The sequence below is a fragment of the Oncorhynchus mykiss genome, chromosome 9, assembly GCF_013265735.2.
Source record: "Oncorhynchus mykiss isolate Arlee chromosome 9, USDA_OmykA_1.1, whole genome shotgun sequence".
Lineage (NCBI taxonomy): Eukaryota > Metazoa > Chordata > Actinopteri > Salmoniformes > Salmonidae > Oncorhynchus > Oncorhynchus mykiss.
In genome coordinates this window covers 9016662-9083876 of record NC_048573.1, presented here as the reverse complement: position 1 = coordinate 9083876, position 67215 = coordinate 9016662, and the positions used below count along the sequence as shown (strand labels likewise).

Genomic DNA, 67215 nt, shown 5'->3' with positions numbered 1-67215 from the left:
ACCTCACCTTTGACCTCTCGGCCAGATGTTTTATGCATTTAGAGATGTACTAGAGAGCTCGTCTCCTGTCTTTGCAATGGCCTTTGGTCCAAGTGCTCTCTATCCAACTTCATGTTTATGCATGCTCACTTTTTTCTACTTTTTATATATAGAAACATATTTAAATCGTTTTCGTATATGTATTCACTGTATGTATGTAATTAAACAAGTATTTATATCGTAGTCAGTATTTTGTGAGATTACAACTAGTCTCAAGGTTGGGAATTACGTTTAAGCCTGTGGTCTGATGAACAGCATCAAAATGATATATTTTTTATTAAGATTTCTTATTTATACCATTCGTTATCATTCGTACTCGTTTGAACGAAATGTCATTAAAATATCCTGTTCGTTGTATTGTACTTCCTCAAACTACATGGTTGCCATAGATACCAACGTATATCAATCTCCTCTGGTCACAAAACAATGTGCAATGCTAAATAAAGAGTATTCTTAAATGACCCCTGAGGCAGATTTTCTTTGTCTTCATAAGCCCCTTTTCAGTGTGTCTACTACGGTCTACTAATATCAGCCTCTTCATATTCTTGTATTTTCATAACGCAAACTTTGGAAATAAAGAATAGACGTTGTTTACATATTTGTGATTTTTTGTTGTTGTACAGATGTAGGATCTTAATTTGACCGGTATTGTCACAGCAAAATAATTCTGCAGCAACGGGATTTGAGTCCATAAACTTGCTTGATTGGCAGTTAGGCTATTAGCTGGCCAAAGTAGACTACATGAAAAGTGCAATACTGATAATGTAACTGTGAGTTCATGTGGATTTTCAGTGAATTTACATGAGTCATGAAGCTCATCTGCATTTCCTGCAGTGCAGGACGAGAGGTCAAATTAAGATCCGACAACTGTACAAGATGAAACAAACTGTAAAACTCAACTGTCGACATACGTCTGGCTTTGAGCATGCATCACACATACTATTTTTTCCGAAAAATAATTTCCAAGTCAGTTAGAAAATACAAAGATTTTAAATGAGGTGCTACAAGATCAATAAAAGTACTGTGAACAGAAATACATTTGACTTTAGTTCTCTAACCAAACTGCAATGCAGGGTATATTAAACGCAGTTCATCATGATCTATTTTGGCATAGAGAAATAATGACTATGTGCAACCCATATGGTTTCATAAACATGTACAGCGTAGGTATTTGGGATCGCTACAGATGTAGGATCTTAATTAGACCTATTTTGTCACAGCAAAATAATCCTGCAGCAACAGGACTTGAACGTTTAGTCCATAATGTTGCTTGATTGGTGGTTAGGCTATTGGTTGGCAAAAAGCAGACTACATGATGCAATACTAAGTGCAATATTCTTAGTATAACCGTGCGCTAGTGTGGGTTTTCATTAAATGTATATAATCACAAAGCTCATCGGCAGGAAAATTCTCAGCAAGAAAATAGTGATCAAATTAAGATCCTACATCTGCAGGTCTAAAGTTTCTTGCACAATGTCAGGGTCAGCCAAGTATGTATCATAGAGAGAGATAGAATAGTAGAGACCAGTTAGCCGAGAGGGTCTCTTTCTTGCTTCTCTCTCTCTCTCTCTCTCTCTCTCTCTCTCTCTCTCTCTATCTCTCTCGGTCTCCCTCTCTTCCTCTCTCTCCCCCTCTCTCTCTCTCTCTCTCTCTTTCTCTCTCTCTCTCTCCCTCTCTTCCTCTCTCTCCCCTCTCTCTGTCTCTCAATTCAATTCAATTCAATTTGCTGTATTTGCATGACATAAGAATGTACATATTGCCAAAGCTTACTTTGGTAAACAATGTTGTCAACGGGACAACAGTAACAGCAATAATCAAGGGTTAAAATAACCAAACAATGGACGATAACAATAACAAAGGTGTAGAGGACATGTTGGTTGGTTGGTCTGTCAGACACTGTCCCTCATCTTATGGCAGGCAGCAATGTAGTGCGCTGCCAACCCACAGCTCTCTGCGTCCTCCCCCAACAGGACGGGTAGCCTATCCTCATCAGAGAGGTCTTTGAATAAGGGTTTCAAATTTGGGGAAATAACACTCTCTAATTGTTTTATATTTTTTAAACATTTTGTCAGGAAATGCAGCTCTGTCTCAGGTTCTGCTGTGGTGCAGTGGCATGCGCGCACGTGTGTGTGTGCGTGTGTGCGTACGCATGTACATGTGTCAAACAGACATCCCCATAAAAGCATTTGATGACTCGACACATTATCAAGTTCTCCTGTGCATTTAGTTTACGTGTGTGTGTGTGTATGTGTGTGTGTGTGTGTGTGTGTGTGTGTGTGTGTGTGTGTGTGTGTGTGTGTGTGTGTGTGCATGCTTGCGATGACCCATTGTCTTGTTCCCCTGAGCTCTCTATGAGACAGTATGCGTCCCAAATGGCACCCTATTCCCTTTATAGTGCACTACTTTAGACCAGAGTCCTATGGGCCCTAGTCATATGTAGTGCACTACTTTTCACCAGAGTCCTATGGGCCCTAGTCATATGTAGTGCATTACTTTTCACCAGAGTCCTATGGGCCCTAGTCATATGTAGTGCATTACTTTTCACCAGAGTCCTATGGGCCCTAGTCATATGTAGTGCACTACTTTTCACCAGAGTCCTATGGGCCCTAGTCATATGTAGTGCACTATGGGAGGGAATAGGGTGCCACTTGGGACACAGTCTGGGGCTATGAACCAATGAGTCACAAAGACAACCAGCATGCCTGTGGCTCAGGGGAGGTCTTCACTCCAACCCAGATGATCTACCCACAGACGAGCCTCCATCCTAGGATCCACTGGAGTGGTGGAGAGATGGGGGGGTGGAGACGTGGGGTGGAGGAGAGCAGTGGAAGGGTAGAGGAGAGGTGGAGGAGGGATGGAGGGGTAGAGTAGGGGTAGAGGGGTGGAGGAGGAGAGGAGGGGTGGAGGAGGGGTGGAGGAGGATTGGAGGGGTGGAGGAGAGGTGGAGGAGAGGAGGGGTGGAGAAGGAGAGGAGGGGTGGAGGAGAGGTGGAGGAGATGAGGGGTGGAGAAGGAGATGAGGGGTGGAGGGGTAGAGGAGGGGTGGAGGAGAGGTGGAGGAGATGAGGGGTGGAGAAGGAGAGGAGGGGTGGAGGAGAAGTGGAGGAAATGAGGGGTGGAGAAGGAGAGGAGGGGTGGAGGGGTAGAGGAGAGGTGGAGGGGTAGAGGAGAGAACCTCTATACTCATCTGTTCTGTTGAACACTCAGTGAGCACTTGACAACCACTCATAGAACACGTTAACAGCTACGCACAAGTACACACATACACACACACACACACACACACACACACACACACACACACACACACAGGGGACTGTGGTATTGAAACGTGTGTCTCTGCCGCCCCCTCCTGATTAACACAGTGTAGTGAATACACTGAAACAGTTCATTTTTTCTGCACAAAATATAGTTGAAGTCAAAAGTTTACATACACCTTAGCCAAATACATTTAAACTTAGTGTTTCACAATTCCTGACATTTAATCCTAGTTAAAATTCCCTGTCTTAAGTCAGCTAGGATCACCACTTTATTTTAAGAATGTGAAATGTCAGAATAATAGTAGAGAGAATTATTTATTTCAGCTTTTATTTCTTTCATCACATTCCCAGTGGGTCAGAAGTTTGCATACACTCAATTAGTATTTGGTAGCACTGCATTTACATTTTTTAACTTGGGTCAAACGTTTCAGGCAGCCTTCCACAAGCTTCCCACAATACTTTTGGCCCATTCCTCCTCACAGAACTGGTGTAACTGAGTCAGGTTTGTAGGCCTCCTTGCTCGCACACACTTTTTCAGTTCTGCCCACACATTTTCTATAGGATTGAGGCTAGGGCTTTGTGACGGCCACTCCAATACCTTGACTTTGTTGTCCTTAAGCCATTTTGCCACTTTGGAAGTACGCTTGTGGTCATTGTCCATTTGGAAGACCCATTTGCGTCCAAGCTTTAACTTCCTGACTGATGTCCTGAGATGTTGCTTGAATATATCCACATAATTTTCCTACCTCATGATGCCATCTATTTTGTGAAGTGCACCAGTCCCTCCTGCAGCAAAGCACCCCACAACATGATGCTGCCATCCCCGTGCTTCACGGTTGGGCTGGTGTTCTTCGGCTTGCAAGCCTCCCCCTTTTTCCTCCTCATTATGGCCAAACAGTTCTATTTTTGTTTCATCAGACCAGAGGACATTTCCCCAAAAAGTACGATCTTTGTCCCCATGTTCAGTTGCAAACCGTAGTCTGGCTTTTTTTTATGGCGGTTTTGGAGCAGGGGCTTCATCCTTGCTGAGCAGCCTTTCAGCTTATGTCGATATAGGACTCGTTTTACTGTGGATATAGATACTTTTGTTCCTGTGTCCACCAGCATCTTCACAAGGTCCTTTGCTGTTGTTCTGGGATTGATTTGCACTTTTTGAACCAAAGTACATTGATCTCTAGGAGACAGAATGCGTCTCCTTCCTGAGCGGTATGACGGCTGCATGGTCCCATGGTGTTTATACTTGCGTACTATTGTTTGTACAGATGAACGTGGTACCTTCAGGCGTTTGGAAATTGCTCCCAAGGATGAACCAGACGTGTGGAGGTTTTACATTTTTTTCCTCAGGTCTTGGCTGATTTCTTTTGATTGTCCCATGATGTCCAGCAAAGAGGCACTGGGTTTGAAGGTAGGCCTTGAAATACATCCACAGGTACACCTCCAATTGACTCAAATTATGTCATTAGCCTATCAGAAGCTTCTAAAGCCATGACCACATTTTCTAGAATTTTCCAAGCTGTTTAAAGTCACAGTCAACTCAGTGTATGCAAACTTATAAGTTATAAATTATAAGTGAAATAATCTGTCTGTAAACAATTGTTGGAAAAATGACTTGTGTCATGCACAAAATAGATGTCCTAACCGACTTGCCAAAACTATAGTTTGTTAACAAGAAATTTGTGGAGTGGTTGAAAAAATGAGTTTTAATGACTCCAACAGTGTATGTAAACTTCAGATTTCAACTGTATGTACTGTATTCTCGTCAAGGCTTATCCTATTCAACTATTGCTGTACATTGGCTATTCTTCAGATATGCTACATATTCTGTCCATCTACTGTCCATATTGTCTACACATCCCATCACACACATTATACAGTGGGGCAAAAAAAGTATTTAGTCAGCCACCAATTGTGCAAGTTCTCCCACTTAAAAATACGAGAGAGGCCTGTAATTTTCATCATAGGTAGACTTCAACTATGACAGACAAAATGAGAAAAACAAATCCAGAAAATCACATTGTAGGATTTTGAATGAATTTATTTGCAAATTATGGTGGAAAATAAGTATTTGGTCACCTACAAACAAGCAAGATTTCTGGCTCTCACAGACCTGTAACTTCTTCTTTAAGAGGCTCCTCTGTCCTCCACTCGTTACCTGTATTAATGGCACCTGTTTCTACTTGTTATCAGTATAAAAGACACCTATATATTTATAAAATGGGTTGGTCTAATCCCTGAATGCTGATTGGTTAAAAGCGCATTCCAGCCGGTGTCTATTCCACAAGTTACCACCGGAACAGCCCTACGACGTTAAAATGCCTATTTACTCTGTCCCGTCTGACTGAGCAATCCACTGTCTCATCAGCCCAGCCAGGCAATTTATAAACTTGATCTCCACTATAAAAAACACCTAGACATTATCTACCATTTTTTTTAGACTAACATTTAGTTTTCAACAGCGGAGATTTGTATAAACCTTGCTGTCTGTCTCTCCGACATTTGCAATATTGTTTCAACATTCAAATTCAGTCTCCAGCTGTCTCATAGTAATGCATTTGTACAGCAGGGACCCGGGAGTCGGGAAGAGACAGACAGTCAGGCAACGTTTCTCAACCTGTCGAAATCATTCATCTGGCATCATTTTAATGGATATATACAAAGAAATGTATGGAGGTTCAAAATAGTATAAATACATTCATTAAAATAACCTTTTTTAATGAAAGTATGTCAATCATTATTTGAACAAACCTTATTGCTACTATAAACTCTTTACCAGCTTAATTAGAGCAGTAAAAAATATGTTTTGTCATACTGGTGGTATACCATCTGATATACCACGGCTGTCAGCCAATAGGCATTCAAGGCTTGAACCACCCAGTTTAAAAATATATATTTACCACGGCTAAAAGGCTAAAAAATACTAATGGCTGTTTCCAGGCACTCCGCGTTGCGCATAAGAACAGCCCTTAGCCGTGGCTACTTTGAAGAATCTCAAATATAAAATCTATATGGATTTGTTTAACACTTTTTTTGGTTACTACGTGATTCCATATGTGTTATTTAATAGTTTTGATGTCTTCACTATTATTATACAATGTAGAAAACAGTAAAAATAAACGTTTGTCTGGTACTGTGTCGTAAAACAATCGACGCTCCATCCCACTGTCCTTGCAGACACCTAAAAACAAAACAGTTGCCTACATATCTCCAATAACACGCCTCAAATCTCCCAGTGACTATACCATAATTATATCTTTATAAATTACGGATACAATATTTTGGGTTATTGTTTCAGTTGTCAGTTTGATTGTGTAATAGTTTGAATAGTTTTGCACTCTTCCTGGTTTTAGTTCGCACCATGTTACATTAGTTAAGAGGTTATTTTTTCTCTCTGCAGAAACTCGCTGTCTGAAGAATTCGACAGCAACAAATGCGATACAGTCGAAACACAGAGCGGGTTGTGTATGGTTTCTCTGCTTGTACCAGGTTGATTCGTGGAACTTCTGGGTTGGAACAGCTGATGGTGTTTTTATTTTCAGGACGATATCGGATTTCAGCCTACAGTGTTAATTATGTTGCAGCCATAGCTCGCTCATCGATACCAGGACGTTTGGAGGCGGTGCAGCGATAGTAGACTACTACTGTAACATTTGTAACTTAACGTTTCCTATCACCTCTCAACTTCGTCTTGTCTTGTTCGTTGTGTCAAACAATAGAGATATTTGTGAAGTAGGCTAATGCCGAAGCGAGTCTCGGGGAGAACTCAAAGCTTCCTTTTCTCTGCTCAACCACGGATACGGACGAGTATCATCAACCCAACAACATGAGAAGTCGAAGCAACTCGGGAGTGAAACTGGACAACTATGCCCGGATAGTGCATCAAACCATACTCCGACATCAAGTGAGGGTTGTTTATGTGTTGTCCCTTCTGCTAACGCTATATATTTTTTAGGGCCATCCATTCTGACCTCTAAACTAACCTACTGTCTGTGGGGTTGGGACATGTTGACTGTTGCACACACCAGCTTGCAGAACATTCATGTTTACATAGCGTGATCATTGGTTTTAGAGAAATCTCACAAAAGCTCCCTTTGAAACGACGTATCACTTATTCTTATTTATTTCTCTCTCTCAATTCCATTTCAACGTAAGGGATTTATTGGCATGGGAAACATATGTTTACATTGCCAAAGCAAGTGAAATAGATTATAAACAAAAATTTAATAAACAATAAAATATTAAGAGTAAATATTACTATAACAGAAGTTCCAAAAGATTAAAGACATTTCAAATGTTATATTATGTCTATATACAGTGTTGTAACTATGTGCAAATAGTTAAAAAAGGAAAATAAATAAACATAAATATGGGTTGTATTTACAATGTCGTTTGTTCTTCACTGGTTGCCCTTTTCTTGTGGCAACAGGTCACAAATCTTGCTGCTGTGATGTCAGACTGTGGTATTTAAAAAATAAAAATAAAAACATTTGATTTTACATTTATTTAACTAGGAAAGTCAGCGAAGAACAAATTGTTATTTACAATGACGGCCTAATTCACCCAATAGATATGGGAGTTTATCAACATTTGATTTGTTTTTGATTTCTTTGTGGATCTGTGTAATCTGAGGGAAATATGTGTCTCTAATATGGTCATACATTTGGCAGGAGATTAGGAAGTGCAGCTTAGTTTCCACCTCATTTTGTGGGCAGTGTGCACACAGCCTGTCTTCTTTTGAGAGCCATGTCCGCCTACGGCGGCCTTTCTCAATAGCAAGGCTATGCTCACCGAGTCTGTACATAGTCAAAGCTTTCCTTATTTTCGGGTCAGTCACAGTGGTCAGGTATTCTGCCACTGTGTACTCTCTGTTTAGGGCCAAATAGCATTCTAGTTTGCTTACTTTTTTCGTAAATTCTTTCCAATGTATCAAGTAATCACCTGTTTTGTAAGATTCCAAGATGGTGGACTGAACACAGCGGTGCAGATCGTCTCAAGATAAAAACGTAATATTCAATATCTGTAAATTAGACTACAGTGGGGCAAAAAAAGTATTTAGTCAGCCACCAATTGCTCAAGTTCTCCCACTTACAAAGATGAGAGTCCTGTAATTTTCATCATAGGTACACTTCGACTATGACAGACAAAATGAATTTAAAAAATCCAGAAAATCACATTGTAGGGTTTTTAATGAATTTATTTGCAAATTATGGTGGAAAATAAGTATTTGGTCACCTACGAACAAGCAAGATTTCTGGCTCTCACAGATCTGTAACTTCTTATTTAAGAGGCTCCCCTGTACTCCACTCGTTACCTGTATTAATGGCACCTGTTTGAACTTGTTATCAGTATAAAAGACACCTGTCCACAACCTCAAACAGTCACACTCCAAACTCCACTATGGCCAAGACCAAAGAGCTGTCAAAGGACACCAGAAGCAAAATTGTAGACCTGCACCAGTCTGGGAAGACTGAATCTGCAATAGGTAAGCAGCTTGGTTTGAAGAAATCAACTGTGGGAGCAATTATTAGGAAATGGAAGACATACAAGACCACTGATAATCTCCCTCGATCTTGCGTGGAGCCCCAGTTCTCACCCCGTGGGGTTAAAATTATCACAAGAACGGTGGGCAAAAATCCCAGAACCACACGGGAGGACCTAGTGAATAACATGCAGAGAGCTGGGACCAAAGTAACAAAGCCTACCATCAGTAACACACTACGCCGCCAGGGACTCAAATCCTGCAGTGCCAGACGTGTCCCCCTGCTTAAGCCAGTACATGTCCAGGCCCGTCTGAAGTTTGCTAGAGAGCATTTGGATGATCCAGAAGAAGATTGAGAGAATGTCATATGGTCAGATGAAACCAAAATATAACTTTTTGGTAAAAACTCAACTTGTTGTGTTTGGAGGACAAAGAATGCTGAGTTGCATCCAAGGTACACCATACCTACTGTGAAGCATGGGGGTGGAAACATCATGCTTTGGGGCTGTTTTTCTGCAAAGGGACCAGGACGACTGATCCGTGTAAAGGAAAGAAGAATGGGGCCATGTATCGTGAGATATTGAGTGAAAACCTCCTTCCATCAGCAAGGGCATTGAAGATGAAACGTGGCTGGGTCTTTCAGCATGACAATGATCCCAAACACACCGCCCAGGCAACGAAGGAGTGGCTTCGTAAGAAGCATTTCAAGGTCCTGGAGTGGCCTAGCCAGTCTCCAGATCTCAACCCCATAGAAAATCTTTGGAGGGAGTTAAAAGTCTGTGTTGCCCAGAAACAGCCCAAAAACATCACTGCTCTAGAGGAGATCTGCATGGAGGAATGGGCCAAAATACAAACAACAGTGTGTGAGAACCTTGTGAAGACTTACAGAAAACGTTTGACCTCTGTCATTGCCAACAAAGGGTATATAACAAAGTATTGAGATACACTTTTGTTATTGACCAAATACTTATTTTCCACCATAATTTGCAAATACATTTATTAACAATCCTACAATGTGATTTTCTGGATTTTTTTTTCTCATTTTGTCTGTCATAGTTGAAGTCTACCTATGATGAAAATTACAGGCCTCTCATATTTTTAAGTGGGAGAACTTGCACAATTGGTGGCTGACTAAATACTTATTTGCCCCACTGTATATATTATAACTTCTTATACTCATGGGTAATAACGTTCAATCTGGAAAACAACATAAAAGAAATAAGGCTAGAGAAATGTATCTTCAAATATTACAAAAACAAGCAACACTCAAACATGACGGAGAGTAAACAAGGAGCATCAATCTCTAAAAGAAAACGCGACTCCTCGACGGATACAGACAATTTATGCTTTTCACCACCGGGACTGGTAAGGTTGGAAAGTGATTTGTTAAAGTCGATAAATGACAAACTGGGCATACTTGAGTTAGTCAGTAAAGATATATATAAAGGAGTTGAAGGCGAGCCTCAAGATGAGTTACGGAAAAGCTGCGACAATGGAGAAACGCAAACAAGCTAAAATGGACGGACGTTAATGAACATAAAACGGAGAACATCTTTCTGAGAGACGATTTAATTGACATACAGACTAGATTTATCAGAGTAAAATCTAGTACTTACTGGTATTCAAGAAAGAGAAGGAGAATTTCCTGAAAGTAGTTAAGGAATGATTTCTTACAGCGCTTCAAATCCCACTCGATGCTGTTGACAAAATCCAACTCGATGCTGTCGATAAAATCCCACTCGATGCTGTCGATAAAATCCCACTCGATGCTGTCGATAAAATCCCACTCGATGCTGTCGATAAAATCCCACTCGATGCTGTCGATAAAATCCCACTCGATGCTGTCGATGAAATCCCACTCGATGCTGTCGATAAAATCCCACTCGATGCTGTTGATAAAATCCCACTCGATGCTGTCGATAAAATCCCACTCGATCGTGTACACTGTTTCGGACAAAAAGGACATAGATACGAGTGCCTAATCGCTGCCAAATTTGCTTTCTTTAAGGATGCAGTAATGGATAAAAGACTCGCTGGCACGAAAATAGGCATGAATGATAATTTCCCGAGGGAGATTACAAAACGGTGCTAAATTTTGTACCCAGTCTTCAAGGAGAATAAATTAAAAAGGGAAGTGTGTAGGTCTCGTAGTCGATAAACTGTATACTGACAACCAAATGTTACGAGACACAAAGAGTACTCCATGGCTATTCTAAAAATTACAAATGAATTATTGTATCTCATTGGTAATTGGTGAAATAAGTATAGCAAGTTATAATTGTAACATCTTTGCAGATAATAAGAAAAGACTATCAGTATTTACCTGGCTAAAAGAGAATAGATATATGATATTGTTTACAGGAAACTCATTCAACAATTTTAGATGGGGGGGGGGGGGGTGAAATATACTTCTCCCGTGGGCAAAGAAACTCAAAAGGGGTGATGATATTAATTAACAGTAATTTTGATCAGTAATTTTGATCCGAATTTGCAAATTGTCCAAACAGATCCTCAAGGTAGATGGATGATTTTAAATATGTTACTGGACCATAAACACATATGTCTCATTAACCTTTACGGGACCAAATAATGATAATCCACGTTTCTTTTGACAATATATCTAATAAATGATCAACCTTACAAGCAACTACTACTGTTAATTTATTTTTTTATTTAAAGTTTTATTAAGTTTTCTTGTGGAAAACATAAATAATATCAAACAAAACAAACAAACTTGCAGCAGCCCTATCAGCGTTCCTATTAGCTATTTCCAGCCTTAGCTGAGACGACGAGCAAAGAGTTTTTACAGCACCTTACACAACATGTATCTGCTAATTTCCCTAATCACCCCATTCACTCTGTCCAATGTGACATATAGTTGAGTAGTGGAGACCAGAGTCTGTCAAACCTGGGCTGTCTCTTTGTGGAGGTCATAAGTGAGCTTTTCAAGAGGGAGAAAGTCAACAATCTGGTCAATCCACATTTTAAATGTAGGAGAAGAATTAGAAACCCACAATAGAACAATACATTTCTTAGCAAAGTATGTGATAGTCAAAAACACATTTTCTGTCAGGATCAAGAACAAAGTCCTGCTGAAGAAGATAGAGACATGGGTTCATATCTAACTGTACATCAAGTGTTTTCTGTGCAGCAGTATGTATAGATTGCCCAAATCTGGTAATCTCAACAACTCCAAAATACAGGCATATAGGTTCCACTTTCAGAGGTAAACTACCGGCAAAAGTTTTGGGTCACTTAGAAATGTCCTTGTTTTTCTAAGAAAAGCACATTTTGTATCCATTAAAATAACATCACATTGATCAGAAATACAGTGTAGACATTGTTAATGTTGTAAATGACTATTGTAGCTGGAAACGGCAGATTTTTTAATGGAATATCTACATAGGTGTACAGAGGACCATTATCAGCAACCATCACTCCTGTGTTCCAATGGCACGTTGTGTTAGTTAATCCAAGTTTATTCTTTTAAAAGGCTAATTGATCATTAGAAAACCCTTTTGCAATTATGTTAGCACAGATGAAAACTGTTGTTCTGATTTAAAGAAGCAATAAAACTGTCCTTCTTTAGACCAGTTGAGTATCTGGAGCATCAGCATTTGTGGGTTCGATTACAGGCTCAAAATGGCCAAAAACAAAGAACTTTCATCTGAAACTCGTTAGTCTGTTCTTGTTCTGATAAATGAAGGCTATTCCATGTGAGAAATTGCCAAGAAACTGAAGATCTCGTACAACACTGTGTACTACTCCCTTTATAGAACAGCGCAACCTTGCTCTAACCAGAATAGAAAGAGGAGTGGGAGGCCCCGGTGCACAACTAAGCAAGAGGACAAGTACATTAGAGTATCTAGTTTGAGAAACAGACGCCTCACATGTACTCAACTGGCAGCTTCATTAAATAGTACCAGCAAACCACCAGTCTCAACGTCAACAGTGAAGAGGTGACTCCAGGATGCTGGCCTTCTAGGCAGAGTTCCTCTGTCCAGTGCCTGTGTTCTTTTGCCCATCTTAATCTTTTATTTTTCTCGTCCAGTCTGAGATATGGCTTTTTCTTTGCACCTCTGCCTAGAAGGCCAGCATCCGGAGTCGCCTCTTCACTATTGACGTTGAGACTGGTGTTTTGCTACAATAGTCATTTACAACATTAACAATGTCTACACTGTATTTCTGATCTATTTTATTTCAATGGACACAATGTGCTTTTCTTTCAAAAACAAGGACATTTCTAAGTGACCACAAACTTTTGAACAGTAGTGTACATCTTTTACAATCAGGATAAATGTCTGTATTCATTATATGGAGTCTCACTGGGGTGTAAAAACATATTTTACAAAAATGTGTAATTCAATTATTTTCATTGTTACATTAGTAGAGGAGCAGTATACCCTGTCCCAACCATCCTCCCATAACTCATCACTGATAGTCAAAGGTCATTTTCCCTGATTCATTTCAAAGGCGTATAGCAGGATCTCCCTTTCTCAGAAACTATTCTAGTGGTCTTTTTCTGTTGATGAATTGTGCTGTAGCAAGAAGGGTCTCAACTTCATTCAGCTCTAAACCTCCCCTTGGAAGTACATTTATTTTACCTTTATTTAACCTGGCAAGTCAGTTAAGAACAAATTCTTATTTTCAATGACGGCCTAGGAACAGTGATTTGTACCTTGTCAGCTCAAGGATTGCAACCTTCCGGTTACGAGTCCAACGCTCTAACCACTAGGCTACCCTGCCGCCACAAATGAGGAAGTTACGTGTCTAATTTGAAGATTAAAAAAATAATAATTGGATCTTGGCACATTGAATTCACTGCAGAGCTCTTGAAAGGATTTCAGTGTAGTGGTGTTCTGATGAAACGGGTCTGAACGGGGACAAAGAGGAAAGTTGGCATCACTCAGGGTATTTTCCAAGTCTGGGTTGCGAGTGAGAACATTTTTGGGAGGATATGCCAAGGTATTTCTTACAGTCCCTCCATGCTAGTAGGGTGCTGTAAATCACAAAGGTTTTGGCTATGTTGCCCACTTCACTAAAGTTCTGAATGAATATGATTGAGCTGAGGGGTAATGAACCACAGGACTTCTATCTAAAATAAAAATTATTGTCTGTTCTGTAATCCATGTTAGCATGTTGTGGATTTGGGCAGACCAGTAGTACAATTGAAGGGAGGGAAGGGCAGGACCACCCTTAGACCTTAGATTCAGGTTTCGATAGAGTGGAGAACTTGATCCTAGGTTTTTTATTGCCCCATATAAATTTGGTAATGCTTTGGTTAGTTGTTTTGAAGAAGGAAACTGGGAGATAGCATGGGAGCATCTGAAATAAATAGTTCAATCTAGGGAGGATGTTCATACTGATGACATTAATTCTTCCGGCTAGGCTAATTGGGAGGGAGATCCAGGTTTGGAGATCCATTCTTGATTCGATCCAGGAGTGGGAGATAATTTTCCTTGAAAAGGCCATTCAGATCTGGTGTTATGAAGATCCCAAGGTATTGAAACCCCTGTGTCTTCCATTGGAACTTCTTCATAGAGCTGTTGAGTGTAAGACTGAGAGGACAAACAGTGGATTTGTTCAAATTTATTTTATATCCTGAAAACTTGCCGTACTGAGCAATTGTGTCTAAAATGGGAGGGATTTCTCAGGGTTGGATATGTAGAGCAAGACATCATCTGCGTAGAGAAAAATCTTGTGCTGAAGGCCAAAGACCCATTATACTTGGATTGATCCTTATCAACTCTGCCTAAGGTTCTGCCCCCAACAAGTAGAGCAGTGGGGACAGTGAGCATCCTTGTCTTGTGCCACGTCCCAAAGGGAATCTGTCAGAATTCAGACCATTAGTAGTCACCATGGTTTTTGGATGACAGTATAGGAACTTTATGCATTTGGGCCCATATTGAACTTTTCTAAGACTGAGAACAGAAAGCTCCACTCCATCCTGTCGAACATCTTCTCAACATCCAGTGAAGCCAGCAGGACAGGGGTCTTCTGTGTGTTTACTTGATCAATAATATCAAAAAGATGATGAATGTTATCAGAAGAGCACCTGTCTCTAATAAATCCTGTTTGGTCCGCTTTTATTATTTTGGGAAGAAGAATGTTTAGTCTTTTGGCGAGCAATTTGGTAATTATTCTGTAGTCAATCCAACAATCTTATGGGCCGGAAGGACGAGCAGGATAGAGGCTCCTTGTCTTTTATAGCAGCACTGTAATGAGGGCTGTGTACATAGAGTCTGGGAGAGCTCAATTTTTGCAAAAATCATCCAGCATTAGCATGAAAATAGTGCTAAGCTGGGGCCAAAAAGCTTTGTAGAACTCTCTGGGGGAATCCATCTGGGGACTTATCAGGTGGCATGGAGGTAATTGCCTCCAGGACCTCCTCAGGAGTGAAGGGGGAGTTGAGATCTTCTTGGTCGGTCTCTGATAGTTTAGGTAGCGAGATTCCCTCTAGGACTGGAGTTTATATATAAATGCCTGGAACATTTACATTTAGGAGAATCTCTTATACAAATGGGTAAAGTCATGTACACCCTAGGTGTAAAATAGTAAATAATGGCTACTTCTCTGAAAGTTTTAAACTGTCAAGAAGAGTAAAACAAGGTTGTCCACTATCGGCATATCTATTTATTATGGTCATCAAAATGTTAGCTATTAAAATCAGATCCGACAATAATATCAAGGGGCTAGAAATCCATGGCTTTAAAACCAAGGTGTCATTGTACGCTGATGATTGATGTTTTCTTTTAAATCCACAATGTGGATCACAGCCTCATAGAGGATCTAGATACGTTTTCTAACTTCTCTGGATTACAACCAAATTACGACACGTGTACTATATTACGTATTGGATCACCAAAATGTTACATTACCGTGATTTTAACAATAAAATGGTCTGATGGTGATGTGGACATACTCGGTATACATATCCCGAAAGAAATAAATAATCTCACTGCATTTTTATAGAAAGTTAGCAAAAATAGATCAGATCTTGCTACCATGGAAAGGAAAATACCTGTCTATTTGTGGAAAAATCACCCTGATTAACTCTTTAGTCATTTCCCAGGTTCCCTGATTTTAAATATTTAGTCATTTCCCAGGTTGCCCTGATTTAACTCTTTTGTCATATCCCAGTTTGCTTATGGTCTTGCCTACACCTAGCATCCAGTTTTTAAAATGATATGAGTAAAAAAATATTCAATTTTATTTGGAACGGCAAGCCAGACAAAATTAAACTGGCCTATTTATATATAAGGAATAGGAGTTCAGAGGGCAGAAATGATTAAATGTTAAAGCATTAGACCTCTCACTAAGGACTTCAGTCACACAAAAGTTCTACTAAAATCCGAATAAGAATGTCTCACCCCGTGTTCTAGAATGTCACCTTTATTCAGATTACAACCATGCACTTTAAGTTATTTGAAAAGGAACCAGAAAATAAACAGAACAAATCATACAACAAATATTGTTGTTAAACTCAAATATAGTAATAGATAAATAAAAAACAACATTATACCTCTTTTTTTATAGTCTTTAAATTATATCATAAATAGTACTGGTGGAGTTACGTCACACATGCAGCTAACACAAATATGCAAATGTCTGCTCTACTCAAAATTACAACCAACTAATTAACATTACTGAAAAAAATGGAAGAGGCAAGTGGAATGGGGAGAAAAGTAAGGAATTTGTCTGTCGGCCCTGAATTAAAGACCATAATTGGTTAAAGAAAAGTGTATATACCAGTTTAATTTAAGGACAGCTTTGCATTATAGATTGCAAAATAGTTGGGAAGAGATTTTAAATGTACCGATTCAATGGCAAATGTTTTATGAAATGATACGCAAAACAACGCCGGATTCAAGACTTTGAATTTTTACATTTAAATTCTACAAAATTCTTACAACCGCAAAAAGGAAACGTGAAGCTAATGTAGTAAACTATACATAGACAAGATCCCACACCAAACAGGTGGGACAAGGCTGCCTAAATAGGATCCCCAATCAGAGACCACGATAGACAACTGCCTCTGATTGGGAACCATACTAAGCCAACCTAGAAATAAATAAACTAGAATGCCCACCCTAGTCACACCCAGACCTAACCAAAATAGAGAATAAAGGATCTCAAGGGTCAGGGCGTGGCTTTTAATCCCGAATGAATGACACAGTCGGGAGGAGAAGTTTCATTTCCAAAAGTTACAAGCTGTCAAAACCATTTGTTTTTGAGACAGGGGTGTCACCAAAATGTTTTGTATTCATTAGGTATGTTGTAGCTAACTTTAAAAGATGCGTTATTAAAAGCTCAGAACCTTTTTCAACAAAAATGAGAATTATGGCAATAACTGTGACCATTTGCATGACAAATAGGTGTTACCAAAAATGTCAGTTATATCACAGCCCCATCGCACACTCACACACACATGTAATAGATATAGCCCAACTGATAAAGATGAGAGAGACTCATAGTAAATGCCTATGGGGTCAAAGTGGAGAAGTTCTGTAGCACTGCTCAAAGTGGAGGAGTTCTGTAGAACTGCAGTTGTCAAAGTGGAGAAGTTCTGTAGAACTGCAGTTGTTGAAACCTCACAGAGGAAGACAAAGTGCAGTGAGGAAACCTGCCTTCATGTTGAAACAGAGAACAACTGTGGTTACATGTACAGTCTCCTGTCTGTCAGGCTGCAGACAGGTTAACTGTGGGGAAAACAAACAAACGAGAGAGATGGATTAGTTCATTTTTTTCTAGACAGTTCACTTTAACAGCCAACAAATAGTCCCCAGTGATCTGTTTGTGATTTCATACTATCACAAATAGTCCAAATTCGCAGTGAGTGGAATGGCGGGAGCCTGTTTAATGATTGGCCAACAGGGGTTCTAAAGTTCCAAATCCTGTGTGACATCACAATGCCTTTGTTAGCATTTCTTAGCATTAAAACATTATTATTTTTAAGTTCAGAAAGGAAGGGGGATACCAAGTCAGTTGTACAACTGAATGCCTTCAACTGAAATGTGTCTTCCGCATTTAACCTTTCTGATCTCCCCATCCCGGATCCGGGATCGTGAATACAGACTCAAGCTCATTACCATAACGCAACGTTAACTATTCATGAAAATCGCAAATGAAATGAAATAAATATGCCATCTCTCAAGCTTAGCCTTTTGTAAACAACACTGTCATCTCAGATTTTCAAAAAATGCTTCTCAACCATAGGAAAACAATCATTTGTGTAAAAGTAGCTAGCTAGAGTTAGCATTTAGCGTTAGCATTAGCGTTAGCATCCAGCACGCAACATTTCAACAAAAACATAAAAGCCTTCAAATAAAATCATTTACCTTTGAAGAACTTCAGATGTTTTCAATGAGGAGACTCTCAGTTAGATAGCAGATGCTCCGTTTTTCCAAAAAGATTCTTTGTGTATTAGAAATAGCTCCGTTTTGTACATCACATTTGGCTACCAAAAAAAAACGAAAATTCAGTCCTCAAAACGCAAACTTTTTTCCAAATTAACTCCATAATATCGACTGAAAACATGGCAAACGTTGTTTAGAATCAAACCTCAAGGTGTTTTTCACATATCTCTTCGATGATATATCGTTCGTGGAAGCATGGTTTCCCCTCTCAATCAAATGGAAAAATACTTGCACATGGCTTTGCGCACCAGTTTCGACGCAGGACACCAGGCGGACACTTGGAAAATGTAGTCTCTTATGGTCAATCTTCCAATGAAATGCCTACAAATACGTCACAATGCTGCCGACATCTTGGGGAAACGGCAGAAGGTCTAAGCTTATTCCTGTCGCATTCACAGCCATATAAGGAGACATTAGAAAACAGAGCTTCAGAAATTCTGCTAATTTACTGTTTGACGTATCATCTTGGTTTCGCCTGTAGAATGAGTTCTGGGGCACTTACAGACAAAATCTATGCATAGTCGAGCATCTTTTCGTGACAAAATATCGCGCTTAAAACGGGAACGTTTTTTATCCAAAAATGAAATAGCGCCCCTAGAGATGCAACTGGTTCCCAACCCCTCTGAATCAGAGAGGTGCAGTTGGGTGTGGGGGGGGCTGCCTTAATCGACATCCACGTCTTCGGCGCCTGGGGAGCAGTGGGTTAACTGCCTTGCTCAGGGGCAGAAGGACAGATTTGTACCTTGTCAGCTCGGGGATTCGGTCCAGCAACCTTTCGTTTACTGGCCCAACTCTCAGGCACCCATTGTGTTTGCTGCTGGTTAGGGCTGGGCGATATGGCCTCAATCATTTCTCTATTGTTATTTTCAATTCTATGGGCAATTCACGATAGATATATCTCGATTTAAAACAAAACATTTTCTGTAAATAAGCTTTGTTGTACAATTAAAGGTCAAATACACTGCATTTCAAACAGTCAGCAATAATCTTATGAATTCAGGGCTTGTGAAGTTATATCTAAACTTAATATAAGCCTTCCACAATCATAAGACCCACAAATAATGTAATTATTTTATAAAAACAGTTTAACCTGCTTTTTTGCAATAATCACTGATCTGTTTTATAAAAATGCCTTTTTTGTTACAGATGTAACCAGAACCATGCAAAATGCACATTCACTAATAATGACCAACTTCTAGTAGCAGCCATTATAGAACATTAACACGTCTCATAAATAATCTCTGAAGCACACGTGGTAACGTAATGCTGCACGCCACAGAAACTGAGCATTCATTTTCCATCTTTGTTGTTTTGAGAAGCAGGGGGAGGAGCTTGGTGTGTGGGGGAGGAGCTTGGCATGTGGGGGAGGAGCTTGGCCTGGGAGGGAGGAGCTTGGAGTGTGGGGGAGGAGCTTGGCCTGGGAGGGAGGAGCTTGGCGTGTGGGGGAGGAGCTTGGCGTGGGATGGAGGAGCTTGGCATGTGTGTAAATGGGAAGGAGCGAAGGAGACAAGACCAAAGACAACATAAGAACAAGCTGACATGAAAAAATAAAAAATGTATTCTTGCGATACATGCATTTGCATATTTCCATATTTGGGGCGGCAGGGTAGCCTAGTGGTTAGAGCGTTTAACTAGTAACCGGAAGGTTGCAAGTTCAAACCCCCGAGCTGACAAGGTACAAGGTACAAATCTGTCATTCTGCCCCTGAACAGGCAGTTCACCCACTGTTCCTAGACCGTCATTGTAAATAGGGATTTGTTCTTAACTGACGTGCCTAGTTAAATAACGGTAAAATAAATATCTTGCTTACACATACTTTTAAATTCATTTGATATATCGCCCAGCCCTACTGCTGGTAATACCGTTTACGGTATGAAGGAATGGAAATCTGGATAGTTCCCAACCCTAATACACTATAGGGACCATGCCTACAGTATGACCATATCTCATTGACCTGTCCCCTCTAACCTCTGACATGTAACAGGTCTCCTCCCAGCCAGTGGAGATCAGCCCTAATTAGCCCCTTCCCTCTCTCCTCTCTCCTCCCCAGGACCCAGTCACAGGTCTCCTCCCAGCCAGTGGAGATCAGCCTTAAAGCCCCTTCCCTCTCTCCCCTCTCCTCCCCAGGACCCAGTCACAGGTCTCCTCCCAGCCAGTGGAGATCAGCCCTAACCCCTTCCCTCTCTCCTCCCCAGGACCCAGTCACAGGTCTCCTCCCAGCCAGTGGAGATCAGCCCGATGCCTGGGTGAGAGACAACGTGTACAGCATCCTGTCTGTCTGGGCTCTCAGTCTGGCCTACAGGAAGAATGCAGACAGAGATGAAGACAAGGCAAAGGCCTACGAACTGGAACAGGTACTGTGTGTGTGTGCGCGTTTGTGTCTGTACTGCTGTACTGTTCTGTTGACTCACGGTTTAGGGCCCCGTCTCTGTGTGTGTGTGTGTGTGTGTGTGTGTGTGAGTTTTTGTGTGTGTGTGTTTTTGTGTGTGTGTGTCCCAGGTGGCAAAGCCTTAGTTGTCTTGTTTCTCTTCCTGGCTAGCGAGTCCTCTGGTCTGTCTGCCTGCTGATTGGGAGGTGTATGGCTGCTTGTTGATGACTTCTCTCCTCTTCTCTCTCCTCTTCTCTATTCTCTCTCCCCACCAGAGTGTGGTGAAACTAATGAGAGGTGTTCTACAGTGCATTATGAGACAGGTAGGTACGACCCACAGGTTCTAGCTGGACAAGATGTAAACACTGTATAAGACAATGACACATTCTAAAGGCTCATACATGCGTAATACATACATGGTCCCCTCTGTCTGTCTGTCTGTCTGTCTGTCTGTCTGTCTGTCTGTCTGTCTGTCTGTCTGTCTGTCTGTCTGTCTGTCTGTCTGTCTGTCTGTCTGTCTGTCTGTCTGTCTGTCTGTCTGTCTGTCTGTCTGTCTGTCTGTCTGTCTGTCTGTCTGTCTGTCTGTCTGTCTGTCTGTCTGTCTGTGTTTGTCTGTCTGTCTGTCTGTCTGTCTGTCTGTCTGTCTCTCTGTCTGTCTCTCTGTCTCTCTGTCTCTCTCTCTGTCTCTCTGTCTCTCTCTCTGTCTCTCTCTCTGCCTCTCTCTCGCTCGCTCGCTCGCTTGCTCGCTCGCTCGCTCAGCTGGACAAGGTGGAGAAGTTTAAGTACACTAAGAGCACCATGGACTGCCTCCATGCTAAGTACAACACCAGGACCTGTGCTACCGTGGTGGGGGACGATCAGTGGGGACACCTCCAAGTGGACGCTACCTCTCTGTTCCTGCTGTTCCTCGCTCAGATGACTGCCTCAGGTAGAGGGGACACTCCATGACTGCTCTATGAAGCTTTATGACATCTTCATATGACGTCTTCATATGTTTTGTCTTCTAGGACTGTGTGTGTATCATCTTCCACTCCTCACTTAGTCCTCATGTTTTTGAGTCTCCAGTTGTCGTAGCAACCAAATGTATTGTTTTTGTAACGTTATTTATAATTGTTGATCTCGTATTTACGTGTCTGTCCTGCAGGACTCCATATCGTCTACACTCAGGATGAGGTGGATGTGGTACAGAATCTCATGTTCTACATCGAGGCAGCTTACAAAGTGGCTGTACGTTTCTCTTCAGTCTCCATGTAGTGTTTATGAACTGTCATAGGAGTTAATATAGAGGTTATATGCTTCTACACCTGCATTGCTTGCTGTTTTTGGGGGGGGGGGGTTAGGCTGGGTTTCAGTACAGCACTTTGAGATATCAGCTGATCTAAGAAGGGCTTTATAGATAGATTTGATTTGATATGACTTGATAGTTTTACGTCGAGGCAGCTCACAGAGTGGCTGAAAGTTTCTGTTTAAATTCAGAGACGTGAAGAAACGAACTGTGGATGTTGTAGCATCTATGTAGTGCTAATATAGACTTTATGAACGCTCTATACAGCTCTATAATGTCATTTTAAGTGGTTGGTAATTTAATTTAAAATGGGACCCTTCTGCTTACTCACTCTGCTACTTACAGTGGTTATGAAGACTTTATGAATGCTCTACCAAGCTCTATGAATACTTTATGAATGCTCTACCAAGCTCTCTAAATACTTTATGAATGCTCTACCAAGCTCTATAAAGACTTTATGAATGCTCTACCAAGCTCTATGAATACTTTATGAATGCTCTACCAAGCTCTCTAAATACTTTATGAATGCTCTACCAAGCTCTATAAAGACTTTATGAATGCTCTACCAAGCTCTATGAATACTTTATGAATGCTCTACCAAGCTCTATAAATGCTTTATGAATGATACTCTTTCAGGACTACGGGATGTGGGAGCGAGGAGACAAGACGAACCAGGGGATCCCTGAGCTCAACGCTAGCTCCATCGGCATGGCTAAAGTGAGAATACACACACACGCACGCACACACACACACACACACACACACACACACACAGGGAGGAGAGGTTATTGATTAAGGTAATTCCTTGTGTCGTATTGTGGTCTGTATGGGAAAGCCTATAAAGATGACTGACACTGCTGAGAAAGCCTGCCACAAACATACAGTGCCTTGCGAAAGTATTCGGCCCCCTTGAACTTTGCGACCTTTTGCCACATTTCAGGCTTCAAACATAAAGATATAAAACTGTATTTTTTTGTGAAGAATCAACAACAAGTGGGACACAATCATGAAGTGGAACGACATTTATTGGATATTTCAAACTTTTTTTAACAAATCAAAAACTGAAAAATTGGGCGTGCAAAATTATTCAGCCCCCTTTACTTTCAGTGCAGCAAACTCTCTCCAGAAGTTCAGTGAGGATCTCTGAATGATCCAATGTTGACCTAAATGACTAATGATGATAAATACAATCCACTTGTGTGTAATCAAGTCTCCGTATAAATGCACCTGCACTGTGATAGTCTCAGAGGTCCGTCAAAAGCGCAGAGAGCATCATGAAGAACAAGGAACACACCAGGCAGGTCCGAGATACTGTTGTGAAGAAGTTTAAAGCCGGATTTGGATACAAAAAGATTTCCCAAGCTTTAAACATCCCAAGGAGCACTGTGCAAGCGATAATATTGAAATGGAAGGAGTATCAGACCACTGCAAATCTACCAAGACCTGGCCGTCCCTCTAAACTTTCAGCTCATACAAGGAGAAGACTGATCAGAGATGCAGCCAAGAGGCCCATGATCACTCTGGATGAACTGCAGAGATCTACAGCTGAGGTGGGAGACTCTGTCCATAGGACAACAATCAGTCGTATATTGCACAAATCTGGCCTTTATGGAAGAGTGGCAAGAAGAAAGCCATTTCTTAAAGATATCCATAAAAAGTGTTGTTTAAAGTTTGCCACAAGCCACCTGGGAGACACACCAAACATGTGGAAGAAGGTGCTCTGGTCAGATGAAACCAAAATTGAACTTTTTGGCAACAATGCAAAACGTTATGTTTGGCGTAAAAGCAACACAGCTGAACACACCATCCCCACTGTCAAACATGGTGGTGGCAGCATCATGGTTTGGGCCTGCTTTTCTTCAGCAGGGACAGGGAAGATGGTTAAAATTGATGGGAAGATGGATGGAGCCAAATACAGGACCATTCTGGAAGAAAACCTGATGGAGTCTGCAAAAGACCTGAGACTGGGACGGAGATTTGTCTTCCAACAAGACAATGATCCAAAACATAAAGTAAAATCTACAATGGAATGGTTCAAAAATAAACATATCCAGGTGTTAGAATGGCCAAGTCAAAGTCCAGACCTGAATCCAATCGAGAATCTGTGGAAAGAACTGAAAACTGCTGTTCACAAATGCTCTCCATCCAACCACACTGAGCTCGAGCTGTTTTGCAAGGAGGAATGGGAAAAAATTTCAGTCTCTCGATGTGCAAAACTGATAGAGACATACCCCAAGCGACTTACAGCTGTAATCGCAGCAAAAGGTGGCGCTACAAAGTATTAACTTAAGGGGGCTGAATAATTTTGCACGCCCAATTTTTCAGTTTTTGATTTGTTAAAAAAGTTTGAAATATCCAATAAATGTCGTTCCACTTCATGATTGTGTCCCACTTGTTGTTGATTCTTCACAAAAAAATACAGTTTTATATCTTTATGTTTGAAGCCTGAAATGTGGCAAAAGGTCGCAAAGTTCAAGGGGGCCGAATACTTTCGCAAGGCACTGTATAACCTTTATCAAGCTGTGATCAAAAGAGTGAAGCAACAAAGAACACACACACACACACACACACACACACACACACACACACACACACACACACACAAGCACCTGACCTGCTTGCGGAACACTCTGAACATTCCGTACTCATTCACCCCTGCATTCACCCCTCTCATTCACCCCTGCATTCACCCCTCTCATTCACCCCTCCATTCACCCCTCTCATTCATCCCACTCTTCCCGTTGCTCTCTTTTCATGAATTATTCCTGTTCGGTCAATCAAATGTATTTTTTAAAGCCCTTTTTACATCATCCGATGTCACAATGTGCTGTACAGAAACCCAGCCTAAAACCCCAAACAGCAAGCATTGCAGGTGTAGAAGCACTTTGGCCAGGAAAAAACTCTGGAAAGTTAGGAATCTAGGAAGAAGCCTAGAGAGGAACCGGGCTCTGAGGGGTGTTCAGTCCTCTACTGTCTGTACTGGGTAGAGAGGAACCGGGCTCTGAGGGGTGGACTGTCCTGTACTGGGTAGAGAGGAACCGGGCTCTGAGGGGTGGACTGTCCTCTACTGTCTGTAGTGGGTAGAGAGGAATCGGTCTCTGAGGGGCGGTCAGTCCTCTACTGCCTGTACTGGGTAGAGAGGAACCGGGCTCTGAGGGGTGGTCTGTCCTCTACTGTCTGTAGTGGGTAGAGAGGAACCGGGCTCTGAGGGGTGGACTGTCCTCTACTGTCTGTAGTGGGTAGAGAGGAATCGGGCTCTGAGGGGCGGTCAGTCCTCTACTGTCTGTACTGGGTAGAGAGGAACCGTGCTCTGAGGGGTGGTCAGTCCTCTTCTGTCTGTACTGGGTAGAGAGGAACCGGGCTCTGAGGGGTGGACTGTCCTCTCTCTCTCACTCCTTTTTCACCCCTTCTTATGTGTCTGGCATGCTGCCATGAAAGAGATTAAGGCCGATCCACTCACAGACACACAGACACACAGACACACACACACAAAGCAGCTGAGAATGTGTTCATGGTGGACAGAGGGTGGGTTTCACACACACATTTGTCTGTCATTGGTATATGCCTTTGATTGTGTTCGCCTAGTATCATGTTGTAAGCGTTGGTCACTGGAGTTTCCAAGAATATAAATAGATTAATACTACTAACTGTTTCTATTGGATATTCCTAGAAACCAGCAGCGTAATGTGCCATTTCTTGTTACCATATAAGTGACATGTAGTTTTCCATTTTGTTTCAATGTTTTACACCAGCCATCTGTCACCATCCTTCGGTTTCTACAGTTTGTCATTTCCACCCCAAAAAAACGGTGATGATGGTTTGTTGTATCTGATATGTCGTTGTATTGACAGTCTTACGACCTGACGTAGCCCTTATGACAGGGCATTGTATTCCTTATGACAGGGCATTGTAGTCCTTATGACAGGGCATTGTAGTCCTTATGACAGGGCATTGTATTCCTTATGACATGGCATTGTAGTCCTTATGACAGGGCATTGTAGTCCTTATGACAGGGCATTGTAGTCCTTATGACAGGGCATTGTAGTCCTTATGACAGGGCATTGTAGTCCTTATGACAGGGCAATGTAGTCCTTATGACAGGGCAATGTATTCCTTATGACAGGGCATTGTAGTCCTTATGACAGGGCATTGTAGTCCTTATGACAGGGCATTGTATTCCTTATGACAGGGCATTGTAGTCCTCATGACAGGGCATTGTAGTCCTCATGACAGGGCATTGTAGTCCTCATGACAGGGCATTGTAGTCCTCATGACAGGGCATTGTAGTCCTTATGACAGGGCATTGTAGTCCTCATGACAGAGCATTGTAGTCCTTATGACAGGGCATTGTAGTCCTTATGACAGGGCATTGTATTCCTTATGACAGGGCATTGTATTCCTTATGACAGGGCATTGTATTCCTTATGACAGGGCATTGTAGTCCTTATGACAGGGCATTGTATTCCTTATGACAGGGCATTGTAGTCCTTATGACAGGGCATTGTAGTCCTTATGACAGGGCATTGTATTCCTTATGACAGGGCAATGTAGTCCTCATGACAGGGCATTGTAGTCCTCATGACAGGGCATTGTAGTCCTCATGACAGGGCATTGTAGTCCTTATGACAGGGCATTGTAGTCCTCATGACAGAGCATTGTAGTCCTTATGACAGGGCATTGTAGTCCTTATGACAGGGCATTGTATTCCTTATGACAGGGCATTGTATTCCTTATGACAGGGCATTGTAGTCCTTATGACAGGGCATTGTAGTCCTTATGACAGGGCATTGTAGTCCTTATGACAGGGTATTGTAGTCCTTATGACAGGGCATTGTATTCCTTATGACAGGGCAATGTATTCCTTATGACAGGGCATTGTATTCCTTATGACAGGACATTGTAGTCCTTATGACAGGGCATTGTAGTCCTTATGACAGGGCATTGTAGTCCTCATGACAGGGCATTGTAGTCCTTATGACAGGGCATTGTAGTCCTTATGACAGGGCATTGTATTCCTTATGAAGATGTAGGATGGTTAGGCAGTATACCGTATATACCGGAATCCGGGGTATTTTTGAATGTGCAATATTATGATTCGCAATATAATTTGGATATTTGTGCTTTTTAAATAAATGCCCTCCGTCAACTTGTGCTCTAGGTAAAATAGCTAAGCTTACCGGTAGTTAAACGGTAGTTAGTTAATTTCCGGTAGTTAGTTAATTTCCGGTATTTAGTTAATTTCACCTGTTTTGATTATTTTTCATTTTGAAGCTTACCGGTAGTTAACCGGTAGTTAAATGGTAGTTAGTTAATTTCCGGTAGTTAGTTAATTTCACCTGTTTTTGATTATTTTTCATTATGAAGCTTACCGGTAGTTAAACGGTAGTTAGTTAATTTCCGGTAGTTAGTTAATTTCACCTGTTTTTGATTATTTTTCATTATGAAGCTTACCGGTAGTTCCTCACAACAGTTGATAGAGCTGTTGCTTCATAAGGTGAGTCACTCCTACTGTGTAACTGAATTGAGGTGATCAACTATACGGTATAATCTTACATTAAGTTAACTTGCCAAGATGTGCCAAATTTAAATAAATTCTCTCCAGCTGTGTTTTTGGTTTACTAACTTGCTAGCCAAGAGGCCAGCTTGCGAGAGAAAAGTTTATTGAATCTTGGTAACAGCAGAGAAGCCCCGTCTGGATCAAGAGCCTGTCAGCATTTTGCTGCAAACTGTGAGGAGCTAACTTTATAACTTTATGAGCAGGGTTGTCTGTACATGCAATTAGTTTATGTTCGCTTGCGCTCGTTAGAATTTACCTAGCATCCGCAATGGGAATTCTTTAGTACCTGTTAGCATTTACCTAGCATCTGCTATGTGAATTCCTTAGTACCTGTTATCATTTACCTAGCATCTGCTATGGGAATTCCTTAGTACCTGTTAGCATTTTTTTGCCGCTCAGTTATGTGCACCACCAGTAATACCGTATACTCAGTATGGCACTGGCACGGTATGAAAATCTGGACCAACCGTTATGTAGTCTTTATTATAGGGTTATGTAGCTCTTATGGTGTTACGAGCCCTTACAAAAATATTATGTAGCCCTTGTGACAGGGTTAAATAACCCGTGTGGAGGTGTTGAGCAGCCCGTGTGGAGGTGTTATGTAGTCCTTATGAAGGTGTTATGTAGTCCTTATGAAGGTGTTATGTCCACAGGCAGCTCTGGAGGCCCTGGATGAACTGAACCTGTTTGGAGCCGGAGGAGGACCAGGGTCTGTAGTGCACGCTCTGGCTGACGATATACAGCACTGTCAGGTACACACACACACACACACACACACACACACACACACACACACACATGCACGTATAGACACACATAATATACATTTCAATTAGTTTTGTCTAAGTTTTCCGTTATCCTTTATCAGAGTTAATAAACAAAAGTGAAAATTAAAATTAACAGTAAATATTACACTTAATAAGTTCCAAAACAATAAAGACATTTCAAATGTCATATTATGTCTATATACAATGTTGTAATGATGTGCAAATACAAAAGGGAAAATAAATAAACATAAATATGGGTTGTATTTACAATGGTGTTTGTTCTTCACTGGTTGCCCTTTTCTTGTGGCAACAGGTCACAAATCTTGCTGCTGTGATGGCACACTGTGGTATTTCACCCAGTAGATATGGGAGTTTATTAAAATTGGATTTGTTTTAGAATTCTTTGTGGATCTGTGTAATCTGTGGGAAATATGTGTCTCTAATATTCTCTCTCTCTCTCCCTCTCTCTCTCCTCAGTCCATCCTCAACTCCATGCTTCCCAGGGCATCTATGTCTAAAGAGGTGGATGCAGGTGTTCTGTCCATCATCTCGTACCCGGCCTTCGCTGTAGAGGACATCTCTATAGTCAACATCACCAAGGAGAAGATCATATCCAAACTACAGGTCAGGACACTGTTATGTCACCCTTATGACAGGGCTATGCAGTGTTATGTCACCCTTATGACAGGGCTATGCAGTGTTATGTCACCCTTATGACAGGGCTATGCAGTTTTATGTCGCCCTTATGACAGGGCTATGCAGTGTTTTGTCACCCTTATGACAGGGCTATGCAGTGTTATGTCACCCTTATGATAGGGCTATGCAGTGTTTTGTCACCCTTATGACAGGGCTATGCAGTGTTTTGTCACCCTTATGACAGGGCTATGCAGTGTTATGTCACCCTTAATGATAGGGCTATGCAGTGTTTTGTCACCCTTATGACAGAGCTATGCAGTGTTATGCCGTGTTATTTAACCCTTATGGCAGGGAAAATGGCATATATTATATGTATTGGTATGTATCCCTTATGACAGGCTTATGCAGTGTTATGTAATATAATGGAACCCTTATGACAGGGCAATGCAGCGTTATGTACTATAATGTAACCCTTATGACAGGGCTATGCAGTGTTACGTACTATAATGTAACCCTTTTGACAGGGCTATGCAGTGTTATGTACTTTAATGTAACCCTTATGACAGGGTTATGTAGTCCATAGAAAACAACACCAAGAAGAAGATGGTATCTGAACTGCAGGTCAGGGTCAGCCAGTGTCTCTCCTAGATTATTATTGGTTAAGTTTGTCCCCTTCGTTGGATTTCCACGTGGGGCTCAAATCAACATTCAGGCCCTTTGTTATTTAAGTTGTCAATATAAATCAAAGTCAAACTCTATTAGGCAGAGTTTGGCTGAGCATGTTTACATTTTTCATCGCTCTCTTTCTCTTTTCTCAGGGTCGATATGGATGCTGTAGGTTTCTCAGGGATGGACACAAAACACCTAAAGAGGTAAAAACATGCTCTCTCTCTCCATCTTTCTCTCTCTCTCTTTCTCACTCTCTCTTCATATTTCTCCCTCTCTCTCCATCTTTCTCACTCTCTCCATCTTTCTCTCACTCTCTCTTCATCTTTCTCCCTCTCTCTCCATCTTTCTCACTCTCTCCATCATTCTCACTCTCTCCATCTTTCTCTCACTCTCTCCATCTTTCTCTCACTCTCTCCATCTTTCTCTCACTCTCTCTCTCTCCATCTTTCTCTCTCTCTCTCCATCTTTCTCTCTCTCTCTCCATCTTTCTCTCTCTCTCCATCTTTCTCTCACTCTCTCCATCTTTCTCACTCTCTCCATCTTTCTCTCTCCATCTTTCTCTCACTCCATCTTTCTCTCACTCTCTCTTCATCTTTCTCCCTCTCTCTCCATCTTTCTCACTCTCTCCATCATTCTCACTCTCTCCATCTTTCTCTCACTCTCTCCATCTTTCTCTCACTCTCTCTCTCTCCATCTTTCTCTCTCTCTCCATCTTTCTCTCACTCTCTCCATCTTTCTCACTCTCTCCATCTTTCTCTCTCCATCTTTCTCTCACTCCATCTTTCTCTCACTCTCTCTTCATCTTTCTCCCTCTCTCTCCATCTTTCTCACTCTCTCCATCTTTCTCACTCTCCATCTTTCTCACTCTCTCCATCTTTCTCTCTCTCTCTCTCTCTCTCTCTCCATCTTTCTCTCTCTCTCTCCATCTTTCTCTCTCTCTCTCCATCTTTCTCTCTTTCTCTCTCTCCATCTTTCTCTCTCTCTCCATCTTTCTCTCTCTCTCCATCTTTCTCTCTCTCTCCATCTTTCTCTCTCTCTCCATCTTTCTCTCTCTCCATCTTTCTCTCTCTCTCCATCTTTCTCTCTCTCTCCATCTTTCTCTCTCTCTCTCCATCTTTCTCTCTCTCTCTCCATCTTTCTCTCTCTCTCCATCTTTCTCTCTCTCTCCATCTTTCTCTCTCTCTCTCCATCTTTCTCTCTGTTCCCCTCTCTCCCTCTCCTCCCTCCCTCCCTCCACATGTTTATTTATTTAACCGTTATTTATATCTCACCACCCACCAGTCATAGTCACTTCTACATTTGATTAAATGCGTCTGCAGTCATGGGATGTGTTCAGACTATGGGCTTTATCAGAGGAACAGCACCTATCCATCGTAGTAAGAATCTGTTATGTGCGTTAATGTGGTATCTTTATTTGTGTGGAAACACTTCACCATTAATATTATTATTATTATTATTATTTTTTATTTTTTTATATAGCTGGGACTCAACTATCCCAAATGCAGATCTTTTTAAAATCACTAAAATATGTATTCATCAGAACCCGAGTTTTGAGCTTTTAAAGTTAAAAACGAAGAAAACAATTCAAAAATTCCTTTACGTTTTTTTCAAATTGCATTGAGTCATGAAAAGAACAACACCATTCAGCTTGGTTGTTGTCACTATATTTATAATCGGTATTGTTTGTATTAAATAATCATTACTAGAAGTAATTATCACACTGTACAATAATATGCATATACTGTACCTTGCTTGCTCCTTGTTGAATATGCTCTCTCATCTCTCCATCCATGATGAGGTGACAGACGATCGTTGGGACCACTTAAAACAATCCTTGATTACCAGTATTTCAGAGCATACTGGCAGTTTTATTGACAATTTTGGCAGCTTTTTCTCAAAGTATTGACAACTGACTAGCTAAGTCAAACAACAAACAACATATCGCTATTTATCTGAGAAGTCAGCTGTCGGCTTCAACGATGATTGATGACTAACTAGAAAATGGGAAGACTGTGTTACTATTAGGAGCCCAATCTCAATCCAAATTCACACCCCTTCTCGCCTGTGTACTCGTTCACACCCCCTCAAAGATTAAAATCGGTGGATTGTTGTAACTATTGGTAGACAATTGATCTACAATTCACATGCTTTTCCATCTGTGAGGGGAGTGAAGGCACTTGGCCACGGATATCAAGAAACGCCTCGAAATGAAAGAGCTAACAAACGACAGCAAGATGCCTCACTTCCAACAAGTTAAGAATAAGATATTGATTGCTTTTGCTACCTAAAATAAAATAAAAATTCAGAACTTGTGAAATTACTGCAATAATGTTAATATATTTTGAGCACTTTTCATGTAATTTTGGCCAGCTAATACCCACTGATCAAACCGCATCGGAAGAAAGTGTGATCCTGTTATGAACGTTATTTCCAGCGTACGACAAAATGACAATCCCATCTACTTGTATTCATAGCTAACTACACTGTTGATTGTAAATGATAACTTTATACTGCTACATTGCTAACTACTTTAGCTAGCTAATTATTCTGTGTCTAAACCAGCCTGATTTAATTGATTTGTAGCATGTTATCTTGAATTGGGTCAAGTCAGCTGCCACACTCGGGTCAGGGAAGTTTGAGCTAGCTTTTTCACGTTGGGCATGCTAGCTAACGTTTAAAAAAAACTTGGATATTAACCATTTCCCTCAAGTAAACATACAATATAATTTACATTACCCTTAAAGTAAAGGGTTTAAAGTATCAAAAATAACTAAAATCTAGATTTCCACAAGGACTGATTTTCGTAGCATTTTGGATTTTTCCAACAATGAGTCGGTGCGACATCCACAGGTTCTCATGTCGCCTCACATCTCCTCAGAAAAATAATCCTGGAACTGTACTTTGTTTTATTGCCCTCCTTTTCATCCATCTCCTATTGTTCTCTCTCCATAATTCTGTGGTTCTGTTCCCTCCCTCCTTTTCATCCATCTCCTATTGTTCTCTCTCCATAATTCTGTGGCTCTGTTCCCTCCCTCCTTTTAATCCATCTCCTATTGTTCTCTCTCCATAATTCTGTGGTTCTGTTCCCTCCCTCCTTTTCATCCATCTCCTATTGTTCTCTCCATAATTCTGTGGTTCTGTTCCCTCCCTCCTTTTCATCCATCTCCTATTGTTCTCTCTCCATAATTCTGTGGCTCTGTTCCCTCCCTCCTCTTCATCCATCTCCTATTGTTCTCTCTCCATAATTCTGTGGCTCTGTTCCCTCCCTCCTTTTCATCCATCTCCTATTGTTCTCTCCATAATTCTGTGGCTCTGTTCCCTCCCTCCTCTTCATCCGTCTCCTATTGTTCTCTCCATAATTCTGTGGCTCTGTTCCCTCCCTCCTCTTCATCCATCCATCTCCTATTGTTCTCTCTCCATAATTCTGTGGTTCTGTTCCCTCCCTCCTCTTCATCCATCCATCTCCTATTGTTCTCTCTCCATAATCTGTGGTTCTGTTCCCTCCCTCCTCTTCATCCATCCATCTCCTATTGTTCTTTCCATAATCTGTGGTTCTGTTCCCTCCCTCCTCTTCATCCATCTATCTCCTATTGTTCTCTCTCCATAATTCTGTGGTTCTGTTCCCTCCCTCCTCTTCATCCATCCATCTCCTATTGTTCTCTCTCCATAATCTGTGGTTCTGTTCCCTCCCTCCTTTTGATCCGTCCATCTCCTATTGTTCTCTCTCCATAATCTGTGGTTCTGTTCCCTCCCTCCTTTTCATCCGTCTATCTGCTATTGTTCTCTCTCCATAATCTGTGGTTCTGTTCCCTCCCTCCTTTTCATCCATCTCCTATTGTTCTCTCTCCATAATTCTGTGGTTCTGTTCCCTCCCTCCTTTTCATCCATCTCCTATTGTTCTCTCTCCATAATTCTGTGGTTCTGTTCCCTCCCTCCTTTTCATCCGTCTCCTATTGTTCTCTCCATAATCTGTGGTTCAGTTCCCTCCCTCCTTTTCAGCCATCTCCTATTGTTCTCTCTCCATAATTCTGTGGTTCTGTTCCCTCCCTCCTTTTCATCCATCTCCTATTGTTCTCTCCATAATCTGTGGTTCTGTTCCCTCCCTCCTCTTCATCCATCCATCTCCTATTGTTCTCTCCATAATCTGTGGTTCAGTTCCCTCCCTCCTTTTCAGCCATCTCCTATTGTTCTCTCCATAATCTGTGGTTCTGTTCCCTCCCTCCTCTTCATCCATCCATCTCCTATTGTTCTCTCCATAATCTGTGGTTCAGTTCCCTCCCTCCTTTTCAGCCATCTCCTATTGTTCTCTCCATAATCTGTGGTTCTGTTCCCTCCCTCCTTTTCATCCATCTCCTATTGTTCTTTCCATAATCTGTGGTTCTGTTCCCTCCCTCCTTTTCATCCGTCCATCTCCTATTGTTCTTTCCATAATCTGTGGTTCTGTTCCCTCCCTCCTTTTCATCCATCTCCTATTGTTCTTTCCATAATCTGTGGTTCTGTTCCCTCCCTCCTTTTCATCCATCTCCTATTGTTCTCTCCATAATTCTGTGGCTCTGTTCCCTCCCTCCTTTTCATCCATCTCCTATTGTTCTCTCTCCATAATTCTGTGGCTCTGTTCCCTCCCTCCTTTTCATCCATCTCCTATTGTTCTCTCTCCATAATTCTGTGGTTCTGTTCCCTCCCTCCTTTTCATCCATCTCCTATTGTTCTCTCCATAATTCTGTGGCTCTGTTCCCTCCCTCCTTTTCATCCATCTCCTATTGTTCTCTCTCCATAATTCTGTGGCTCTGTTCCCTCCCTCCTTTTCATCCATCTCCTATTGTTCTCTCTCCATAATTCTGTGGCTCTGTTCCCTCCCTCCTCTTCATCCATCCATCTCCTATTGTTCTCTCTCCATAATTCTGTGGTTCTGTTCCCTCGCTCCTCTTCATCCATCCATCTCCTATTGTTCTCTCTCCATAATCTGTGGTTCTGTTCCCTCCCTCCTCTTCATCCATCCATCTCCTATTGTTCTCTCCATAATTCTGTGGCTCTGTTCCCTCCCTCCTTTTCATCCGTCTATCTGCTATTGTTCTCTCTCCATAATTCTGTGGTTCTGTTCCCTCCCTCCCGTCCCAGGACCCTAATCGTCTATACTATGAGTCTGCTGAGCTGAAGCTCTTTGAGAACATAGAGTGTGAATGGCCCCTGTTCTGGACCTACCTCATACTGGATGGCGTCTTCACCAACAGCCCAGAACAGGTGGCTATATAGCAGGTTAAATAATACTACTAATAATTCTGGGGTGCTTATATAGTCCTGTTTCACTGTCTGTACAAGTGGGGTAACCTGTACGTGTGAAATGGAAATGTTTATGTGTGTTTGTTTCCTTGCTCAAGGTCAGAACGATGCCTTCATAGCATTGCCTTGACCTGTCATGTCTCTGTTTGTAAACCGCTCAGGTCCAAGAGTACAAGGATGCTCTGGAGGGGATTCTGATCAAACAGAAAGACGGGATCTGTCTACTTCCAGAGCTCTACAGCGTTCCACCCGATAGGGTAAGACTGGAAGGTCAGGGTGTAGTGGTGGCTTAATGGAACCTTCACAACATTTCCCAGAAGTCCTGGTTGGTAGATTCCCGGAATGGGAAGGGAATAAGCAGGAAGGAACTCCATAATCCTGAAAACACCTGGGAGTTTAGCAAGCCTAATCACACATGTGAACACATTTGGTTTATTACAGGTGGATGAGGAGTATGTAAACCCCCACTCTGTGGAGAGGGTCCCTCTGGGGAAGCTCCCTCTAAAGTGGGGCCAGTCCCTTTACGTCCTGGGAAGTCTACTGGCAGAGGTGAGACGTCACTCACTACACTAGCTAGTGTACACTATACTACACTACACACACTACACTAGCTAGTGTATACTATACTACACTACACACACTACACTAGCTAGTATATACTACACTACACACACTACACTAGCTAGTGTACACTACACACACTACACTAGCTAGTGTATGCTACACACACTACATTAGCTAGTGTATACTACACTACACACACTACACTAGCTAGTGTATGCTACACACTACACTAGCTAGTGTACACTATACTACACACGCTACACTAGCTAGTGTACACTATACTGCAAACGCTACACTAGCTAGTGTACACTATACTACAAACGCTACACTAGCTAGTGTACACTACTGCAAACGCTACACTAGCTAGTGTACACTATACTACACACGCTACACTAGCTAGTGTACACTATACTGCAAACGCTACACTAGCTAGTGTACACTATACTACAAACGCTACACTAGCTAGTGTATACTATACTACAAACGCTACACTAGCTAGTGTATACTATACTACACACACTACACTAGCTAGTGTACACTCTACTACACACACTACACTAGCTAGTGTATACTATACTACACACACTACACTAGCTAGTGTATACTATACTACACACACTACACTAGCTAGTGTATACTATACTACACACACTACACTAGCTAGTGTATACTATACTACACACACTACACTAGCTAGTGTATACTCTACTACACACACTACACTAGCTAGTGTATACTATACTACACACACTACACTAGCTAGTGTACACTACTACACACGCTACACTAGCTAGTGTACACTACTACACACGCTACACTAGCTAGTGTACACTACTACACACGCTACACTAGCTAGTGTACACTACTACACACGCTACACTAGCTACACTAGCTAGTGTACACTATACTGCAAACGCTACACTAGCTAGTGTACACTATACTACAAACGCTACACTAGCTAGTGTATACTATACTACAAACGCTACACTAGCTAGTGTATACTATACTACACACACTACACTAGCTAGTGTACACTATACTACACACGCTACACTAGCTAGTGTACACTTTACTACAAACGCTACACTAGCTAGTGTACACTATACTACAAACGCTACACTAGCTAGTGTATACTATACTACACACACTACACTAGCTAGTGTACACTATACTACAAACGCTACACTAGCTAGTGTATACTATACTACACACACTACACTAGCTAGTGTACACTCTACTACAAACGCTACACTAGCTAGTGTACACTCTACTACAAATGCTAAAATAGCTGGTGACTAACTGCCATTGGGTGATAAAGTCCTCTCTCCGGTATTGTATGGTAAAGCTTTGGCTTCTCTGTGTTCTACAGGGTTTCCTTGCCCCTGGAGAGATAGATCCTCTCAACCGACGTTTCTCCACCATCCCCAAGCCAGACGTGGTGGTGCAGGGTGAGACCTGAAGGCTACACACTGAATAATATGTCTGTGTTTGATAAAAGAGTCTGCTAAAGGACCATATTTAATGGCCAGTTTATACTTGGTCTAACAACATGTCTGTAGACAATTACAATCTGATCAAAACAACAGGTCATTTATACTCGTGTGGAGTGTTGATCGTCACTGCGACTGGCGGTTTCCTTGTCATGGTTACTAGTTACTACAGCAACAAGACCAAATCCATCTGTGACAAAGTGGTGCAGGAGTTCTACAATTCTCTTATAGAATGACCTACTTTTATTTTTGTCACATTCACAACCGTAAGGTATTTTCTGGAAGCTCGCCATCTTTACCTGATGTGGGTTAATTTTTCTGCGATAATGAAAATAAAATTAGCTGTTATACTGGTTAGCCAGCTAGCTAGCTAAAAAATGAACCAAAATATTGTTTAGAAAGTTGCTTGTAGTTGACATTTTACCTAATTTTTTTAACTGATTGGTTTATAGGCGTTAAAATAGAGCAAGTATGCTATTCGGGGGAACACCGGGCTGCTGATGTCTGACAAGAATATAATGTTTATGATGTCGCTATGGCAACTGTCTACAGACATGTCGATAGACCAACTGTAAACCAGCCTTAATAAATACTGTATACTGAATGTTGCTATTGAATATATATATACAGTTTGGACACCTACTCATTCAAGGGTTTTTCTTTATTTTGACTATTTTCTACATTGTAGAATAATAGTGAAGACATCAACTATGAAATAACACATGGAATCATGTAGAAAACCAAAAAGTGTTAAACAAATCAAAATATATTTTGCACACTCTTGGCATTCTCTCAACCAGCTTCATGAGGTCGTCACCTGGAATGCATTTCAATTAACAGGTGTGCCTTCTTAAAAGTTAATTTGTGGAATTTCTTTCCTTCTTAATGCGTTTGAGCCAATCAGTTGTGTTGTGACAAGGTAGGGGTGGTATACAAAGATAGCCCTATTTGGTAAAAGACCAAGTCCATATTATGGAAGGAACAGCTCAAATAAGCAAAGAGAAATGACAGTCCATCATTACCTCAAGATGTGAAGGCCAGTCAATAGGGAACATTTCAAGGACTTTGGAAGTTTCTTCAAGTGCAGTCGCAAAAACCATCAAGCGCTATGATGAAACTGGCTCTCATGAGGACCGCCACAGGAAAGGAAGACCCAGAGTTACCTCTGCTGCAGAAGATAACTTCATTAGAGTTAACTGCACCTCAGATTGCATCCAAAATTAATGCTTCACAGAGTTCAAGTCGCAGGCACATCTCAACATCAACTGTTCAGAGGAGAATCAGGCCTTCATGGTCTAATTGCTGCAAAGTAACCACTACTAAAGGACACTATTAAGAAGGAGAGACTTGCTTGGGCCAAGAAACACGAGCAATGGACATTAGACCGGTGGAAATCTGTCCTTTGGTCTGATGAGTCCAAATTTGAGATTTTTGGTTCCAACCGCCTTGTCTTTGTCAGACGCAGAGTAGGTCAACAGATGATCTTCATTTGTGGTTCCCACTGTGAAGCATGGAGGAGGTGTGGGGGTGCTTTGCTGGGGACTCTGTCAGTGATTTATTTAGAATTCAAAGCACACTTAACCAGTATGGCTACCACAGCATTCTGTAGCGATACGCCATCCCATCAGGTTTGCGCTTAGTGGGACTATCATTTGTTTTTCAACAGGACAATGACCCAACACCTCCAGTCCGTGAAAAGTATATTTGACCAAGAAGGAGAGTGATGGAGTGCTGCATCAGATGACTTGGCCTCCACAATCACCCGACCTCAACCCAATTGAGATGGTTTGGGATGAGTTGGACTGCAGAGTGAAGGAAAAGCAGCACATGTGGACTGTTGGAAAAACATTCCAGGTGAAGCTGGTTGAGAGAATGCAAAGAGTGTACAAAGTTGTCAAGGCAAAGGGTAGCTACTTTGTTTAACACTTTTTTTGCTTACTGCCTGATTCCATATGTATTATTTCATAGTTTTGATGTCTTCACTCTTATTCTACAATGTAGAAAATAGTAAAAATAAATACAAATCTTGAATGAGTAGATGTCAGCTTTTGAGTGTTACTGTTTATATTGATTTATTAATCATTTTTTAAGTTTGTTGCATGATTGTTGAAATCATCTCATAACATACTTGTTTACGGAAGAACCCAACAGTCAAGAACATTTTACAGAGAAAATGACATATTTCTAGCTATTTTAATAGTGAAATAAGGCAGTCATAACTCCTATGTTTTTTCCTGTAGTGTCTATCCTGGCAGAGAACGAGGAGATCCAGGAGTTGTTGATGAAGAATGGGATAGAGGTGGAGACAATAGCCGACATACACCCCATCCACGTCCAACCTGCTAGAGTCCTCAGCCACATTTACGCACGACTCGGTAAACAGAGAGAGGGAAGGAAGGGAGAAAGTTAGGGAAGAATGGGATAGAGGTGGAGACAGTAGCTTACACACCCCATCCACGTCCAACCTGCTAGAGTCCTCAGCCACATTTACGTATAACTCGGTAATAAATCTTTCACTACCATACAAAAAAGTTTTTGACGGCAAGAAAATACCATTACAAAAAAGAAAAAACTGGTGAGCTATTGGAAGCCACTTCTACACCGGGCGGTGACGGCCAGTTTCCCGGACCCTAATCCTAGACTAAAAAGCATGCTGAATATCAAATCAAATTGTTTTTGTCACATGCGCCGAATACAACAGGTTTCACCTTACAGTGAAATGTTACTTACAAGTAACAAACAATTTAAGAGCAGCAGTAAAATAACAATAGCGAGGCTATGTAGGGGTACCGGTACAGAGTCCATGTGTACAGGTTAGTCGAGGTAATGCGTACATGTAGGTACAGTTATTAAAGTGACTATGCATAGATAATAACAGACTAGCAGCAGTGTTAAAGGGGGGGAGGGGGGGGGTCGGCAATGCAGATAGTCTGGGTAGCCATTTGACTAGATGTTCAGGAGTCTTATGGCTTGGGGGTAGAAGTGGTTTAGAAGCCTCTTGGACCTAGACTTGGTGCTCCAGTACCGCTTGCCGTGCGGTAGCAGAGAGAACAGTCTATGACTAGGGTGGCTGGAGTCTTTGACCATTTTTAAGGCCTTCCTCTGACACCGCCTGGTAAACAGGTCCTGGATGGCAGGAAGCTTGGCCCCAGTGATGTACTGGGCCGTACTCACTACCCTCTGTAGTGCCGTGCAGCTGTAGAACCTTTTGAGGATCTGAGGACCCATGCCAAATCTCTTTAGTCTCCTGAGGGGGAATAGGTTTTATTGTGCCTTCTTCACGACTGTCTTGGTGTGCTTGGAGCATGTTAGTTTGTTGGTGATGTGGATACCAAGGAACTTGAAGCTCTCAACCTGCTCCACTAAAGCCCCGTCAATGAGAATGGGAACGTGATCAGTCCTCCTTTTCATGTAGTCCATGGTCATCTCCTTTGTCTTGATCACGTTGAGGAAGAGGTTGTTGTCCTGGCACCACACGGCCAGGTCTCTGACCTCTTCCCTATAGGCTGTCTCATCGTTGTCGGTAACCAGAGACTGGGGCTGACTGGTAGACCCTACAGGAGGATTGGATGTCTAGGAACTTCTAAATTCTATGTCATCCGCAACACCATCTTTGCCTTCACACCACAGGTAGATACAGTACCATTTTGTGTGTGTGTACTTCTTACCTTTTCACTGTTGTGTTATCTGCTAACTTAATGATGGTGTTGGAGTCATGCCTGGCCGTGAAGTAATGAGTTGACAGGGAGTAAAGGAGGGGACTGAGCACGCAGCCCTGAGGGGCCCCCGTGTTGAGGATCAGCGTGGCGATGTGTTGTTACCTAGCCTTACCACCTGAGGGCGGCCCGTCAGGAAGTCCAGGATCCAGTTGCAGAGGGAGGTGTTTAGTCCCAGGGTCCTTAGCTTATTGATGAGCTTTGAGGGCACTTTGGTGTTGAACGCTGAGCTGTAGTCAATGAACAGAATTCTCACATAGGTGTTCCTTTTGTCCAGGTGGGAAAGGGCAGTGTGGAGTGCAATAGAGATTGCATCATTTGTGGATCTGTTGGTGCGGTATGTTAATTGGAGTGGGTCCAGGGTGTCTGGGATAATGGTGTTGATGTGAGCCATGACCAGCCTTTCAAAGCACTTCATGGCTACGAATGTGAGTGCTACTGGTCGGTAGTCATTCATGCAGGTTACCTTAGTGTTCTTGGGCACAGGGACTATGGTGGTCTGCTTGAAGCATGTTTGTATTACAGACACAGACAGGAAGAGGTTGAAAATGTCAGTGAAGACACTTGCTAGTTGGTCAGCGCATACTCGGAGTACACGTCCTGGTAATCCGCCTGGCCCTGCGGCCTTGTGAATGTTGATCTGTCTAAAGGTCTTACTCTCATCGATCTGTACTCTTCCTCTTCCCCAGGACGTAACCAGAGACTGGGGCTGACTGGTAGACCCTACAGGAGGATTGGATGTCTAGGAACTTCTAAATTCTATGTAATCCGCAACACCATCTTTGCCTTCACACCACAGGTAGATACAGTACCATTTTGTGTGTGTGTACTTCTTACCTTTTCAGGACCCCATTGTCCTAACATTTCATCTAAATGTCCTGACAAGGTAGGAAAACAACAACTTTTTTGACAAGTCAGGTTGTTTTTCATGTCCTGAATTTGTTCAAATGCTATTTTAAGGTTAAGTTAAGGGAAAAAAATGTTTGACCATTTAAGAATGATTTTTTCCCTAACACTGAACCTAACTCTACTCCTTAATCCTAACTTTAACCCTAACCCCCAAAAGACTATCCCTAACCTCCCCAAAATGTCATGAAAATAAAGGTGTGTAAAAGCTGAAGCTACCAAAACTATTGCTCATGGTGGACCAGAACAATGAATATAAACTCTATTGTAAGACCTGATCACCTATAGCATGTAGTCTACCTACCTATAGCATGTAGTCTGTCTACCTACCTATAGCATGTAGTCTGTCTACCTACCTATAGCATGTAGTCTGTCTACCTACCTATAGCATGTAGTGTGTCTACCTACCTATAGCATGTAGTGTGTCTACCTACCTATAGCATGTAGTGTGTCTACCTACCTATACCATGTAGTGTGTCTACCTACCTATAGCATGTAGTGTGTCTACCTACCTATACCATGTAGTGTGTCTACCTATAGCATGTGATCTTCCTACCTATAATATGTAGTCTTCCTACCTATGACATGTAGTCTAGCTATAGCCAAATGTAGTCTAGCTATAGCCAAATGTAGCCTAGCTATAGCCAAATGTAGCCTAGCTATAGCCAAATGTAGCCTAGCTATAGCCAAATGTAGCCTAGCTATTTTATAGCATGTCGCCTAGCTATAGTATAGCATGTCGCCTAGCTATAGCATAGCATGTCGCCTAGCTATAGCATAGCATGTCGCCTAGCTATTGTATAACATGTCGCCTAGCTATAGCATGTAGCCTACCTATAGCCAAATGAGTGTAGTATTTTCCGGATGTAGCTTAGGCTACTTTTATTCTGGTAAAACACCATTTTCAACAGCACATTTGATAATATTAACCTAACAAATTACATTGGTTGTCATTCAACCTATTAAGCCTAATATTTCGCAAGGCATTTTAAAAACATTTGAATGCTGAAGGTGACGCACAGATGTGCCAGATCAGGAATAGGCCTACCTCTCGTAGGTCAGCGAGAGAAGCTGTACACATAGCACAGTTTGACTCGGCTACTGATATTACCTGGGGTTGTTAGGCAAGAAAAATGATTTGTAGATCAATGACTGTCAACCCAATTACATTCGTAGTTCGACACTGAAGTAGAGGACACAGTTATTACAAGATGAGGGGTATTTTCGGAAGGTAGAAAGTAATTTAAGCAAAACATTTTAGTGAACCGGCGATTCGTAATGTTTTGAATCGATTTTCTGACCGATGCATGGTTACATTAGTGGTCCTGTCGACCGATGCACACACAACTTTTAACATAACTTTTGAACTGGGGACTGATGAGTGTCCTTACATGACTTTCTAGGATCATTTCATCATTCAAATGCTCCTTTATTTGGACATCACTTTAGACAGTAGCTACTGAATGTCCCGGGAAGAGAGGGATAATTACTAGTCTTTTTTACTCCCTCCCTCCCTTACTCCCTCCCTTACTCCCTCCCTTACTCCCTCCCCTCCCCTCCCCTCCCCTCCCCTCCCCTCCCCTCCCTCCCTCCCTCCCTCCCTCCCTCCCTCCCTCCCTCCCTCCCTCCCTCCCTCCCTCCCTCCTCCCTCCCTCCCTCCCTCCCTCCCTCCCTCCCTCTCTCCCTCTCTCCCTCTCTCCCTCTCCCTACCCCTCCCTCCCTACCCCTCCCTCCCTCCTTCCCTCCCCTCCCCTCCTCCCCTCCCTCCCTCCCTCCCTCCCTCCCTCCCTCCCTCCCTCCCTCCCTCCCTCCCTCCCTCCCTCCCTCCCTCCCTACCCCTCCCTCCCTCCCTCCCTACCCCTCCCTCCCTCCCTCCTTCCCCCCCTCCTTCCCTCCCCTCCCCTCCCCTCCCCTCCCTCCCTCCCTCCAGTTCATAGATCACCAGCAGTTCTACTTGGCGTTGGACAACCAGATGATTGTTGATATGCTCCGTACAGACCTGTCCTACCTCTCCTCTCGATGGAGGATGACTGGAAGACCCACTGTCACCTTTCCTATCTCTCAGACCATGCTCAGTGAGTCACACAGCAGGGTGTGTGTGTGTGTGTGTGTGTGTGTGTGTGTGTGTGTGTGTGTGTGTGTGTGTGTGTGTGTGAGCTCATTGTCCCTGTATGTTTCAGCTGAAGACCACTCTGACTTGGACCCTGCGGTTCTGGCCACTCTGAAGAAGCTACAGGATGGATACTATGGAGGAGCAAGGTGAGGGCTCCTTATTCATTCATTCATCTGTCGGTTTGTTTGAAGAAATGGAAGGAACAATAACAATTTTTTTTTCGTTTTTGTTTAATCGTTCAATCTTTTGATCATTCATGCATTTAACCATTCATACATTTTTTCTGAAATCACTTGGTCATACACACACACACACACACACACACACACACACACACACACACACATTTACTCACTTAGTACCTTCCCTCACTCAGACATCGATCCATTCATTTTTCTCCCTCCAGGATCCAGACGGGGAAGCTCTCTGAGTTCCTGACCACTTCCTGTTTTGCCAAACTCAGCTTCCTGGATGCCAGTAAGCATGCGGGCGGCATGGGCCAGCAACAAGATGAAGATGATGATGATGACTATGGATGCTTTGCTGAGCATGGCTTGACCTTCCATGGTGGTAAGAAAGGGAGGGGGAAGGAGGATGGGGAGGGATAGAGGTATTTTGGTATTTTATTAGGATCCCCATTAGCTGTTGCAAAAGCAGCAACTACTCTTCCTGGGGTCCAACACAAAACATGACACAAAACATAATACAGAACATCAATAGACAAGAATAGATCAAAGGCAGAACTACATACATTAAAAAAGGCACAAGTAGCCTACATATCAATACATTCACACAAACTATCTAGGTCAAATAGGGGAGAGGCGTTGTGCCTGGAGGTGTTGCTTCATTTGTTTTTTGAGACCAGGTTTGCTGTTTATTTCACCAATATGAGATGGAAGGAAGTTCCATACAATAAAGGCTCTATATAATACTGCTTCCTAGAATTTGTTCTGGATTTGTGGACTGTGAAAAGACCCCTGGTGGGTTGTCTGGTGGGGTAAGTGTGTGTGTGTGTGTAAGTTGACTATGCAAACAATTTAGGATTTTCAACACGTAAATGTTCCTTATAAAAAGAAGTGATGCAGTCAGTCTCTCCTCACCTCTTAGCCAAAAGAGACTGGAATGCATAGTATTTATATCAGCCCTCTGATTACAATGAAGAGCAAGATGTGCCACTCTGTTCTGGGCCGGCTGCAGCTTAACTAGGTCTTTCCTTGCAGCACTGGACCACACGGCTGGACAATAATCAAGATTAGACAAAACTAGAGCCTGCAGGACTTGACCACACGGCTAGACAATAATCAAGATAAGACTAAACTAGAGCCTGCAGGACTTGACCACACGGCTGGACAATAATCAAGATTAGACAAAACTAGGTCCTGCAGGATTTGCATTTTGGAGTGTGGTGTCAAAAAAGCGGAGCATCTCTTTAATACGGCCAGACCTCTCCCCGTCTTTACGACCATTGAATCTACAGTTGAAGTCAGAAGTTTACATAGACTTAGGTTGGAGTCATTAAAACTTGTTTTTCAACCACTCCACAAATTTCTTGTTAAAAAAAACTATAGTTTTGGCAAGTCGGTTAGGACATCTACTTTGTACATGACACAGGTAATTTTTCCAACAATTGTTTACAGACAGATTATTTCACTTATAATTCACTGTATCACAATTCCAGTGGGTCAGAAGTTTACATACACTAAGTTCACTGTGGCTTTAAACAGCTTGAAAAATTCCAGAAAATGATGTCATGGCTTTAGAAGCTTCTGATAGGCTAATTGACATAATTTGAGTCAATTGGAGGTGTACCTGTGGATGTATTTGAAGGCCTACCTTCAAAACTCACTGCCTCTTTGCTTGACATCATGGGAAAATCAAAAGAAATCAGCCAAGACCTCAGAAAAAAAATTGTAGACCTCCACAAGTCTGGTTCATCCTTGGGAGGAATTTCCAAATGCCTGAAGGTACCACGTTCATTTGTACAAACAATAGTACGCAAGTATAAACACCATGGGACCACGCAGCCGTCATACCGCTCAGGAAGGAGACGCGTTCTGTCTGCTCGAGATGAACGTACTTTGGTTCAAAAAGTGCAAATCAATCCCAGAACAACAGCAAAGGACCTTGTGAAGATGCTGGAGGAAACGGGTACAAAAGTATCTATGTCCACAGTCAAACGAGTCCTATATCGACATAACCTGAAAGGCCGCTCAGCAAGGAAGAAACCACTGCTCCAAATCCGCCATAAAAAAAACGGTTTGCAACTGCACTTTTTCAAGAAATGTCCTCTGGTCTGATGAAACAAAAATATAACTGTTTGACCATAATGACCATCGTAATGTTTGGAGGAAAAAGGGGAGGCTTGCAAGCTGAAGAACACCATCCCAACCGTGAAGCACGGGGGTGACAGCATCATGTTGTGGGGGTGCTTTGCTGCAGGAGGGACTGGTGCACTTTACAAAATAGATGGCGTCATGAGGGAGGAAAAATGTTGAGGACAAATTGAAGCAACATTTCAAGACATCAGTAAAGAAGTTCAAGTTTGATTACCAAATACTAAATGAGTGTATGTAAACTTCTGATCCACTGGGAATGTGATGAAAGAAATAAAAACTGAAATAAATAATTCTCTCTACTATTATTCTGACATTTTACATTCTTAAAATAAAGTGGAGATACTAACTGACCTAAGACGGGGAATTTTTACTAAGGTGTATGTAAACTTCAGACTTCAACTTGATATGTTTTGACCATGACAGTTTACAATCTAAGGTAACGGCAAGTAATTTAGTCTCCTCAACTTGTTCAACAGCCACACCATTCATTACCAGATTCAGCTGACGTCTGGAACTTAAGAAATTATTTGTACCAAATACAATGCTCTTAGTTTTAGAGATGTTCAGGACCAGTTTATTCCAAAACAGACTGCAACTCTTTGTTAAAGTTTCAGTGACTTCATTACCTGTGGTTTCTGATGTGTATATGGTTGAATCATCAGCATACATGGACACACATGCTTTGTTTAATGCCAGTGGCAGGTCATTGGTAAAAATAGAGAAGAGTAGGGGGCCTAGGGAGTTGCCTTGCGGTACACCACACTTTACATATTTGACATTAGAGAAGCTTCCATTATAGAAAACCCTTTGAGTTCTATTAGATAGATCGCTCTGAATCCATGATATTGCAGAGGTTGCAGAGGTTTTCAACAACCGGTTATGGTCAGTAATATCAAAGGCTGCACTGAAATCTAACCGTACAGCTCCCACAATCTTCTTATTATAATTTGTGTCAGTGCAGTACATTTTGAGTGCCTTTCTCTATAAGCATGCTGAAAGTCTGTTGTTAATTTGTTTACAGTGAAATAGCATTGTATTTGGTCAAACACAATTTTGCTAAGAGCTGGCAGCAAGCTTATAGGTCTGCTGTTAGAACCAGTTAAGGCCACTTTACCACTCTTGGATAGCGGAATTAATTCCCTCCAGGCCTGAGGACAAAGCCTTTCCTCTAGCCACAGATAAAAAAATATGACAGATCAGTGGCTATAGAGTTCACTACCATCCGCAGTAGCTTTCCATCTGCTGTCAATGCAGGAGTTTTGTCATTATTGATCGATAACAATAATTTTTCCACCTCTCCCACACTAACTTTATACAAATTCAAACTTGCAAAGCCCTTAGCTCTGTGTGTGTATCTCTCTTCTCTCTCCTTCTACTCCCCTTCATCTCTCCCCTCCTCCTTTCTCCCCCTCCCTCTCTAGACGCTGATGATCTAGCCCAGTACCTGGACCAGTTGTTGACCACAGCGAACCCCAGCAGAGGGTCAAAGGTCAGGGTTATTTATTAGTAAATACACCATTTTTATATACCATCTATATATATGTGTGTATGTTTATGTGTGTGTGTGTGTGTGTATATAAGGCCAGGTTTCCCAGACACAGATTAAGCCTAATCCTGGACTATAAACCAATTTAAATGGAGATTCTCCAATGAGCTTCTTTTTTTTTGCCCAGGACGAGGATTCATCTAGATCTGAGAAACTGACCCCATATATGACCCCATGGTTATATATATATATATATATATATATATATATATATATATATATATATATATATATATATATATATATATATATATATATATATATATATATATATATATATATATATATATATATACCAACACTTATTGGTGTAAGTGTAACCAATACACTTGTCCCATGTCTTTTCTGGATGATTATTTTGGGTTATAGGTCAGAGGTGACTCTGGAGGGCTGGACAGGTTCAAAGCAGCAGCCACGAAGACCAAGGAAATGGTGTCTCTGATGCACAAGGCTAAGGAACTCCACCTACACAGTGAGGAACTTTTTAAGGGTGTCCAACTCATTCCATGGAGGCACAGTGTCTGCAGGTTGTTGCTCCTCCCTTGCACCTGTTCGATCAAGGTCATTGAACAGATCTCTCTTTTTACCCCCATCTCTCTCTCTCCCCCCTCCTCTCTGTTGCTCTCTCCCCTCCTCCCCCCTCCTCTGTCGCTCTCCCCTCCACCCTCTGTCGCTCTCTCCCCTCTTCCCCGCCTCCTCTGTTGCTCTCTCCCCCCCCCCCCCCCTCCTCTCTGTCGCTCTCTCCCCCCCCTCTCTGTCGCGCTCTCTCCCATCCCCCCTCCTCTCTGTCACTCTCTCTACCCTCCTCTCCCTCCTCTCTCCTCTCTGTCGCTCTCTACCCCCCCTCTCTTCCAGATGCCCACTTATATCTCCCCAACAAGCTCTTCCGTTCCCCTCAGCCCTCCCTCCACCTCACCCTCACAGATTCCTCTGCGCCTCACACCAGTCAGGTAGGTGTGTGTGTGTGATTGCATACACATGTGAACACATTTAACATTTTCTCAAGCCTTATACTAAAAGACTACACTCTCACTTTCTCTCTCTCTCTCTCTCTCTCCTCCACCTCTCTCTATAGTTTCCTCAGGTAGTAGTGACCACAGAGTGTAACCTGCCCAGAGATGCCAGTGGTGATATAGACTACACTAGTCTGGTCCAGCTCCTCAGAGACACCCACAGTCTACCAGACCAGGCGGACATACTGTACATCCTCTTCAAAGACAAGTCAGATTCTCTCTCTTTATACAAAAGATCTCTGTCTGTCTGTCTGTCTGTATTCATCCCTCCATCCTTCTTTACCGATACTTGCAAATCGACCTGCTTTGAATTGAACCTGAGAATTTTCAAGAATTGTGTGTCTCTGTCTGTCTGCGTGTCTCTGTCTCTCTGTGTGTGTCTCTCTGTGTGTGTGTGCGTGTCTCTGTGTTTGTGTCTCTGTGTGTGTGTGTGTCTCTCTGTGTGTGTGTGTGTGTGTCTCTCTGTGTGTGTGTGTCTCTCTGTGTGTGTGTGTGTGTGTGTGTGTGTGTGTCTCTGTCCACCAGGGGTATGGAGTGGGACACCAGACTACATGGTAAAGGCTCTACAGTCCACTCCCTGCTGACAGACCTGTGTGTGTGTGTGTGTCTCTGTGTGTGTGTCTCTGTGTGTGTGTGTGTTTGTGTCTCTGTCCACCAGGGGTATGGAGTGGGACACCAGACTACATGGTAAAGGCTCTACAGTCCGCTCCCTGCTGACAGACCTGTATGTGAAGGCAGGAGATCTCAAACACTGGGGACTCATACGCATGATCTCTGGAATACTGAGGAAGAAAGTAGAGGAACTCGACTGGGTAAAAATACAAACACCTATAATGATTGGTTGCTAGGGGTTAGCAGGCCTGTTTTGATTGGTTGATGAGTGTCTACTTGTTTTTGATTGGTTTCTGTGTCTCAGCAGGACTGTTTGTGATTGGTTGCTAGGTGTCAACTGGCATATTTTGATTGGTGGCTAGGTGTCAGCATTGGCCTGTTATGATTGGTTGATGAGGACAGATCTGTTTTGATTGGTTGATGAACGTATACTTGTTTTTGATTAGTTGCTGTGTGTCCCCAGGCTTGCTCTGATTTGTTGGCCCACCAGAAGCACCTGACTGTGGGTCTGCCTCCAGAACCTCGGGAGAAGACCATCACGGCGTCAGTTTACTTCCTAAATCCTGCTTCCTAAATGACACCAGGTTCCCTTTGTAGGGCACCAGGTTCCCTTTGTAGGGCACCAGGTTCCCTTTGTAGGGCACCAGGTTCCCTTTGTAGGGCACCAGGTTCCCTTTGTAGGGCACCAGGTTCCCTTTGTAGGGCACCAGGTTCCCTTTGTAGGGCACCAGGTTCCCTTTGTAGGGCACCAGGTTCCCTTTGTAGGGCACCAGGTTCCCTTTGTAGGGCACCAGGTTCCCTTTGTAGGGCACCAGGTTCCCTTTGTAGGGCACCAGGTTCCCTTTGTAGGGCACCAGGTTCCCTTTGTAGGGCACTACTTTTGACCAGAGACTCTGAGTGATGCATATTGTCATGGGCTCCCCTTGAAAAATACAGTAGATGGTGGTTAAATATATTAAAAAGATACATGGTTGTGATGGTCTCTCTCTGTATCCCTTCACCTCTCTCTTTCTCTCCTATGATTTCCTCTCTCTCTGCATTCCTTCATCTCTCTTTTGGCATTCCTTCATCTCTCTCTCTTGCCATTCCTTCATCTCTCTCTCTTGGCATTCCTTCATCTCTCTCTTGGCATTCCTTCATCTCTCTCTCTCTGCATTCCTTCATCTCTCTCTTGGCATTCCTTCATCTCTCTCTCTTGGCATTCCTTCATCTCTCTCTGCATTCCTTCATCTCTCTCTTGGCATTCCTTCATCTCTCTCTTGGCATTCCTTCATCTCTCTCTTGGCATTCCTTCATCTCTCTCTCTTGGCATTCCTTCATCTCTCTCTCGGCATTCCTTCATCTCTCTCTCGGCATTCCTTCATCTCTCTCTTTCTTTCCTATTATTTCCTCTCTCTCTCTCGGCATTCCTTCATCTCTCTCTTGGCATTCCTTCATCTCTCTCTTTCTCTCCTATTACTTCATCTCTCTCTTGGCATTCCTTCATCTCTCTCTCTTGGCATTCCTTCATCTCTCTCTTTCCTACTTTCTCTCTCTCTCCTCTCTCTCCATCTCTCTCCTCTCTCTCCATCTCTCTTCTCTCTCTCTCCATCTCTCTCCTCTCTCTCTCCATCTCTCTCCTCTCTCTCTCCATCTCTCTCCTCTCTCTCTCCATCTCTCTCCTCTCTCTCCATCTCTCGCCTCTCTCTCTCCATCTCTCTGTCTCTCAGACCCATCCCTCCAGACAAGCTGGCCATGCTGATAGATGAAGCTAGTGAGAACAACATCACTATAGCCATCCTCACACAGGTACACAGGCACACATACTGTAAGCTCAGTCGTTTGGCCAAGCGTTCCTTTTCAAACTACCTCTGTCTCTCTCTCTCTCTTGCGGTTGTGTGTGTGTGTATTTAACAGGAGATCATGGTGTACCTGGCGATGAACATGCGTACCCAACCCAGCCTGTTCAGTGAGATGTACAGGCTGCGTATCGGACTCATCATCCAGGTGATGGCCACTGAGCTGGCACAGTCTCTCAACTGCTCAGGTAATAAGTCAAATTAATAGTAGCAGTAAGTTGAACCCAGAGGCTGGCACAGTCTCTCAACTGCTCAGGTCACAATGACTAGAAAAGGACATTCCCTAAAATGTTTGTATTATTTTTGACCCTACAGTGAAGTAGGAAGTAGTGTCAAACATCCTGTAACCAATTCAATACAATTATTATTTTTTATGTGAAAAGTTAATTTTGAAATTGTGTGGTGCGTGCGTGTGGTGCGTGCGTGTGTCGCGTGCGTGTGTGGCGTGCGTGCGTGTGTCGCGTGCGTGTGTGGCGTGCGTGTTTGTTATGTGCGTGTGTGGCGTGCGTGTGTGGCGTGCGTGTGTGGCGTGCGTGCGTGTGTGGCGTGTGTGGCGTGCGTGCGTGGCGTGCGTGTGTGTGTGTGTGTCGCGGGCCCTGTAGGAGAGGAGGCTACAGAGAGTCTGATGAGTCTGAGTCCATCAGAATTAAAGATCCTGCTTCATCACATCCTCAGTGGGAAAGAGTTTGGAGTGCAGAAGAGTGGTATGAAGCCTCTATGAACTGTCATAACATCCCTATGAACATCTTTATGAACAGTTATTAGATTGCCATGAACTCATATTTTACATGTAAAATACTACACACACATATTATGACATCCTTATATGTGGTATCCTATGTTAGTTCTATGAAATAATTGTGTGTGTGTTCCAGTGCGTTCTGTAGACGCAGGTGCCAGTCCGGCCATCTCTATCCACGAGGTGGGTAATGTGGGCGCCACCAAAAGCGAGAGGGCGGGCATCAGCAAGCTGAAGAGTGACATGAGGATGGTACGTGTTAAAGAGGCATTCTGGAATTGAAACCGCAACAAAGTGGGGGGGGGGTGGGGCTGGAGAAATGTAACCATTTCCAGATGTATAGAAGGAATGATGGATGTTGACCATCTGAGAGATCGACATGATTAGTTTTAATTGTAGTGTGTTTATCCTTCTGATTCGTTATTTTACCTGGTGGAAATGGGTCAACTAAACCTGAACTAAAACCAATTGACTGGGAGAAGATGAAGTCACAGGTCTATTGGCTTTTTAAAGCTGCAAAATTTTACTTTTGGGGTGACCTGACCAAAATTATCATTGACAGATCTATAACACAAAGATCTATAACACACAGATCTATAAGTCACAGATCTATAAGTCACAGATCTATAACACACATTTCTTTCTCGTTGAAGTCTATGAAGTGGTAGATATGTTCTATGTGTGCTATTTCTATGTTTCCCTGTTCTTAAGTTTAGCATTTTGCATCTTTTATTTTGGGTTTTGTACACCAACTGAAAATACAATATATTTAGTTCTGAGAAATATATTTGACAGAGTTTAAGACGGTACAATGATTCTCAACATTAGACTTGCTTGTTTTGTCACATAAACTGAAATTAGGTATTAAGTATTAGAATATTTGCAACCAGGAAATGGAGGAGTGATTTCTGCATAGCGCTCATCTTTAAAGGGTTCAGAACCCTGTGAATGTGACACGTCATTTAACTTTTGTAGTTTAAAAAAAAGAAAGTATTTAATCGTTAAGGACGTGGTCCAATGGTCTTCAGCAAATTCATCCACAAACACAAATATAGTTATATAAATATTACATTACCGCTTTTTCACGAATTTCATTTATATAATTGCCAAGCCCGTTCAAAAGGGGACTGATGTAGGAGGACCAGGTCACTTTCAGAATATTGAAGCTGAAAACCATTGGTTATGACACTACAGACCAAAAACCAAAAGTACCCAGACTGTTCTCCTCTCCAGTCACTCAGTCATCTTTCCATTTCAGTTGGAGGAGCTCAGGTTGTCATGGTCGCAGCAAAGACAGGTGATGATGATGGTCATGACTTGTTGCTTGGTTACAGGGTGTTAATTCACTTGTGCGCTGTCATGCAGTAATGCATGCAAAAGTCACTTAAAACCAGTTGAATTATGGTCAAAAATCAGATTGTGGTTCACTTGTGGTCAATCCACTGGATCCAGGGTTTTTATATGTCATTGCCTTGGTAATAGGGCGGTCATTGCCTTGGTAATAGGGCGGTCATTGCCTTGGTAATAGGGCGGTCTCTATGGTGATAAGAATGGTGGTCGGTTGGCACAGTGATTTTTTTTAACGTAGTTGTTCACCCACACGGTTGTCATTGGCTGTTGTCCTGTTGTGAATTATTTTCTCCCCACTTCAGAGCCTTACATCACACTCATTGGACATGGAACATATTGAATCTGGGGTAAGAGTTCAAATGCATTTTAGTACACAAAATATACTTTCAAATGGTCATCACTTTCCCAGTTTACATCCTAACTCATTGTAATTATCATAGCGAAATTGCCATTTTGCAGTTGGAAAGGTTAATCTCTCATTGGCTTAACGTGATATGTATACTGGTATGTATATTTTATGTCTCTGTCAGAGGTACAACCTCCCGCCCATAGGGCATACATTATATTCTCGTATGTATTTATATATTCATATGTACTGTATAGGTCTCCCTCCCAGTTTTGATGTCTTCACTATTATTCTACAATGTAGAAAATAGTTTTTAAAAGTTAAGAAAAATGTGGATGTGTGGGTGAATGTGTGGGCGAATGTGTTGGCGAATGTGTGGGTGTGTCCAAACTTTTGGCTGGTACTGTATATGTATGAATATATTTGTGTTGTAGTGAGTTTGGTGGGTTGTAGTGAGTTTGGTGGGTTGTAGTGAGTTTGGTGGGTTGTAGTGAGTTTGGTGGGTTGTAGTGAGTTTGGTGGGTTGTAGTGAGTTTGGTGGGTTGTAGTGAGTTTGGTGGGTTGTAGTGAGTTTGGTGGGTTGTAGTGAGTTTGGTGGGTTGTAGTGAGTTTGGTGGGTAGCCCCGGCCGGGACTCGAACTGGGGTCAAGCGACTGTGAAGCCAACACCTTAAACACTATTCCAGGAGGTGGGGACCTCTTGATGAGGTCGCTAGGTGTTGGGTAAAGGTTGCTACAGTATGTGGCCTGTGTGTGTGTGTGTGTGTGTGTGTGTCACAGAGGTACAGGCTCCCCTCCATAGAGTCTCTGGACGTTCCTGTGAGCACGCCTATCACCAAGGATACGAGGCACGGCCAATGGCTGCGTAGGAGACGTCTAGACGGAGCACTCAACAGAGTCCCCATAGGCTTCTATCAGAAGGTCTGGAAGATTCTGCAGAAGGTCTGGACTAACCTTGCAATATACATTTAGTATAGTATTACAGTATATATAGTTTAGTATAACTGTGTGTGTCTGTGTGTGTATATATACATATATATATATTAGTATAACAATGTATACACAAACAAAAAAAGAAACGTCCTCTCACTGTCAACTGTGTTTATTTTCCGCAAACTTAACATGTGTAAATATTTGTATGAACATAACAAGATTCAACAACTGAGACATAAACTTAACAAGTTCCACAGACATGATGTGACTAACAGAAATGGAATAATGTGTCCCTGAACAAAGGGGGGTCAAAATCAAAAGTAACAGTCAGTATCTGGTGTGGCCACCAGCTGCATTAAGTACTGCAGTGCATCTCCTCCTCATGGACTGCACCAGATTTGCCAGTTCTTGCTGTGAGATGTTACCCCACTCTTCCACCAAGGCACCTGCAAGTTCCCAGACATTTCTGGGGGGAATGGACCTAGCCCTCACCCTCCGATCCAACAGGTCCCAGACGAGCTCAATGTGATTGAGATCCGGGCTCGTCGCTGGCCATGGCAGAACACTGACATCCCGGTCTTGCAAGAAATCACGCATAGAACAAGCAGTATGGCTGGTGGCATTGTCATGCTGGAGGGTCATGTCAGGATGAGCCTGCAGGAAGGGTACCACATGAGGGAGGAGGATGTCTTCCCTGTAAAACAGCGTTGATATTGCCTGCAAGCTCAGTCCGAGGATGCTGTGACACACCGCGCCAGACCATGACGGACCCTCCACCTCCAAATCAATCCCGCTCCAGAGTACAGGCCTCGGTGTAACGCTCATTCCTTTGACGATAAATGCGAATCCCAATGAGCCAAAACCTCGACTCGTCAGTTGAAAAACTACAAACCTCAGATTTCCCACTTCCTGGTTGGATTTTTCTCAGGCTTTTGTCTGCCATATGAGTTATGTTATACTCACAGACATCATTCAAACAGTTTTAGAAACTTCAGAGTGTTTTCCAAATATACTAATAATATGCATATCCTAGCCTCTGGGCCTGAGTAGCAGGCAGTTTACTCTGGGCACGCTTTTCCTCCGGACGTGAAAATACTGCCCCCTAGCCCTAAGAAGTTAATGACCGTTCCACAGGTGCATTTTCATTCGTTGTTTATGGTTCATTGAACAAGCATGGGAAACAGTGTTTAAACCCTTTACAATGGAGATCTGTGAAGTTATTTAGATTTTTAACTAATTATCTTTGAAAGACAGGGTCCTGAAAAAGGGATGTTGCTGAGTTATTTATTTATATATATATATATATATATATATATATATATATATATATATATATATACAATTAATATTATAATGTATATATTATATATATATATTATACTTATAATCTACAGGTATAAAGGAAACACCAACAGAAAGTGTCTTAATAGGGTGTTGGGCCACCACGACCCAGAACAACTTCGGTGCACCTTGGCATAGATCCTACAAGTGTCTGGAACTCTATTGGAGGGATGCAACGCCGTTCTTCCAAAATAAATTCCATCGTGTGGTGTTTAGTTGATGGTGTTGGAAAACGCTGTCTCAGGCACCACTCCTGAATCTTGTTCAATTGAGCTTGAATTGTTGTCAATAATTGGCTCAAGGGGGAGGTCATTCATGTTTACTGTTGCCTTTTATAGGTATAGTATTAGAAATCGTCCTTTAGGGTTCTACCAAATATAGTATTTTATATATATAATATTAATATAATACTGTATTGTGTGTAGTAATAGTATTATGTTAGTAGTATTTTATATATATAATGTTAATATAATATTGAATTGTGTATAGTATTATATGTTAATATTGTGTATAGTAATAGTATTATGTTAGTAGTATTTGAACCCAGGTCTGATTCTAACCCATTCAGTCATTAAAGGAATTGTTTGGCTTTGCAGTGTCATGGTCTGTCCATAGAAGGATTCGTTCTACCATCTTCAACGACAAGGGAGGTAAGGCGTCCAATCACAGCGCTGATTAGAAATGCCTCTGTTGAGAAATTATGTTCAAAAAAATGATGACTACTGATTATGCATTGGAATAGTTTTCTATTCAGACACTGTACTTCCTGACTTCAGAAAGTCTCTCTCTCTCCAACTCCCTCTCTCTCATCCCCTCCCATCCTTCCACTCCCCCAACCCCCGTCACACCCCAGATGACTTTAGATGAGATCAAGTTTGCGGTGCACGTGGAGACGGTGCTGAACCGGGTGCCCCAGCCAGAGTACCGCCAGTTACTGGTGGAGGCCATCTTAGTTCTCACCATGCTGGCAGACGTGGATATAGACAGCGTGGGCAGCATCATCCATGTGGAGAAGATCGTCCACATCGCCAACGACATGTTTTACCACGACCAGGTGGGTGGGCTCGCATTTGTTTGTTCTTCTATAAACAGGTGGGTTCTGTTCTTTTTTTCTACCAGTACTAGATGGGCCTTTTCCTTTCTTTCCTTCTTTCCTTTCCTTCTTTCTTTCCTTCTCTCTTTCTTTTCCATCTTTCTTTCTTTTCCTTCTTTCCTTCTTTCCTTTCCTTCTTTCCGTTTCCTTCTATTCCTTCTTTCCTTCTCTTTCTTTTCCTTCTTTCCTTCTTTCTTTTCCTTCTTTCCTTCCTTCCTTCTTTTCCTTCTTTCCTTTCCTTCTTTCTTTTTCCTTCCTTTCTTTCCTTCTTTCTTTCCTTTTCTTTCTTTTTTTTCTTAAATTAAAGTCCCTCCCTCCCTTCCTCTACAGAAGGACTTGGGAGCAGAGGAGCAGATCTTAGAGAGAGACCCCTCCACAGGAGTGTGTCGCTTGCTGTATGACAGCGCCCCTAGTGGACGATTTGGCAGTATGACATACCTCACCAGGGCTGTGGCTGTATACGTACAGGACTTTCTACCCTGTGGCTCCTGTGCCCTGCAGTAGACACACACGTGCTGGCTGTGTCAGAACACCTGTGCCTGCCTTCTAATGGGGGAGGCTTTTTCGGGAATGTGAAAGTAGAATGTTTTAATATTATTTGACTTTGAGTGTGTTTTAAATGCCAGGATGTCATATTAATTTAGCCTTTCGTCTAGTGGAATTCGCTATATACGCTATTGAGGGAGCGAATCGTCTTTTCACACCCACTTGTGTTTGACAATAGCCGATAATCAGAATAGGGGACGGCGCTCTACAAAAATGAGCGAATGGTAGAAACTAGCCCGATTTGCGCATTAGATAAGTAGTATGTTGATATTTGTTGCTTACTGCATACATCTTTACTAACCAGTACGTCCTAAATAGTATGTAGTACTGTTAGTACACAATTTGTAGTTTTAGTAAGTAGGAGGCATGACAGATTTCAGACACACCAACATGTACACCTTTAAACACAAATAAAGGTCTAATAAAAACACAAGTGTGATCTGACTGTTAGACTTAAAAAGCATTCACCTGAGTGTTCACTGGGTCTCATTGTTTATCATTTTTTTGTCCAGCCTGGCAGATATTTACATCTAACATGGACAACACACTGTCTTTGTTTGGTCGGACAAATAGCACCCTATTCCCTATATATAGTGTACTACATCGACCAGGCTCCTTAGGGTCCTGTAATCTATTACTCGATAACTAGTAAGTAACTAGTACCTAATAATTGATAACTAGTCATTGATAACTAGTAAGTAACTGGTACCTAATAACTGATAACTAGTAAGTAACTGGTACCTAATAATTGATAACTTGTCATTGATAACTAGTCATTGATAACTAGTAAGTAACTGGTACCTAATAACTGATAACTAGTAAGTAACTGGTACCTAATAATTGATAACAAGTAAGTAACTGGTACCTAATAATTGATAACAAGTAAGTAACTGGTACCTAATAATTGATAACTAGTAATTGAGACCTATAAGAGGGTTATCATGGGCAGTTTACAGGTACATTATATGATTTGTTGAGATGACTTGACAATCAAGAATAATCATACAAATCTATAATCTTCTGGTAGGTCTGCCTCAATTTGATAGATGTTGTTTCCTAATCCTGGGGACCCAAAAGGGTGAGCATTTCTGTTGTTGAACTAACACACTTGACTGATGGAGGTGTATTAGAGCTAGGACAATAACAAAAATGTGCACCTTGGGTCCCAGGGACCAGGACTGGAGAACACAGTTGAAACTGATGCTGCCTGGGTTGAATAGAAGTCGCAATGTTTTCCTTGAGAAAACATTTTTGTTTTATTGTCAGTGTGAGTTCTGGGACATTTTGGTTTTATTGTCAGTGTGAGTTCTGGGACATTTTGGTTTTATTGTCAGTGTGAGTTCTGGGACATTTTGGTTTTATTGTCAGTGTGAGTTCTGGGACATTTTGGTTTTATTGTCAGTGTGAGTTCTGGGACATTTTGGTTTTATTGTCGGTGTGAGTTCTGGGACATTTTGGTTTTATTGTCGGTGTGAGTTCTGGGACATTTTGGTTTTATTGTCGGTGTGAGTTCTGGGACATTTTGGTTTTATTGTCAGTGTGAGTTCTGGGACATTTTGGTTTTATTGTCGGTGTGAGTTCTGGGACATTTTGGTTTTATTGTCAGTGTAAGTTCTGGGACATTTTGGTTTTATTGTCGGTGTGAGTTCTGGGACATTTTGGTTTTATTGTCGGTGTGAGTTCTGGGACATTTTGGTTTTATTGTCAGTGTGAGTTCTGGGACATTTTGGTTTTATTGTCGGTGTGAGTTCTGGGACATTTTGGTTTTATTGTCGGTGTGAGTTCTGGGACATTTTGGTTTTATTGTCAGTGTGAGTTCTGGGACATTTTGGTTTTATTGCCAGTGTAAGTTCTGGGACATTTTGGTTTTATTGTCAGTGTGAGTTCTGGGACATTTTGGTTTTATTGTCAGTGTAAGTTCTGGGACATTTTTGTTTCTAAACCTCAAGCCTATATGCTGTATTTATAAAGGTATTGTGTTGTTTTGGGGATTTTCACCGTTTCTGTTTTTTGTTTACTAATATACAAGGCAGATAGTATAACGTAATATGCAAAAATAGGACGATGTAGATGAAGTTACTTCATTTGAGAAATGTTTTCTTTTTTGTGATTTATTTTTACAAGCTCAACTTTTATAAAGGTTAAGTTAAATCAATGTAATTGGCTTTGCAAGTATTCGATCAGATTAAACGTGAGCCAACACAACAAACGGTAATGAATGTAACTAAAGGTGTGGTTTCCAAACGTCACCCTGTTCTCTATGTAGAGCATGAAACTATAAACTGAATGGACAAAACATTAAGAACACCAGCTTTTTCCAGGACAGACGGACCAGGTGAATCCAGATTAAAGATATGATCCCTTATTGATGTCACTTGTTAAACCCACTTCAAATCAGTGTAGATGAAGAGGAGGAGACAGGTTAAAGAGGGATTTTTTTAAGCCTTGAGTCAATTGGGACATGGATTGTGTGTATGTGTGCCATTCAGAGGGTGAATGGGCAAGACACATATTAAAGTGCCGTTGAACGGGGTCTGGTAGTAAGTGCCAGGCGCAACGGTTTAGGTGTGTCGAGAACTGCAATGCAAGTCAATATTAGGAAGGTGTTCTTAATGTTTTGCACACTGTATATACACTACACTATATAGCCCAGGAATTGGGGTGCCATTTTAGGGGCGCAACAAACTCAAATGTCAGTTTTTACTCCTATTTAAAAAGTACAATTTGTATTGGGATAAAATCCTTCACAAGAAAAGGGACAAGAGACTGGCACCTTGATGAGTTGAATAGTTTGTCAAATGATATATATGTTTACAGTAGATGGTGGTAACCTCAATGTAATTGGCTACTGAAAGGTAGTAAGTAAAGATCGCTGTGTTTGACAATAAAATAAATAATCTAGATGGAATATTAAAGGTTGTTGTGAGAAGCCATTACAGTGTTCATAGTCACAAATGCATGTTACTGATATGTATGTAAACCAGTTATGTCTGATTATCGGTGTTTACATTTCATTGACCCTTTATTTAACAAGGCAAGTCAGTTAAGAACAAATTCTTATTTTACAATGATGGCCTACCTCGGCCAAAACTTAACCCGAATGACGCTGGGCCAATTGTACTCCGCCCTATGGGACTCCCGATCACGGCCGGTTGTGAAACAGCCCGGGATCGAACCAGGGTCTGTAGTGACTCCTCTAGCACTGAGATGCAGTGCCTTAGACCGCTGCGCCACTCGGGAGCCCCCACGTGTAGTGTTTACCAATGTTTCACAGAAAAATGCATTGAAAATACAGGGAGCATTACTTGATTCACAGCAAACAACAGTTACTCACCTATTTTTTTTTCTAGTGCTCATTCTATAATGCAGGGGTGTCAAACTCATTCAATGAAGTACCAATTGAGGGCTTCTACAACTAATCCATGGTTGGGTTTTCTCTTAACAGCCACTACAAACTTATGCTAGCTAACAACCGATAGAAGTGAATGTGGCACGTGACCAAAACATCAAATCAATCTCATATTTGTTTTGAAGTCACATGCCATATTCACTTCTATTGGTTGTTATCTAATTGGTTTTCTTCAGGCCCGGACTATCTAATTGGTTTTCTTCAGGCCCGGACTATCTAACTGGTTTTCTTCAGGCCCGGACTATCTAATTGGTTTTCTTCAGGCCCGGACTATCTAATTGGTTTTCTTCAGGCCCGGACTATCTAATTGGTTTTCTTCAGGCCCGGACTATCTAATTGGTTTTCTTCAGGCCCGGACTATCTAATTGGTTTTCTTCAGGCCCGGACTATCTAATTGGTTTTCTTCAGGCCCGGACTATCTAATTGGTTTTCTTCAGGCCCGGACTATCTAATTGGTTTTCTTCAGGCCCGGACTATCTAATTGGTTTTCTTCAGGCCCGGACTATCTAATTGGTTTTCTTCAGGCCAGGACTATCTAACTGGTTTTCTTCAGGCCAGGACTATCTAACTGGTTTTCTTCAGGCCAGGACTATCTAACTGGTTTTCTTCAGGCCCGGACTATCAGGCCCGGACCATCTAATTGGTTTTCTTCAGCCCCGGACTATCTAACTGGTTTTCTTCAGGCCAGGACTATCTAACTGGTTTTCTTCAGGCCCGGACTATCTAACTGGTTTTCTTCAGGCCCGGACTATCTAACTGGTTTTCTTCAGGCCAGGACTATCTAACTGGTGAAATCATTTGGCTAACAGTCCTAGCTACGGATTTATTTTGCCATTGGAAAAAGAGAACATGCATACAAGCCCCATTCACTTCTACTGATTGTTAGCTAGTGGTGGCTAAAATAAGCCCCATTCACTTCTACTGATTGTTAGCTAGTGGTGGCTAAAATAAGCCCCATTCACTTCTACTGATTGTTAGCTAGTGGTGGCTAAAATAAGCCCCATTCACTTATACTGATTGTTAGCTAGTGGTGAATAAAAAAAGCCCCATTCACTTCTACTGATTGTTAGTAAGTGGTGGCTAAAATAAGCCCCGATGGACACAGCAGGTCTGATGAAACATTAGAAATAAGTTAGCATACCTCCTAAACTCACTTCTAAACATTGCCTGGGCCTTAGGCTCACGGATGTTTTATTCTTTATTGATATCTCAATCAAGAAACAGGATTGTCTAATCACATCTTACATAATCATTCATCAATCATAATCATACAGTCTCCAAAAACAAGAAAGAAAAATGTTTACAAAATGATCAGATAAAATGTATCAACAATTGACCGTTAATTCTATACAGCTAAAACCAGATTCACACACATACTCACACACATACACACACTCACACACATACACACACTCACACACATACACACACACACATACACATACACACACATACTCACACACACACTCACACTCACATACATACTCACACTCACACACACACACATACTCACACTCACACACATACACACACTCACACACATACACACACTCACACACATACACACACACACTCACACACATACACACTCACGCTCAGACACATACACACACTCACACACATACTCACAGTCACACACATACTCACACTCACTCACACTCACACTCACACACACATACTCACACTCACACACATACACACACTCACACTCACTCACACACATACACACACACAGACACACACTCACACACACACATACACACACACAGACACACACTCACACACTCACACACACTCACACACAGCTATTATACAGTAAGACAAACCTCCCGTAAACAAAATGGATATGTACGACATTAAAACAGTGTATTCATAGCAGGCGATTAGTGAGCAGTTCACATTTTATATTGAACATATCTTCATTCAACAGACATTAGTTCAAACAGAAAATATACGGGATGAAAAATTCCTCATTTAAAATAGGACCCTTTTAGAAATCAAACCACTATATTCACGGTAGGTCATCAGGTGATCAGTAAATGTGGAAATAATATCAAAATACATCAGAAAATACATCTAAATATGCTATGGTCATACTAATTTAATTAAATGTTTAATAGATGCCCCTTTTCACGTTTATCAAAATAATTATGCTCAAGAATTTGCGAGGTTGCTACAGTATTTTAAAGAGCAACTGCTCCTTCAAAACCAATTTCTCATTTAGAAAAAGCCAATGTGGCATCCGATAGGAATCAGAAACATTTTAATTCAATACAAAGTGTAAGTAGGAATATTTTTGGTCATAAAGTCAGTCTCGTCCAAAACCGTTGTTTTGTGAGACTTGTGGTGGTGACTGCATCACAACTGTCGAGGTGACTAGTTTCGGGCCACCTCCCAGACGGACCTATTCGTTTCACTCCCTCGTGGGCATTTCGGGCCACCTCCCAGACGGACCTATTAATTTCACTCCGTCGTGGGCATTTCGGGCCGCCTCCCAGACGGACCTATTAATTTCACTCCCTCGTGGGCAGTCTTTGCTTGTGGATCTTCTCTCGACCTCACAGGCTGGGTCAACTCCCACCACGTGTTGTAGGCCTGGATTATCCCGTGGTATGAGCCTCTTTCCAGGTGTCGGGGCCTCCCTGTCTTCCTACCCTAAGCTGTTTTTATCAGTGGAGCCCTGAGCTCCAATTTATCAACCAATTTATCCAATCATCACTCCTCTTAGTCTATCCCTGCTTGCCACAGAGGTTAGCTCACTCCTTCCTACTGTTGGGTTCTGAGAATATGAAATATACTTGTTCATGTCACTGAGGGAGAGAGGGTAATGTATAACGTTTACATTATGTCAGGATATGTCACTAAGGGAGAGAGGGTAATGTATAACGTTTACATTATGTCAGGATATGTCACTGAGGGAGAGAGGGTAATGTATAACGTTTACATTATGTCAGGATATGTCACTGAGGGAGAGATGGTAATGTATTACGTTTACATTATGTCAGGATATGTCACTGAGGGAGAGAGGGTAATGTATAACGTTTACATTATGTCAGGATATGTCACTGAGGGAGAGAGGGTAATGTATAACGTTTACATTATGTCAGGATATGTCACTAAGGGAGAGAGGGTAATGTATAACGTTTACATTATGTCAGGATATGTCACTAAGGGAGAGAGGGTAATGTATAACATTTACATTATGTCAGGATATGTCACTAAGGGAGAGAGGGTAATGTATAACGTTTACATTATGTCAGGATATGTCACTAAGGGAGAGAGGGTAATGTATAACGTTTACATTATGTCAGGATATGTCACTGAGGGAGAGAGGGTAATGTATAACGTTTACATTATGTCAGGATATGTCACTAAGGGAGAGAGGGTAATGTATTACGTTTACATTATGTCAGGATATGTCACTAAGGGAGAGAGGGTAATGTATAACATTTACATTATGTCAGGATATGTCACTAAGGGAGAGAGGGTAATGTATAACGTTTACATTATGTCAGGATATGTCACTAAGGGAGAGAGGGTAATGTATAACGTTTACATTATGTCAGGATATGTCACTGAGGGAGAGAGGGTAATGTATAACGTTTACATTATGTCAGGATATGTCACTAAGGGAGAGAGGGTAATGTATAACGTTTACATTATGTCAGGATATGTCACTGAGGGAGAGAGGGTAATGTATAACGTTTACATTATGTCAGGATATGTCACTGAGGGAGAGAGGGTAATGTATAACGTTTACATTATGTCAGGATATGTCACTGAGGGAGAGAGGGTAATGTATAACGTTTACATTATGTCAGGATATGTCACTGAGGGAGAGAGGGTAATGTATAACGTTTACATTATGTCAGGATATGTCACTGAGGGAGAGAGGGTAATGTATAACGTTTACATTATGTCAGGATATGTCACTGAGGGAGAGATGGTAATGTATTACGTTTACATTATGTCAGGATATGTCACTGAGGGAGAGATGGTAATGTATTACGTTTACATTATGTCAGGATATGTCACTGAGGGAGAGAGGGTAGTGTATAACGTTTACATTATGTCAGGATATGTCACTGAGGGAGAGAGGGTAATGTATAACGTTTACATTATGTCAGGATATCTCTGTCTAGCAACAGAGATGCATTGGCTGTTCAGGTGTGTAGGAGGAGACTCGGCATCTTTAAATAGCAGTGTTTGTGTGAACATGTCGTTGTCTAATGCAGCTGTATTGACACTCTGGGAAGAATTACACTTGGTTTAAGCTTTCATAGTGTCTGTAGATTTTGTATACTCTGACGCTACTGATTATGGGTAGTTTGTGTCCTGGTTACTCGCTTAAGGCCTGGGTATAGGATTTCAGCTGAATTAATTCTTAACTGAAAACAGGTTCAGCACTTTGTCTGGGTGGAGGTTGAAAACCTTACAGGCTAACCTCCTAGTGGCATTTAGTGTTCTGTTTACAGTTACCCTGTAGCTCCCCTGTGGCTTCCTGCTCAAGCCCACAATAAGGTCTGGCCACGGAGCCAACTAAGGTGAATCCCCTGAGTCTGTAGTTGTTTTATTGTTACTTTACTTCTCAGCACTTTATCCAACAGATGAATTAACATGAAAACCAGTAACACTTCTCTTTTTGTTCCACAGCCTCACAACTGATGTGGATTTTATAGATTTTGAAAAACAACGCAGTAGCTTCTAACAATAGTAATTAAGTTCTGTTCTTACCTTGCCGCAAAATCTTCAAGCTCCTGATGCATCGATCACTTATCTTTTACATTGCTGTTTATAAATGTTTTCTGCCCAAGCCTCCTTAACTACAGCCACACAACACATTCTCTCCATTACACGTGACATCGTCTCCTTTACATGTGATGTTTACACAATGTTAGGTAACACATTGTTTCCTTTGTACGTGATGACAATCATTGGCTTCATGGCCCACCTGCCATCAGACATGTCTAATGGCTCTAACCCGGGGCTTGAGTGCAATGGGGGTGTCGCCATATAAGGTGAACCTCTGGCAGAGGAATATATACAGTGGGGCAAAAAAGTATTTAGTCAGCCACCAATTGTGCAAGTTCTCCCACTTAAAAAGATGAGAGGCCTATAATTTTCAGAAAATCACATTGTAGGATTTTGAATGAATTTATTTGCAAATTATGGTGGAAAATAAGTATTTGGTCACCTACAAACAAGCAAGATTTCTGGCTCTCACAGACCTGTAACTTCTTCTTTAAGAGGCTCCTCTGTCCTCCACTCGTTACCTGTATTAATGGCACCTGTTTGAACTTGTTATCAGTATAAAAGACACCTGTCCACTACCTCAAACAGTCACACTCCAAACTCCACTATGGCCAAGACCAAAGAGCTGTCAAAGGACACCAGAAACAAAATTGTAGACCTGCACCAGGTTGGGAAGGCTGAATCTGCAATAGGTAAGCAGCTTGGTTTGAAGAAATCAACTGTGGGAGCAATTATTAGGAAATGGAAGACATACAAGACCATTGATAATCTCCCTCGATCTGGAGCTCCACGCAAGATCTCACCCCGTGGGGTCAAAATGATCACAAGAACGATGAGCAAAAATCCCAGAACCACACGAGGGGACCTAGTGAATGACCTGCAGAGAGCTGGGACCAAAGTAACAAAGCCTACCATCAGTAACACACTACGCCGCCAGGGACTGAAATCCTGCAGTGCCAGACGTGTCCCCCTGCTTAAGCCAGTACATGTCCAGGCCCGTCTGAAGTTTGCTAGAGAGCATTTGGATGATCCAGAAGAAGATTGGGAGAATGTCATATGGTCAGATGAAACCAAAATATAACTTTTTTGGTAAAAACTCAACTCGTCGTGTTTGGAGGACAAAGAATGCTGAGTTGCATCCAAAGAACACCATACCTACTGTGAAGCATTGGGGTGGAAACATCATGCTTTGGGGCTGTTTTTCTGCAAAGGGACCAAGACGACTGATCCGTGTAAAGGAAAGAATGAATCGGGCCATGTATCGTGAGATTTTGAGTGAAAACCTCTTTCCATCAGCAAGGCCATTGAAGATGAAACGTGGCTGGGTCTTTCAGCATGACAATGATCCCAAACACACCACCCGGGCAACGAAGGAGTGGCTTCGTAAGAAGCATTTCAAGGTCCTGGAGTGGCCTAGCCAGTCTCCAGATCTCAACCCCATAGAAATTCTTTGGAGGGAGTTGAAAGTCCGTGTTGCCCAGCAACAGCCCCAAAACATCACTGCTCTAGAGGGGATCTGCATGAAGGAATGGGCCAAAATACCAGCAACCGTGTGAAAACCTTGTGAAGACTTACAGAAAACATTTGACCTCTGTCATTGCCAACAAAGGGTATATAACAAAGTATTGAGATAAACTTTTGTTATTGACCAAATACTTATTTTCCACCATAACTTGCAAATAAATTCATTAAAAATCCTACAATGTGATTTTCTGGATTTGTTTTTCTCATTTTCTCTGTCATAGTTGAAGTGTACCTATGATGAAAACTACAGGCCTCTCTCATCTTTTTAAGTGGGAGAACTTGCACAATTGGTGGCTG

General features: G+C 41.9%; 2 protein-coding genes across 4 annotated transcripts in view; both read left to right on the top strand.

Moving 5' to 3' along the window:
• leap2 (liver-expressed antimicrobial peptide 2) overlaps positions 1–501 on the top strand; it is a 3922-nt gene extending 3421 nt beyond the window's left edge. The window contains 1 exon segment of the mRNA NM_001124464.1: positions 1–501. This exon segment is cut by the window's left edge and continues 1222 nt beyond it. The gene's annotated coding sequence lies outside the window, so the exon portion shown is untranslated.
• Positions 502–6513: 6012 nt separating this feature from the next.
• phka1a (phosphorylase kinase, alpha 1a (muscle)) lies at positions 6514–60164 on the top strand. Of its 3 annotated transcripts, XM_036987258.1 has the most exons (34): positions 6514–7196; positions 20386–20544; positions 20834–20881; positions 21318–21486; positions 21703–21785; positions 22480–22560; positions 28054–28152; positions 28645–28791; positions 29622–29675; positions 34591–34713; positions 34914–35009; positions 35194–35301; positions 36686–36764; positions 39047–39181; positions 41212–41321; positions 43359–43503; positions 43609–43687; positions 43948–44111; positions 47299–47366; positions 47793–47895; positions 48279–48373; positions 48499–48644; positions 49095–49248; positions 49512–49591; positions 50758–50836; positions 50945–51074; positions 51489–51590; positions 51762–51877; positions 52884–52922; positions 53278–53322; positions 54101–54262; positions 56191–56244; positions 56448–56648; positions 57018–60164. In XM_036987258.1, the coding sequence occupies exons 1-34, from the start codon at positions 7119–7121 to the stop codon at positions 57189–57191; spliced, it is 3705 nt and encodes a 1234-aa protein (XP_036843153.1). In that variant the 5' UTR covers positions 6514–7118; the 3' UTR covers positions 57192–60164. The 3 variants fall into 3 exon arrangements, with proteins under 3 accessions (XP_036843153.1, XP_036843156.1, XP_036843155.1); XM_036987260.1 differs by lacking the exon at positions 52884–52922 and having other exon boundaries at positions 6515–7196; XM_036987261.1 differs by lacking the exons at positions 52884–52922; positions 53278–53322.
• Positions 60165–67215: the final 7051 nt, after the last annotated feature.

Coding starts and splice junctions, on each gene's coding strand:
- phka1a (XM_036987258.1), top strand. CDS start 7,119: ATGAGAAGTCGAAGCAACTCGGGAGTGAAACTGGACAACTATGCCCGG. Junction 29,676..34,590: donor GACACAAAACACCTAAAGAG/GTAAAAACATGC, acceptor CTCCCGTCCCAG/GACCCTAATCGTCTATACTA. Junction 52,923..53,277: donor CATGGTCGCAGCAAAGACAG/GTGATGATGATG, acceptor TCCCCACTTCAG/AGCCTTACATCACACTCATT.